The sequence below is a fragment of the Parasteatoda tepidariorum genome, chromosome 10 (assembly GCF_982258835.1).
Source record: "Parasteatoda tepidariorum strain Cologne lab strain chromosome 10, Ptep-v5.0, whole genome shotgun sequence".
In the NCBI taxonomy this organism is placed as follows: domain Eukaryota; kingdom Metazoa; phylum Arthropoda; class Arachnida; order Araneae; family Theridiidae; genus Parasteatoda; species Parasteatoda tepidariorum.
Genome location: NC_141764.1, coordinates 96,357,360 through 96,429,448, shown reverse-complemented (window position 1 = coordinate 96,429,448; position 72,089 = coordinate 96,357,360). Strand labels below are relative to the sequence as shown.

The following is a 72,089-nucleotide window of genomic DNA, read 5'->3' as shown; positions in this document are numbered from 1 at the left end:
TATACAAACCCAATTAATAAAGCGAAAATAATTCCATTTTTTTAAGTTATTGTATTTTGTCCTTCCCGGTAACTTTACGTTATTAGTTTAAGCCAAACAAGTTTTGGTAATTCATTACTATCAAAATAAAGATAAACTGTATTCAAAATCAATTTGAACACACCACTCTGTTACTCGAGGCCAACTCATGATTGTCAAAATTTACCACAATCACGCGATTCTCTCCGGTATTTATCCGCGATTCGCTCCGGCTATGGATCACCAAAAACTCTGGTATTTCTTTATCTATTGGTAGCACAATATTTATTAGTCATTTTGTTAGGTTGTCTTGAATATTAATTAAAGTATTTTTGTTGAATAGTTACGCTAAGTATTTATTTTGATTCATTTTGTATTTTTCTTACCATACAGAAAAATCTAATGATGGTGTCTCAGTTGTTGTCAGTACATTTTTATCGGCTGAAAAATCGCATGGTAGGATCCAGTTTTCCCATATTCATTTTAATATTTGTTTGGTTGTCATCAACATAAAATTGATACAAGTCATTACCATAAATAATTTTGTTTCCCTAATTTAAAGGTTAAAATTACATGTAATTATTACGTTTTTCATTTTGTTCGTGTTCTAAATTAAGAGTTTAGGAAGATTGTTTTTTTAAAATTATTATTATTACAATAATGTTACATTTTTTACATTTTAAGGTAAAGTTCTTTAAATCGGTGTCTGGTCTTATTAACCGTTTTACAATTACTATTTTTTTTCGCAAATTACATGAATATACTATTAAGAGTTACGGTAAAGAGAATCGTTAAATGATTTAGAACTTCAGCTTCATGCACAAAGTGATGAATGCAAAAATTATATTTAAAATGCAAACTTTTGGTAAGCAAAAATATTAAATTACAGATGTGAACACACCAAATTTGTTATAACAATATATACTTTTAATTTTATTTCAAAAAATGATTTCTTAGAAAAATGATTTATGTTCACTAACGGATCTTAATAGTATCATAAGGGAGGGAATATTTGGAAGTGGAAGCACAAGTGTTCTTTTTGGTACATATATTTTTAGTTGAATTATTTTAGCTGTTTTATGCCAAGCAACAGCAATTATTTAGGAGCAATTATCGGGGTTGGGGAGCGTCGGCAAACAGGGGACTTAGCCCCTTAATAAGGAAATAAAAACTTTGTTAAGAAGTAATTATTTAGATATATTTTTGATCTTTTCTAAAATGACTGCAGAAATTTTAAACATAAATGGTGCTATGGTGTTGCATACTGCTATACCAGTTATTGGTGAGTATTTCCTCGTGGGAAACAAGTAGACTGTGAAAATTATTTTGTTAATATATTGTTTAAAACTAATTCTGGATTGGAGAAGAGTTTGAAAAATTAGAATATTTAAATACAATTGTATTGTGCATACGGCTTGGTTACCATTTTAGTTTATATGTTGTACAAGATAATTTTGAAAGGTATCTAAGCTGCTCGCCAAAGACTATTAATTATTGTTAAGCTTACTAAATGTTTTACAATTACTGTTTTTACATTAAAGTATATGGTTATTTAAAGTGTTGTGAATTACAAATTTTTATTGCAACATAAAATTGATAACGTATGTTTCGAATAATTTAAATGCATGAATGAATTTTGAAGAAAATGGATTTAACGAATATAGTATATGAATTTAGCCCTTATTTATTTTTATAAAACGTATGAATAAGAGTAGTTAATAGCTAGTTAAATTACTTTTTTGAAAATTTTTTTAATAAAAATACTTTTTGTTTAAATGAGCCAATGTTATCGAGGTAGAGTTTAAAAAATAATATGTATGAAGTGCTTATGACTACATGAAAATGATAACTTTAGATTGATTAAGTTTTGAAATTTTTTCGAAAACAGTTTTAATGCTAAAAACATGTATAATTTATGAATTAATTCTTTTAATCACTTAAGTCTTTACTTACTTAAAAGAGTATTTATCGTTTTTTAAGTTTCGTATTCAAATCTTTATCTGTATTTTAGAAGTACGTAAATTTGAATTCAAATCTATCGAATACTAGTAAATAAAAAACAATCTTAAATCTACTTATAAATTAAAATTTCGTCCATATAATCGTCTTTAACGTTTTCAGTAAAACTTCCCGTATAATGTTAGAAAATTTTTATAGGAAATTATTTTTAATTATTCAAAACATCATAAAGCTAATCACGAGCGCTATCATGATTAGAACTGCAATAAGTTGCGAATAAACACAATCAACTATATTTTGTGAATTCTAACAACAAATACATTAAATGAATTAATACTTGCGTGTTTTTATACTATTAAAGGATTAATTATTGTCAATTGTGATTAAAAATAATTCACATGTTTGATAATTTTAATTACTGTAATATTTCATAAATAAAAAGTGTAATTTTTTTAAAAAAAATATTTCCAAATATTATAAAATTAACAAAAATGCTTTAATAAATTTAAAAAAAACCAACTAATTTTTACTTACCACACAAAATTTTTGCAATCTAATCATCCTTTAGCGTTTTGGGAAAAAGATTTGCGGATGAAGTTATCCTTTCTGTGATGTGAAAGAGTGGACGGTGACTGGACCTTTTATAGTGGGATCGAATAAAAGAGAAATGCTTGAATTTCTGACGTAGCGTGACCGAATGCATCACATCAGAGAGAAACCATTTTATTTTTTTCGTCTCCTCTTCTGACTAGACATTTTTTGTTCATTATTTTTGTGGTTTATTAAACTTACTTAAATTTTTCTTCAATTTTTTTTTAATGTTTTGAATACTCTTATCAATTTTATTATTCTAAACATGACCCCCATCGGACTGCCTTGTTAAATAAGTCAATAAATACCTTGTTTTTATTTTAACTGCAGTGTCTTATGAAAATATGCTGAAGTATGCAAAATTGCGCTCAAGTTGACTTATTTGTTCGCAACGGCTCCAAGTTTGATCCTATTATTACACTTTTTAAACTTTATTATAACATACTACGGTTCATTATAAGACAAATTTTATTTTAAGGTATTATGGTTCATTACACGATACTAGGATTCATTACAAGATAAACTTTATTACAAGATACTATGGTTCGTTACAAGATAAGCTTCATTACAAGATACTATGGTTCGTAACAAGATAAACTTCATTACAAGACAAAGTTTATTACAGGATACTATGGTTCGTTACAAGATAAACTTTATTGCAAGATACTATGGTTCATTGCAAGATAAACTTTATTACAAGATATTATGATTCATGACAAGATAAACTACACAAGATACGAGATACTATGATTCATTACAAGATAAACATCACAAAATACAAGATTTACAAGATACTACGATTAATTGCAAAATAACTTCATTACAGGATACTCGTAACACGATAGACTTCCTTAACAGATAATATTATTACAAGATAAACTTTATTACAGGATGCTATAGTTCGTTACACGATAAGCTTCATTACAAGATACTGTGGTTCGTTACAAGACATACTTTATTAAAAGATGCATATGTTAACTCTATGGGAAATTTAGAAACACTAGAATATCAGTGTATCATAATATCATTTAATTATATTAGAAGACCATTCTTCTACAAATTATTTACGTACAGTTACTAAAAAAAAGAAGAAAAAAAACGAATAACCTGGGGGAAAAATTGAGGTAGCAAGAAATAAAATATTACTTCGTCTTTTCTTCCCTTAGAAAACAACAACTAAGCAATGAGTGAGTGGTTCTCTATGTTGTAAGTTCTAGAGACAACCAACAACAGTTTAAACTGAAGTGTTTTGAAAATTCTTTCAGTCACCATAAAAGTTCAAGTGATCTTGCTCAGTTTTGATTGAAATGAATGGAGAATAAAGATGTTGTTTGGAATGGAATGACTTGAGTTAGGACTATAGAGGAGCAAATATGAAACACATTGGTGCTCATTCTTTGCAACTTTTTTGAGCTGTACAGTAAAATACCGCCGTATTTGATTTTGTAATAACATACAAGGAGTAACTAAATCAATTTTTAGATTAAGATCTAACTTATTCTATTTTAAATAGACATTGTACTCTCACCAAAAAACCTGAAAGCATTAGAAAATGCTCAGGAAAACGGCTCGGTCTCATTCCCCGGTCACACCAACACCTCTTATAAGAGAGAAGGCCTCCCCACGGGTTACTACAAACGAGAAATTCGACCCCTTAGTTGTCCGAATGTAGTGACTTCTTTCATATTTTTCCCGCTGAGCAGTTACGTATCCAGAAGGCAGTGTCATCTTTCTTATCTTTCTATCGTTTTGCCGGACTATGAAATTGGAAATTGATCCTTGCGAAGGTCTTCTCTCTCTTCTGGTAAATGTTGGTCACAAACCCCATGGATTGCAACTTCTTGACCGTTCACTCTTCAATTCATTTGGCAGTTATAACATAAAGAAAATTGGCAACAATTCCTCAGCGAAAATGAAGTGAGTTGTATCAAAAGGAGGCACACAGTTATGCATGGCAAGATTGTTTGGGGAAACATATGAACAAACCAGAAGCAAGTGTATGGTCATCAAAGCTTTACTAAAGCAAAAGTTAGGCCAGTAAAGAGAGATTAATTTCAAAACTATTGTTATTGGTGCACTGTTGCACATTAAATCTGTCGGGATCACAAAGACCTCCAAGTTTCCATAAAAATCAATACCTATGGATGTACTGCATGGGAGATGGATCGTTCTCATGTTCGGGTCAAAATTAAATTTGTGGATGAATGGGTTCTCTCAGTAAAACGGGAGGAAGTCGTAATCCTAGCCATAGATGGCGCCACTAAAAAAACGAGAAACGTACCTTCTGCCTTAAAATTCACCGGGATTCCCATAGCAGGCTTATACTATTGGCATAGCAGGCTTATTGCACAGTATATTGCATTGTATAGCAGGCTTATTGCATACTATTGGCATAGTAGGCTACTATTGGCATTAGTAACAACAACAACAGCAATTTCGAAACTGAGATTTTGTAATACCAGTACAGTTTGAATTAGATGATGTTTTTGTTATAGAAATTCTTTACACAAGTTCATTCAATTAACAGCAAATTCGTTAACTTTTGAAACTGCCGATATTATGGTCTAACGTTTAACCGATTTTTCTAAGAATATAAGGTAAATAAATTTACGTCCCATTTGAATGTTATTATTGTCGTAAGCTACTTGGAAAATTGGGCTTTTTGCAATTGCCGCCATCCATTTTGAAATGCATCGGGCTAATTGAGAAAGCTTTTCTATCAAACATGTTATTTTCAGGCTCCTTTTAATCAGCCCATATGCTTTCAGACTAATAAAAAATATGTGTTAAGAATTAATCAATCGGCCTGGTTTTGTTTAAATTTATTGTAATAAACGTCGACCTCTGGTGGTGAATAAAGATTCGGTGTTAGTTTCATTCATGACTAAGCTCATTGCAATAAGCCTTCTTTACCAATGATTCTATTGCCAATGATTTCAAATGAATTAGACTAATAGAACATTGGATTGTTAATTACCTAATTAACATAATCGTAGGTGAGCTCATTGAAGTCGACTTAAAGCTGATAAGAAAATTCTTATGATTTATTTAGTCTGAAGCATTGCAAAACCTAGGACGATAATCAGCCGGATCTTCTTTTCGTTAAATCTAGGTGTACTTATACGTTTGAACTGCATATATTCCTCGAAAAAAAAAGATTTATTTAGTTTTGAACCTTTTATTGCTTTTTCTGATAAAAAAATATTTATGTAGATTAACTTAGACAATAATAGAGATCTATATTAATGTATAAACAGATTTCAGTCTTTTTTTTAAAATTATCCTCCTCAAAATATATCTACTGCCCTTAATGGTAGGTTTTAAACATTTATACGATACATTCCACAATATTGCATAATCAGTAACGATACAGAATTGAATTTTATTCTTTACAGATTCTTTTTGTTCACAATTTCCATACATTTTACATTCGTTCAATTCAATGCCAGATTCCAACCCCTTATTTCCGTAATATTAAGTTCTATTATACGTTAACGGGTTACTAATTAAGAGATTATGGAGCGTTAAAAAAAAAAACACTCTTCCCAAGTGGCAGAGAGTTCTGAAGGTTACAAGAGATTAGGGAATTCACTCTCTTGGAACGTTCGAAACAAAGCGAGTTCTCCATTGCTAAGTTCCACGCTTCGCAGAGCAAACAAAGCACTCGTTTCCTATTATTCTCTTGTTTTTCCGGATTGCTTCGGTTTCCCTTTTGACCTTTGTTCAAGATGACCATCCACAGTTACACTATCTGTAGCTCTGAAGAATATTTAAGATATTCAGATAATACGTATTTAAGGTTTTCGAATAAGGCTGTTATTTTTGACTCTGCCGGTCTATGAAATCGTTTTAACGAATAATGTTCTATTTTTTTAAAATAGTATGAGCTAGTAACAGTTATTCGATGCTATTAGGTTAAATTTCGCCCATTTTTAACCGCCGCTCTCAATGTTGATTATGAAAATGGCGCAAATGTCAGTATGAATGAAATTCACAATTACGTGAAAATAGAAAACGTATTGGGAACGAGTTTTTTCGACTTTTGAAAAGCTATTCCAATGTTTCCTTCTTTGGACTCATAAAAGTTTTAAAAAAATTAAGAATTATTCCATGATATTAAAGCTGTTTTTCAAAGGCTCGTTACATCAAAGAACATCTTTATGTGAATAATAAGTTATTTTTTTAACTGTTGTAAGTTGTGCAACAGTTATTCAAGACTGTTAAACCTACCTTTAGCGAGCTCCCTCTAAACTAAATTTGAAATTTGTGCAAAACATCAATATGAAAAAAATCCACGATTTTATGTAAATGAAAAGCATTGATGTTCGAATTCCTTTGATACTTAAAAAGTTACTTCAACGCTGCATTATCTAGGGTCATAAAATTTGCAAAAAAAAAAAATTTGAATTTGTCTATTTTGATAATTTTCATTTAGGTGGAAAAATTTTGCCAAATTGGTGATTTTTTAAAAAATATTCAAATTATTTGTTCATTTTAAAGTCCAGATAACTCTTTGCTTCAAGATGGTGCAGATGTCTAGCTTCATTACGGATAGATGTCATAATTTAAAATTATAGCTTTACTTTCAGTATAAAGCATTTGAACTGTGGCTTTTTATTTTATTTTCCTTCGCTTCCTGATTAAAGATTTTTCTAAGTTGTTTCTCAAATTAAAAACAAAAAAACTCATCAAGAATGACTTAAAATCGAAGATAGGCTTTAATTTTAACCTATATGCAGACAATATTGCTGAAAAAGAATTCACTGAACTTGCAACTGTAGAATTATTTTAAATACTTAAAAAAATTCACACTTTTTGAAAAAAATCAATACATTTAAGCGTTTTTTCCACCCAGATGAAACTTAATAAATAATTCCTCATTTTTTTTAAATAATTCCTCATACATTAAAGCTCGTTAACGTAATTTTAATATTAAAAAATTAGATCACAAACGCTCTTCAGATTGAAAAATCTGTGGGTTCTCTTAACATTGATATTTTACACCTTTTCATAATTAGCATAGACTCTGGCTAAAAATGGATAAAACAACCATGCAATCATGAATTACTGTTAGAAATTCACAACAGCTATAAAAATGGCATATTATTCGTAAGAAACTTTATTTTACAACGTTACACCTTGCTTTAAAGTTAAAAAAAAACGATAATTTTATTTAAGAGTTTTTTTTAAAAAAAAAAACATTTGTCATGAAATTACGAACGTAATTTTATGAGAGTTTTGCTTCTTTTTTTAGATATCTCTTTCAAAAATACATTTTGTTTCTACTTTCAAAAATAGACATAATTAATAGCTAATAAGATAAATGATTCAGAATTAGAATATATGTAATTCCATAAAAAATGAAAACGGGATAAATATTTCCTAAGGTCTGAATAGGACACAACAGATATGAACGGTTTCCAGGAAAACGCGACAAGGTTAAGAGTTATTCACCTCTGTATTAGCCATTATAACGCCTGGATTCGAATTTCAGAATATTCCATAGGTTTTCAGAAAATTATAAATAGAAAACTTCGATTTTTAGAAAAGTTAAGAATGTTTTTCCACCATTCAAGGGCCGCGATATCGCAGTGGTTCAAAATTCCGATCTCCAACTCCGATTCGGAGGGGCCAGGGTTCAATCCTCGACTCCGTTAAGAACCACGGAGTACATGTGACATGATACGTGCTCGTAAAATCTGCAAAATTGAAAGTCCTGTGGTTGGTCGATGAACAGTACCATGGGTACAGGGATCAGGAGAAAATTTAATTCCTTTCCAAATTAATGTCTAAATTGAGGCTGTGACCTCACGAATTAAATTTCCTCTACAGATGATCAAAATTATGATGGTATGTCTTTGTATCATCCTCATGGATGCTTTCCAGACCGTCGCCAATAGCTCATTGTGCAGCTCTAATGCTACATAAATAGAGTACCTCTTTCGCCATTCCATTATTATTTACGCTTGCAGACCTACCACCTGATCCGATATTTTTCACTAGTAAAGAAATTTATTCTTTAACATTTGATTCAAAATAAGTCAGACGACCACAATATTTAAATAATACAAAAAATAAAAAAAGCTTCTTAAGATATTTTAAATTCAGTATGAAGTTTAATTTTTATTTCTCATTGAGGAGCACTTTTGGGTTGGTAGCAGTGCACATGTGATCGAAATTATTCCACAAACTGAAGATATTTTCAAAACAAAGTGTTCCATGTCGAAGTAAAAGCAGACGACAGGAGTGAGATAAAAATGATTTATTCCGAAGCGGTATTCTATTTAAGCGAACAACAGTCTCATTGAAGCAGGTTAAGACGTAAAGAACAGAAAGAACTCAACCACTGAAGCAAAGGTTAGCCTTCAAATATTCCGATTTCAGTTAGTTTTTACGAATCCTTTTTATGATTTTGAGCCTGAGTGCATTTTTTGAAAAGAGAAGATTTAAAAAGCAAATAGGAAAGTTGGTAGAATCGATAATAAGTTTTTATTCTCCGAAATTTAAGCAACTGATTGCACGTGATTGTATTTTGCATTTTCCACTTGTTGCTCTTTTTTTTTTGTGGGAAAATAGTGCAAGGTGAATAGTTTTACATTGCAAATTCAATGTATGTAGGGTATGAGCTATTTTCTTTCTTTTTTTAAACAGGAATATTTTCTGTTTGATAAAATAAGAATTTCAGGCGAAACAAATTATTTTTTGGTCAAAATAAAAATGACTTTCTCGGCTCGAACGCCTCTTGAGAAAATTTAATGTTCTATATTACAGGATGCCCCAATAAAAGTAGAAAATTCATTTCAATAAAATACATTTTTTGTCATTGAACACCAGAATTTTTAAAAAGTAGACACGTTACAAACATGTATGGGACAACACATGTGGTAAATCTATCACAGTTTGGTGCTTATTTAAAACTGGGACAGCAATGGACCATCTTTATTCTATTTCTTGGTTGTGTAGACTATGTTTTAAGTGACGAAATTCTAGATTAAACAGTCTTTCTAGATTAAACATCTTCCGCTTATATATTTCACTGATTTTTTGAAGTCAAATAATTAATGTGAACAAGCTCACGACTGCAAAAGACTTGAAGAAGCCTAGACAATTATGCTCAATTATGCTTTACCGTAAATAAAAATTTCATTAAAAACTTGCTAGAAGGAAGGCAAAAATTAGTTGTGTTGTTTCACAGAAAAGTGTGAAATTAAAAATTAATAATAATTTCTTATTTAATTTATATTTTATTTTATTTTAGAACCGTGGTCCATAGAAAAATCTTCCACGAAGTCAAATTTTCCCCAATACTTGATCCAGGAGTTCCCTTGTCTTCTGGATTGGGGGTTCAAAATTACGAAGCTACGGATCTGAACATTAGTAGTCGTAAACCCGAAAATTGCGTCGGCTGCTCAACGACGGTTATAAATTAAAATAGTACTTGAAAATTACAAGGTTCTCTCTGCTGAAACATTTGTGTTTAAAAACTCTTGTTCATTTGGAATCAATGTTTTTTTCTCTGAGAACATCTTGTCGAAAAGTAAAATTACTACAAATGTGGAAATTTTTTATTGATAACAGTTAGCACCTTATAACTGCACTCTCTATATTAAGTTGACTCACTGCTCTTCAACAAACGAAAATGAACCTTTTTTTCATTTTTATTATTAAGAAACCTAATTTTTTGTGTGACAACAATGTGCACCAAGTTCTTTTCCCGGGAATACCTTTTCTATAACCCGGGAGCAATTTTCCCAATTTTAAATTTCTAGTGTTCTTTGTTTCCATCAGTTATAGAGAGAGAAATAATTTCTGATCTTGGGAAAGAACATATTGAGTTGATATATAAGGTAATTAAAATATATTTTCATTGCTTTCGATTTCAGTATGAAAACTCTAATGAACAAGGACAGCAGAAGTTAATATGCTCTTTTATCGAATATACCTCTAAAGTCATTTCAGATAATTCTTCCTTTACTAAGGGTGAAATGAGCAAAAACTCAAATATAGCTGGAAATTTTTTTTTTTTTTTATAAATTATGCGAGACACTCGTCAAATTCTTAGATTCTCGTTATAAATTATAGTGTCTCGCTATGTAAATGCTATACAAACTTTTATGGTTACCAATGGTAATATCCTTGTAATATCCTGCCACATAAATGCCATACAGATTTTCATGGTTACCGTAGACTTGTGTTCTTTCATATTAATACCATACAGATTTCTATGGTTACCGTAGGCTTGTGGTGTCCCGTCATATAAATACCATACACATTTTTATGGTGACTAAAAGCTTATGGTGTTTTTCCAAACAAATTTCTATGGTAACCAAAGGTTACCATAGGTTTGTCAGTGGCAAATTTTCCTAAGGGTTTTCTGTAGATAATTGTTAGCAGAAATATTGCGAAAAAAGTAAGTTTTGTGACTTTTTTAAAAAAACATTGATAGTTGAAAAATAATTCTGTTGGACAAAGTAACCCAGATTGACGGTATCGAAAATTTATGAAGGCTTTGGATCTAACACTTATTTATTACATACAATTTAGAGTGCTCCTTGCGCTATAATTTTAAAAAAAAACTAGTTTCAATTATTTTAAATTTGGTCAGCAAATACGAATAGAATATTAAAAGTTTCTAAAAATGTACAACGCTAACAATTTCTTTACGTTCTCAGCATAAAGTTTTATTTTATTTGCAGACGAAGTGAATTTTTCAGAAACTGCTAGAATTGATTTCTGAAAAAAATTAACAGAAGCTAACGGATAAATTAACTCTTAAACGGATATAAATGATATGAAAGATCACATCCCTCCAGATATGACTATCCTCACGATATTGAAAGATAAAAAGTTCAAAAAAACTATTGCTGAAGTCTTGACTGTTGTAGACTGTGACCTTCTTGTTTCCGTTTTACTAATCAGTATTTAACGCCGTGACATTTCACTCGCCGAGTGACTAAACTATTGAACAAGTGTGTGATCTAGAAAGAAAAAAAGCATCCCAGTATGTATTTTGCGTGAAATGTTTTTTTGTATCACGCCAACTTCCATATTGATGTCACTGTCACATGCATTAAAAAAAAAGACCTTATTCCTGTTGACTACATAACTCATACTCTTTATTTTGATGTCCCACTTAACGATTATCGATGATTTTTTACACAAATGAATCGATTGAGAGTGCAACACAAAAAAAGGAAACGCAGTTACAGTTATGAATCTCTTTTTCGTAATTCTAGAAATATTTCGTTTTGTGTGAATACGTTTTTGATTTAAAGTCTTTCCTAAATCCGATATATCCCTCTTATGACCCGGAACATAATAGTCCGGAAATGATGTTTCCGGTTTTTTGGGGAATAGAAGATCGGCTACACACGAGTGAGCCTTTATTGATGTTTAGAGAGAACATTTTATTTTTTATTTTTATGAACAAGTAGAATTCACTATAGCTTTTTTTAAAATATGTTTTGCGGAGAAAAAACATATTTTAACATTTAAAACATACGGTAACCTTTAATGGGACAAAAGTTGCATTTTTTCAATACAACTTAAGGGGTTTTACCATTTCAACAATGTGAAAAATAAACATATGTTGTGAATTTTTTTTTGTGAAACAATCAATTAATTTAAAATAAAAAAAAAACTTTTATAATTCACCATAATTGCCTTTAATTTATAAAGGAAATCATGTTGAATTACAGTTCACCATTCTTTTTGAAGGGTGAACTGTTGAAACAACCAGCAATGTTAGAATAAAAAAAAAAGCTTCAAATGTTTCTTTTTTGGACCTGCTAGTTTTTACAAAAATGATAAAGTGCCAGGTATTGTTTATAACAAAAAAGGTATAGGCAATAAATTGAAATAATCCTACCTATTTCTAAAACAAATATAATTTTAATATGCATTATAGTTTGAAATGAAAAATGAAATTTTTTTAAATTACATATGCGAACATTTTCAGATGTAAATAGGTTTTTTAACAAACTAATTTTTTCAAAAATGTCAGCTTTAAAAAAAATTAAAAAATTGATAGTAAAATTAAGTATGGAATAAAATAAAACCCTACGTATCTCTGAAAAAAATGTAGTTATAATATACATTATAGTTTTGAAATAAAAAAAGGTACGTAGGGCTTTTTAACAAAAGCAAAAATGACAGCTTTAAAAAATAATTGACAGTAAAATAAAGCATACAATAAAGTAATCCTACGTATTTCTGTAAAAAAATTCGTTTTAATTTACATAATAGTTTTGAAGTAAAAAAAATCTTTTAATTGCATTCATAAATATTTTCAGAAATAAGTAGAATTTTTTCACATACTAATTTTTTTAAAAATGACAGTTTTAAAAAAATAAAAAAAACTGCAGTAAAATAAAGTATACAATAAAGTTAACAATCCTACGTATTTCTGTAAAATTTTTCAGAATTTCGTAGTATTTTTCGACAAACCAATTTTTGCATTAATGACACGTTTAAAAAAGAAATCCTGTAAAAAAATTGCCTGAATGCCATTAATAAGAATAAAGAGAAACGGGTTACTATATGGGACTTGACTAAAACAATTAATAAAAAAAACTGAGTTTAATTATTCAAATCAAAAATATTATCAATAGTTAAACGAATCAACGTATTATTTTAATCGGCTTGGTTGATTCGAATCAATGTGAAAATGGATAAAGGTGTTAGATAATATATAAAGTTATTTAAGAGAATCAACTGGTTTGAAACATTGAAAAAATGAATAAAATATTATATCAATCGAATCAACTACTTGAATCGATATATCTCCCGCTTAAATTTAAATCTGATATTCAAATATCTAAGTTTATGATTCGAAATAAATCGATATCATATTTCGTCGAATAATTTGTAACACCCTTTTATCAACGACATTCTATTTCGGAAACAATTTTAAATTATAACTGTTCTAAATTAACTGTTACATTATGAATTGCCATTTAATTCAAACGGTTAATTAACACCGTTGAAGTTCTAATATTAATGAAGTTAACAAGAAAATGTGACGCGTCACCAGCAGAGCGAAAAAACTTCTGTGTTTATTCTTATTAAAGGGATTAAACGTGTTTCGATGAATATTATAATCAGAAATTTTTATTTTATTGTTTTATTTATCTGATGAAATTCTTTGGAACAGATTTATGCAACCGTGAATTTCGCGGCATAGCAGACTGTTTTTTTATTTCATCTTAATAATTTTCTGAAGGGTTCTTTTTATTTATTTATTTCTTCAAATGATATGGCGAACTACTTTTTTTATCTTAATGTAATTTAATTTTTTTTAAAAAAAGTTATGTAATGTTAACGGAAATCATAAAACACAGTTTATAATTTTTAATAGGAATTATTATAAATTTTTTTTAAGTAGGGAGCTTTTAAAAAACAAGTTTCAAAAACAAAGGGGGGGGGGAGTTCAAAAATTGAAGTCGAATGCTAAATCTCTAATTTGATATTTTGTTTAAAATTGTTATTTTTTTAATAAATTTTTGAAAAAAAATTTATAAACTTTTTTTATTGCAATTTTAATAAATATTGCTGTCAGAAATATATATTGATTACTTCTGATTATTTGATAAAGTTCACTTTTAACCGTTTGACGAAAATTCGTCATTCATACATTGTTGTAAGTAATTGATTATTTAATAAAATAATTTTAAAAACATTAAAAAAAACAAAGCATCTTTTCTGTGTTTATACTCGAAAAAGTGATAGTGATCATACTCGAAAAAATGATAGTGATCATCATCATTAGCGCGACAGATCAGGGAGAGCCATGGCCTTCTCGAGGATTCTCTTCCATCCTGAATTTGTTATCAGCAAAGGCTCTCCAGTTTTTACAGTTCAGTATGAGGAAGTCCTTATCGACGGAATCGAACCATCTGAGTTCGGGTCTTCCTCTTGGTTTACTCTCAGATGGCCTGGTCATAAAAATTCTTTTTGTTGTACATTTATACGGTGACAGCATTAGACGGCCAGAAATAAGAAATACAATTTTTGTGACAATAAGAATTTAGTCTCAGTTAATTTTCCGTTGTGTTCCGTTTCAGTTGTGTTCCTTTTACGGAAACTTTATCTTGAAATATGTTACAAGAATATCTTTAAAAATTTCAGAAGAAATTCTTGCTACACTTTTTAAGGTAAGACTTCAAAGAAAATGAACCTAATATCTAGAAAGTTCACTGAGACTATATCAACTTAATACTTAAATTACAAACAATATTATTACATTTCCAACCGTTACGTGTAAAACCATGAGAAATGCTTATTTTATTTTTTTTTTCATATTTTTTTAAGTCTTCAAAACAATTACCCACCTTTCACAATATTTTCTCATCTTCGTAAATTTCATACTGATCATAAACTTCAATTTGAGGTCAGATGTATTTCATTGCGTGTGATAACTACAGAGAAAATGAACTTATATAAATCTGCATATCTAAAATAATCTTTATTGATAGTAATTATTTAGGTCAATAGTAAAATATTGCATCTGGTCTTTTCTTCTTGAGATTTCAGAACATTAGTTTTTTTACGGGGTGAGGTTGTTAACCTCACACCCAACCCCGAGCCTTTAGGGCAGGGGTGGCGAACCTTTATGCACCAACGTGCCATTTTCTCTAAAAAATTGCATAATGAGATCATAGACGTGCCGTCAAATAATTTTAACTTCGTGATTATTGGGAAAATAATAATACTAAATACTATCAACACAAAGCTCTTTATTTACATTGAAAAAAATAAACATTTTGCAATGTCTCAGTTATACACGCAATTCAACTTAAAGTTACATTAGGTTGTAAGATGTTAATTTAAGCAGGACTGTTGATTTTTTTACTAGTTATTTATTGTTAGCTTGTTTTTTACTGTTATTAATTGTTTTTTTAATTTTTTACTAATAATTGTTTATTTTTTTGTTTGTTTTTGTGAATTTTAATTTAATTGTTACATATGCTTCATAGCGTAATAACATTTGTGTAATAAAAATTCATAGTGCAACAACAATTGTGATCGGTGGAGTGCCCAAAATATTGTGTCGCGTGCCATAAATGGCACGCGTGCCATTGGTTCGCCATCCCTGCTTTAGGGTGTTTGACGCGTCTGGCTTGCGTATCCCAATCAGGAGCTCCGACCGTCATATCTCTCAGGATAGTCCACGATAAAGTGGAAACACCTTCGTTGATCCTGAAAATCCAGTTAAGAAATTACCTTCACGACACCAAAGGAAAAAAGAGGAAAACCTACAACAAGATGATGGGATATGGTAGAGAAATGGTTGAAGGACTTCGGAATTATTAGATGGAGAAATATAACATCGAATAAATCTAGATGGGGTAAGCTGACTGAGATGGTTTTTACCGGTAACCGGCTGTAGTGCCTAAGAAGAAGAAGAAAAAAAATATTGCATTAATGAATCAGTAACTATGGTCGGCGGGAGCATAAATCGCATCAACCTGCCACCAATGGGATTCGAAACGGGGTCACCTTATTGAGAGGCGGACAATAACAAATACTGTCAAATACCCATGAGAGCGATCAGACCCACCACCTTTACGAATTTAGTATGATGCTCTAACAAACTGAGCTAATGGGCTGGTTGTTATAAATAAAATATATATTTACTTACATCAACCAGTTGTAATAAAATATATGCAACAATAAAATATCTATGATAAAATATATATTTTTTAAAATTAGGTTTATATCTTTTAATAAATATATTTTATTTGTATCATGTTTCATATGTTTTAATATCCGCTGTGTTCCTATGTGAGTTTGGGCAAAAATGCTAACTAACTGTGAAAGAAAGGTTGAGAAAAATACTGGCTTTTTTTTTAAAAATTTATTTATTTATTTTTATTTTTAGTTATGGTGCAAAGAATGTGTAGTGTAAACACAACATTTTCAGAGAATAGAGTTGAAAAATATTTGCGGAAGAATAACAGTATTAAGAATTGCATACATCTAGATTTTTCGAAAGTGAATGCATAATGGATTACCGGAACTAGGAAGCAGCGTTTGTGCAATAAAAATAGATATAAGAGTGATTTTTCTTTTTTTCATTCCATGATGTGCTAGGAACATTGTCACGCACTATCCAGGGTGTCAAAAAAGTTTGAAAAGGGGCAATTATCTCGAGAATAACGAACACATCGTAATAAAAACCTAACGTTACATACGTCAAATAATTTCAAAAGATGCAATGATACCAAACTCGGCCACCTACCCCACAACCTGAGATTGAATGAAGCTCATAGGGAATGGGGAATCAAGTTTGGTGTCCCAAGATAAGTTTATCAGTATATAAAGCGTATTTATTTTTTATCTAATGCACTATTATATTTTCTGACATAAATTTCTTGAGATATCTCTTTCTTAAACACTTTGCACTACATTTTCATTTTGCAATGACGACGCCATCAGAAAACCAAAATGCAAAAGCCTGTGAATAAAAGTTCTAACTGCCTATTATTATTATTATTTTATTTTTGCTTATTTATTTATTATTTTTTCTCTTTTAGGAAGAATACAGATCTACAATAAGCCTCACCCAAAAGGGTTAAGTGGGAATCGAGTTTGGTATCATTGAATGCCGATTAGGAAAATATTTAACACTAAATGATATTGTATATTAAGATTCTGTATTTTAACAGGACTTGACCGGTTCCACTCCTTTTTGGACACCCTGTGCAAACCTAAATATTTTTTTATATGTTAATTTTGCCCTAAACATAATTAAATACAATAAACTGCCAATTTATTCAATAATTGTGTGGCATTGGTGCTCATCTTCGAAGACTTCGAATTTAGTAGCCAATTGGTAATCAAAACAATTTCTGAGTCACACGTACAGTGCGCAAATAAAAACAGAACACCTAAATAACTTTTGATCTAGTGATCGGATTTTCACTTACCAAGACTTAATCTTAACATTTCTAGGTCCCGCCGTGGACTAATCGTAAAGTTCTCAGTAGAACACCATAGTCAAGTATCACTGGCTGCTGTCAGTAAGCGTGTGGGTGACGGCTTTGATCAACCTGCGTAGGGACCGAGGATGCGCGGTACCGGTCGTCGTTAAACTGTTGTACCGCAAAGTTCTCGACTTCGCGCTTAGGTCCTTTGGCTACTAAAGCATGAGAGCCATCCCTTCTGCAGAGGATCGAAATTGCTATGGCATGTTTTCGGTTCATCCTCAAGGATGTTTCCCAGACCGTCGCCAATAGCCCATTGTGCAGCTCTAGTGCATCGTAAATAAAGTACTTACTTACTTACAATGTTTCGCGCGATAAGCCTAAAATATTGTAATTACAAATGAAAATAGAGAGTTCGATATTAACCAGAATTCAAACCCATATTTTTCAACGCAAACAGTAAGTTATAAGGCTATAATTAAGAGCTTTGAAGCTCTACTGAATTCGGGGTACGAACCTGCAACCTTTTTTGATACAGTCTGCGGAATGTATCAAAAAAGCAATTTGTAATGAATATGAATCTTCGATAACTCTGGCCCACGAACCTACGACCTTTTGTGTCATACATCATGATCTCAGTCTCTCGGCTACTCCAAACTCCTAAAACGTCTCTATTTTCAAGTAAGAAAGAACTAGAACTGAAGTGAAATAAATGTATATATAAAGGGCGTACCGGACTTTTTCGGTACTTTTACTGTAACTTCAGGTCTGCTGTTAGACTTTCTTTAGGTAAGTAAGTGATAATACTTTTAGTTAGTTTATTTTTTTTGAGATAAGGATTAAATAAAACTGATTTTAATTCATGCTATTTAGAAATAATTAATTAGTAGTTTGATGAAAGTTTAGAAAAAAATTCATTTAACCGAATTTACTGTTTCAAAAATTAATTGCCAAATTGCTACGTATAATTATTAATATATATGTATATATATGGTTAAAAAATAAACTATGTAAATGTTTGTAATTTGTAAACAAAAAATATTTTAAATATTTAAAATCGGATTGCAGCAGTATGTCAAGACTTTTAATGAATTTATGTTAAAATCTTCAATTTTAAGACAAACTAAATTCAAACTCAAATCTTGTCAAATATGATTAACATTGTTTTGGTATTTTTTATTATAGTTGAATTAAAGAATTTCTAAAAATAAAATAAACTATGATTTTGAGGAATTTTTACGAACTTTTTGTAAAGTTTCATGAATTTTACTTTATTTAGCGAAGTTTAAAAGTAAGATGTCAATGCAAGTTTTAATAAAAAAATTAATAACGAAATTTTCTTCAATGTAATATTGAAACGACACAAGTTGTTTTGTTTGATTTTGCTAGTGAGTTTATTTGAATCATTAGTTTATTAAATTTAATATAGATTATACAAAAAATTATTTCTAATAAAGTTTAGTTACGTTAATAAAGTTTATAAAGATATATAACCTCTTGATTCTAGTGTCACCATTAAAACATTAAAAATTATCTTGTATTCCTGAAATCATAATAAAAAATAAATAAAATCTAATGAGTTTTAGCATTTGTTTACTGTTTTCTGCAATGTTGTAAATGTAAAAATTTTTGATTGTAGAATGTTATGACTTCTTAATATGATTTTAAAATTCATAACTAAACATATTAGTGTAGGAAACATTAGATATTTAGAAATACTTTTTAAAACTAATGCAAGTTTGTTTCTGCTGATCACTAAAAATATTTGATTTTATTTATCGATCTTTGGGAGTGTATGGGCATTAGCGTTCTTTATACTAAAGATTCCAGACAATGGTTTTAAAATCAGTGTCTATAACGCATACCAAAAAGTTAAATTGTTACAAGCAAATGGTTTAAATTGAGAAGTTTGAAAAATTTAAGTTTGCACTTTTATATTGATTTAGTTTTTAAAAAAATGACTTTATTAATGAGTTTCATTAAATTTTTACAAAAATTTAGTCATTTTAAAATGTGATCTTTTACCACTTAATTTGAAATTTTTCAACATTTTACCGGCAGCAACGTTTGTAAAAGTTTGACTTTCGTTTTTAACCGCTTCTCTAATCAGTTTTTTTGAAGAATGCAAAAAATCAACTTATTTTTATTTCATTAATAAATAGAAGGAACTAAAAGAAGACGTAATACACAAGTTTTATGCTGAAATTAAAAAAAACTTTGTATGTGTAAAAAAAACATTTAATTTACAAATCATATTTTGAAAATATTTCACACTATCTCTGGTTTTCTCGGGCAAATGAAAAAAAATTAAATATTAGACTTTGTATGATAGTTTTTAAAACAAGGATCAGCACAGTGATTCGCGTTAAGGTTTAAAGTGCTATTTATAATTCAACTGAAAATTTAGTGAAAATTAGCTATTTGATTAGGTTCTCTACCTTTTACACTTAAGGCTTGTCATTGCATTTGGTATACGCTAGCAGTCCGCAATAAAATCTACAAATGAAATAAATTTTTCGCTTCATGTATCATATATATTTCGTTCTGTACATTATCGGTCTTGTACGTCAAACTCTAATTCTCGCCATATGAGTTAACTAAAATTTAAGCAGAGTATTTTTAATCTTCAATTGAAAGTTCATTAAAATTTTCTTTTAGCACTTAAAAAACGTAATAAGATTTAAAAAATTTTAACCCAGTGTTTTTTTTTCTTCTCTACTGCGCTAAATTGAACCACGTTTTCGTTTAAGTTGTAATTAAGTTTAAAGAGTCTGATAATATTGTTCAGTTTAACATAGTATTAAAATTTCGGAAAATATAAAGGATTTGTTTGCAATTCAGATAGCTTAATGAGCTTTTTTTCTGAAAGATTGCCGCTATCGGCAAAATTGCACAACTTTACAATCTCCGCAAACGTTGAGAAGATGATTTTGTGGCAGGGAACTTAAGGATAGAGGATTATTTCGAATATCCTGATCCAGACATCTCTGGTATATTATCTTATGTGCTCTGTCCTTTAATCTAAGTAATTCCAGCCCAGGGGACCACCAGGAGTTGACCCTATCAATTCTCAATTGGAAGGCCAGCTTTTTATACTTCCATGACCCGTTGACAAAAGGATTCAGCATTTTGACATCCTTAATTTTGTCAACATTCTACTTGGTAGTAATTTTCCTTAAGTCTTAAATCCAAATAATTTTATGGCTTATAATTGATATTTAGTTGTTGTCTGCCAGTAATTCCCTCAGCATTCCGCCATGAAGGACTAATCTTGCTAATATTAGTTCATAGTCGGAGAGAGTCTCGTGGTCATGAAATCTGTAATCTTTAAGCAAGTTAGAATTCTTCCCTGTGTCTATCCAGCTTTGTTCCAACTTTCAATTATAGGTTTAACACACTTTTATAAGAAATTTTAGATTATACAACGTATATTCCTTCATTTAAACGCGCATCCTGAAATCTTGAGTAATTTTACCTATTTTTTCGTCAGCTTAGTTTATAATACTGTTTGATTTAATTAAAATGTTACAATCTACTCCCAACTCTTTTTTTTAATGAAATTTATTCCATCAATCCAATACGTGATCGAACTACAAAGATATTAGGCCCGAATTTTCCTGTTAATTTTTGCCAAATGACTAATAGCCCGATATATCTCAAATAGCATACTGACCTTGGCTTAGACCTATTGCCTTAAGAATATTTTGTGTAATATTAAAGATTTTTGTTGTGAAAATAAAATTTCACTTACAAATTTTCCACGACAAATTAATATATAATGAATAATCATTTCAATACTAAGCAATTTAAAATAGCTTTTCTGTCATGAAGATAAATTGACCTCTGCCAAGGATAAAATAAACTTCCCTGTTTAAAAATACATCTTAAAATCACTTAAAATTTTTTGAAGTGAAATTAATGGATTTTAATAATTCGAATGTTGTGGAATTTTTTGTTTCTTAGAATTGCTTATATCTGCTTTAAAATCGTGCTAATTCGATTCTCTTTGTAGCATTTTGGCATACCAGAGGCATGGATGTGGGTCAAGAAAGCTATTCGTCAGAGGGACTGGTAGAAAGCTCTCAGCCACCAGTAATTAAAATAACTTTTGCCCCATCGGAACGCGAAATGATACCCGAAGAAACCGCGGAAAAAGAAATTAGTCTTGGAGAAAGCGAATCGGGCAACACTGCGAACCCTGGAGAAAGCAAATCGGGTGATTCTACAGACTATGGAAAAAGCAAATCAGGCAAAACCGCTCTCTCCGGCGGAAACAAATCAGGCACCACGATCGACCTTGGAAAGAAAAAATCGGGGGCCACTGCTGACCCTGGAGAGAGTAAATCAGACGCCACTGCCGACCCTATAGAAAGTAAATCAAGTGTCACTGTCTGTTCTTTAGAAAGAGAATCGAGCGTCAATGTCGAACCTGCAGAAAGCGAACCGAAAGTTACTGTGAAAAGAAAGAGATCAAAGAAATCAAAAAAATCAAAAGAAATCAAAGCAGACGCCACTGCTGACCCCAAGGAGATCAAAGCAGACGCCACTGCTGATCCCAAGGAGATCAAAACAGACGCCACTGCTGACCCCAAGGAGATCGAAACAGACGCCACTGCTGACCCCAAGGAGATCAAAACAGACGCCACTGCTGACCCCAAGGAGATCAAAACAGACGCCACTGCTGACCCCAAGGAGATCAAAACAGACGCCACTGCTGACCCCAAGGAGATCAAAACAGACGCCACTGCTGACCCCAAGGAGATCAAAACAGACGCCACTGCTGACCCCAAGGAGATCAAAACAGACGCCACTGCTGACCCCAAGGAGATCAAAACAGACGCCACTGCTGACCCCAAGGAGATCAAAACAGACGCCACTGCTGACCCCAAGGAGATCAAAACAGACGCCACTGCTGACCCCAAGGAGATCAAAACAGACGCCACTGCTGACCCCAAGGAGATCAAAACAGACGCCACTGCTGACCCCAAGGAGATCAAAACAGACGCCACTGCTGACCCCAAGGAGATCAAAACAGACGCCACTGCTGACCCCAAGGAGATCAAAACAGACGCCACTGCTGACCCCAAGGAGATCAAAACAGACGCCACTGCTGACCCCAAGGAGATCAAAACAGACGCCACTGCTGACCCCAAGGAGATCAAAACAGACGCCACTGCTGACCCCAAGGAGATCAAAACAGACGCCACTGCTGACCCCAAGGAGATCAAAACAGACGCCACTGCTGACCCCAAGGAGATCAAAACAGACGCCACTGCTGACCCCAAGGAGATCAAAACAGACGCCACTGCTGACCCCAAGGAGATCAAAACAGACGCCACTGCTGACCCCAAGGAGATCAAAACAGACGCCACTGCTGACCCCAAGGAGATCAAAACAGACGCCACTGCTGACCCCAAGGAGGTCAAAACAGACGCCACTGCTGACCCCAAGGAGGTCAAAACAGACGCCACTGCTGACCCCAAGGAGGTCAAAACAGACGCCACTGCTGACCCCAAGGAGATCAAAACAGACGCCACTGCTGACCCCAAGGAGGTCAAAAATGCAGACCATGATGAAAACAAAATAAGAATCAAGGCCACCCTGGAACAAAACAAATCTGGCGCCACTACCGATCCTGGAGAGAGCGAATCTAGTATCAATGCCGATCCTACAGAAAGCAAATCAGTCGCCTCTGATGACCCAGGTGTGAGCAAATCAGTCGCCACTTCCGACCCTGAAGAGAAATCAGACGCAACTGTCTACCCTGGAGTAAGTAAATCGAGTGCTATTACTGACCCTTTAGAGAACAAATTGGTTACCACCACCGATTCTGGAGAAATCAAATTAGGCTCCATTGGGGATCCTGGAGAGAGTGCGTTTGGTACTATTTCCAACTCTGTAGAAAGCAAATCAGGCGCCACGGCTGACATTGAAGAACGCAAGTCACGCGCCCTTCCTGACCTGTTAGGAAGCAAATCTGGTGAGACCCCCGATCTTTTAGAAAGCAAATCGGAGGATACTGCGAACCCTGGAGAAAGCATATCAGAAGCCAGTGTTGATGCGAATGCAGGTGAAGGTGAGGTTCGTGCGAATGCAGATGAAGGTGAGGTCCATGCTGGTGCGAAAGCAGATGAAGGTGAGGTCCATGCTGGTGCGAATGCAGATGAAGGTGAGGTCCATGCTGGTGCGAATGCAGATGAAGGTGAGGTCAATGCTGGTGCGAATGAAGACGAAGGTGTGGCGAATGCTGATGAGAATGAACACCGTGAGGGCAATGTTAATCCCGATAATTTTCAAGAAGTGGCAGTTACAGATCAAGTAGATGGCTCAACCATTCGGAGATTCTGGCCAGTGCGGTTGATTCGCTATGTTTCAGAGAAATTCGTTCAAGCATGCGTGATTTTTTTGACAATAATTCTTTCTCTATTCATTTATTATCTAGATGAGGACTCCAGTCGATCGTCAGATAATTGAAATTTTATGTTTTTCCTGTTTCAGGAGAAATGTTTTCAAGTGTTTTCAATGTTTTCATTGGCCTTGTACTTTTAAATTTGTCAATAAAATTAAGGATTTGTTTTTCATTTTTACCATTGCATATCTTTAATTTTAATAAATAGTTTGAATTAAACAGTTTTATTTAACGCGTTGAATGTAATTTCATCCTATTCTAGATATTGCTGAAATTTATGAATACGATAAATTTGACAATTCTTTTAAGGTTCTCTAATGTACAGTGCACAAAATAAAAATATCACCCTGAATAACTTTCATTCTAATGATCGGGTTTTCACGTAGTGTCAATCTCAATGGTTCATGGAGGTGGCTTCAAATATACTAATTTGGGATAACTATTAATCAAGTTACGAAATCGGACACAAAAACGAGCTTTCACAGAATAAAAATATTTTTTTACAAATTCGGTTTTTTTGACCCTCAAATTACAATCTGGAAATTGTGTTCCTAATTGTTTAATCAGGAGAACGGTTGGAAGTTTATTCCTCTTAATGTTACATTCACTTTTTGCGTTTTAGGTCTTATCTCTAAAACTAATTCTGTAATATAAAAATAATTGCACCTACTCATCAAACTAGTTTATCCAAAGATAATTTCATCCAAAAATAATTTTTAATGATTTATTATTTAATAATATACGAAAATTTTTAATTATGAAAGCTTTTAATTTTTTATACTATATTAATCTGAGTGTTTTTCTATAAAGTTTCAATTGTTTTTCTATTAAGTTGAAGCTGAGAAGAATTAAAATTATTTTTAAAAAATTTGGTGACAGTTAAAAAAATATTTAAATGTAGCGATTAGTGCCTAAATTAGTTAAACTCGCGAGTAACTTGATTAACGCAAGTCCAGCCTAGCTTCATTCATGATTTTCGTTTTCATTCGCTATCATATCAGATGCATTATTTGTTTGTTTATGCTCTACGTAGTTTCATACCTGTAAGAAATATAAAAAGTTATATTTCTTCTCTTAAAATTGTGTTAAGTAAGAAATATATAGTGAAAGAATTGAAATCCTCGTGAAAGAATCTTTGTGTACGAATACAGAATGTGTCACTTAAGAAAATTGATACTTGACTTACTCAAAATAGAAGGAAAAGAACATTTGCTGACGTAAACAAATGCCACGTTTCAACAACCAATCAGGATCGAAATACCCACACTACGTCACTTGCAGATATCCCATTAAGAAAGAATTAAAAAATATATTACATGTAAATACCATTAAATAAGAGTTAATTGTGTTTCTTACCTCTAAAATAGTTTTTAGCTCTCGACAACCTAAGAAATCTGTATTTTTAAAACACAGCATCTTACTTTCTAAAAACCCAATAAAGTGCTGCTCGCAACGAGAATCGGTTTTTAACAATTATGTTTACATGTTATACAGCGATACATTATTTTCTTTACTATACATCTGTGTTTTTACCAAGTTGTAAGTTTTCTGTTGTTGTTTCTTACCTACACCATCTCCGAAAAACCAAAAATCTCTAAAAAGCAATAGAAACAAAAACGAATCCCTTAAAATCTCGGGAATAGTATAACCTAAGTGTTCAGTTTTGTATGCGAGCAACGCCCTCTGTGTAAGAAACGAGAACTAGTGTGTGTATTACCAACCTCGAAAGAGGCAAGTGTGTGAATTCAATGTGCAAATAAAATAACAGTCCACTGCGTTAATATGTGTTTTGTGTCTCATGTTAAAAGAAATAACACTAAGCATTAGAGAATATTGTTGGGGGAGACCTGGTCAGCCTCATAGCACAATGACACTTTGGAAAGAGCCCCCCCCCCCCCTCTGTTGAAAGGTAAGGGTTTTCGTATGGCCACTAAAAACCGTGAGATAGCCGTCTGCATTTTCCTGGAAATAGTGGGCTGTATTAATTATAATTCGAAGTTTTCCAATTAATGTAAGAAAATACTGTATTTAAGTAATGAACCAAGTTTAAAGTCATTTATATTTTAATGTAAATTATAACATTATTTAGTAACTGATATAATCTTTAAACATTTTCCTAGTAATTAATGAAGCGAGGAAAATCTTTGCATTGGAAAAATACTCGGAAGGTTATCTTATTTTAAAACAAATAAGACATTTTTCATCTGGAAGAACAGCTTAATTCAACCGTAAATTTTGCGCTTATAAATATTAGAAATTAAAACGAACGAATCAAGTTTCTTACATCATTTGCTTTCACGAAGTGCAAAGAAAGTTATCTTAGCAAAATGATGAAATCAGTGGTAAGTAATTTCATGCGTATTTTTTATTTCCTCTTTAAAATATGTAATGTAAGCTATGAATTTTATTTTAATCTATAATTGTGTTGTACCGCCGACCCAATTTTGAGTTTAAACTACCCAGTGTTTAATTTCGTAGCCTTGTAATTTCGAACCCAATCCAGAAGACAAGGGAACTCCCGGATCAAGTATTGGGAGAAATTAACATTCGTGGAGGGCTTTTTGATGAAACTAACCCGAATTTGCGTTTCACGTAGAGAAAAACCATGGAAACCTCACACGGTTGATGGCAACGGGACTCTAACCAATGATCCGTCTACCACTGAGGATATTTTACGTCAGCACTGTGGTCGGTGCGAACCGAGTGCAGAATTCATATCGACCGACCATCGCTCTGATTCGAACCTTGGTAACCTCTTTGGGAAGCGAGCATTCTATCCCCTGAGCAACCACGGTTCTAAACTATAAATTGAACTTAAGCATTGTACCTCAATTGAAATTTTAAAGTTAAGTAATATCTTTCGAAGTAAAAAAGATCATATTGAGAAGGACAGCTTATTACATATATAGTATGACTTCCATATAACGAACTTCCATTTTGCGAATTTTTTCGAGGATCCATGAACATTTTGGAAATTTCTTCTTAAAATAACTTCCGAATAGCGAAGTGAATTTTCTATTTAACGAACTTTTCTTTGTTCCCAAAATATTTCAAACTTGTTAACGCATTTTATGGGTGAAATGACTTTGAATTAATTTTCGAAGCCACTTGACTTTGAGAGAACGATAGCCTTTCGTTTTTTGTTTGCATTTCAAACGAAAAACTAGACAAAATTAACGGATTTTATTAGCAATTAAACTTAAGAACGCATGCGGTAATGAATGCTTAAAATGACTTTTAAAATAAATACAGCTATAATTTTATACATACATTTAGCTTCTTTTTTGTTTCGTTGAAAATGTATGTAGCTTGATAGTGTAACACTAGATAATCTTTTTCTCTATTCTTGCTTTCCATCCAGATTTCTTTTATGGTTAAGATTTATCAAATAAATGGTAGATACTAGTTTACAAGATAAAGGTGTATCAATTGCTATTTTAATTATGTCTAGTGTTTAGGAATTTAAAACCTGTTTTGCGTTGTTTAAGTACTTCCAAAAGTGATTTTCTATTTAACGAATTTTCCATATTACGAACTTAATTATCAGGATTTAACGATTTCGTTAAATAGAAGTCCGACTGTATTTTCATAAATCACGGTTTTCACGCAATCTCTTTCAATTTCTCAAAGAATTTAATCTATGACAAATTTCCTAAGTTTCTTGAAAATACTAATAATGGAGGCATAATAAGGAAAATGATAATTATACTATTTCATAATTATAATATTACATAATTATAATATTTTAATTCAAAGTTTGGTTCAATGGTATTTATTATTCGGTCATTATTCAACAGTCTCTCATATTAAATTCCATTCATCTCTGTCAATTTTTCACAGAATTGAACTCCAATCCATGAGAAATTTTTAAAGATACTAATAATGGTAGCAATATAATTAAAATGATAATTATATTATTTCATAATTATAATAATACATAAATATAATACTTTAATTCAAAGTTATAATATTTCAATATCTCTAAGCTTGTATTTATGTTCGCAAAATAAAGTATTTATTTTGCAAACAATTCTCCTTAAATGCATTTTACCTAACCCATACATTAGTGGTTCCCAATTTTTTTAAGTCCTGAATCTTAAATGATTGAGCTTCTTTTGACGATACTGCAGCATTATAAAAAGTTTATTATGTTTTTACATAATGTATATATCAATATATTTTATATAATATAAATACAATACATAAATATACTATATATTTTTCAAGAAATTGTAATTGAAAAAAAAATTCTTTTTAACTTTTGCTACTTTTTTCCCATTGGTTTTTTTTACACAAATGATTTAATACAAACAACCAAAATATTGAATAAATCATCTCTTACTGTGCAGGGGACTAAATAAAGACTCCTAGGAATGCGCCAAATGATATTGGGAGGCAAAAACTTACATGAATTATTCCTAGTTAAAGACTTTAATTTGTTCTTTTCAATTTATTGTTTCAACTGTATATTGATTCTAATGTTTATTGTTCATTTCATCTAAATTGTTAAACTTTTATTGTTCCGTTGTTCTATTTTCTGTTCCCTTGTGATGCAGTGAACTGTCAAATTTACATGGATTGATTTCCCAACTAAGCCATATGAAACAAATATTGAAAAAATTATAGATTGTAAAAATATAATCATTGTTGACAAGAAAAAAAATTCTCGGAACACCTTATGAAAAACAATGCTGCAGACTATTATATGCATGATGAATGTACAAATGGAGCCAAAACTAACTCAAGAAGGGATAACTGATAAGAATTTTGTTTTATCAGTTTTTTTTTTCTTTCTCTTTTTTGGACATTCTATATTGACGTTTATAGCATTAGCATTAGAAAGATAATACAGTGAAACCTCTCGGGAGTGACCACTCTCTGTTCCACTGTAAAATGGTCGTTAATGGAGGTTGGTCGTTCTTGCAGGTAACGTCCACTGACTTCAAAATTGTTATCGAAGGTACATGATTCTTCACAAACGATTTTATTTTTTGTCAGTGTCATTTTGTGGGTGCGGAAATGCCATTTCTGTTGTCGTCATGAAAAGACGCATCCATGAATAAAATTTAACGTCGATAAAAATGATCTCAACTGACATAATTATGCGTAAAAATAAATTCACCAATTATGAATGATAAAGGTATTTTATACAAGTAGAAAATTATGTTTTTTTGTTTAAGTTTGCATTTAATTAAAGACTTTAACTCGTTCTTTTCAATTTATTGATATTCATTATTTATGGATACTCATTATATATTCATTAATTTTCAATTTATTTATTCAATATATCACAAAAATTAGTTAGCTTTGAAAGATGTGAAGAGGTTTATTTGTTTGCGATACTTTTTTTTCTAAATTAACTTTTTTTTAAAAATTTAACTTTCAACTCTAGAAGTAAATCATAGATAGCATCGTCCTCAGTGCACTTTGATTATAACATAAGGTGGTAACGTCAAAAAGAGATCTCTAAATAAGAGCCTCACACAAATATTTTGATAGCATTCTAATTTAATTATTTGCTTTGTTAGATTCTTTGATTTGATATTTTATCGTATTTCCTTATTTAAACTTTTTTCTTTTTAAAAAAAAAGTAGAGTTGAACTTTTCATTAAATCAGGCTTTCATATACACAACGGTAGACATTACTGTGTGTAAAATTAAAAATTCAATTTCTTAACACCCTATCGCAGAAATGGCGAACTTATGCCAGCCATGTGTGCCACTAAGCAGCACGTGGCATGTTTTTCAGTGGGACGCAAATAGCCAAGAAATTTTATTCAATTTCATTCCATGAAAGCGACATTAAAATGAACAATCCTCCAATATCAGAGTCGTGATGACTCAAGGGATAGAGAGTTCGCCTCCCAATGAGTTCATTTACGTCGCACAATTTGGCTATTGGCGACATTCTGGCAAACATCCTTGAGGATGAATCCGAAGACATGCCATCACAATTTTGATCCTCTGCAAAGGGGATGGCACCCCCGCTTCAATAGCCCGACGACCTGCACGCGAAGTCGAGCACTTTACGGTAGAACAGTTTAACGAGGACACCCTCGGTCCCTATGCAGACTAATCCAAGTGGTCATCCCCCCGCATACTGACCGCAGCCAGTGATGCTTGACTTCGGTGATCTGCTGAGAACCGTGTCTTAACGATCAGTCCACTGCGGGACCGCCTCCCAATGAGGTGAACTGGGTACGAATCCCAGTGATGGCTGGTCGATACGAAGTTCCATAAAAAGTCTCCATGAAGGCAAGTTTCTCCCATAGAGTTCTCCTAGGTTCTCTTGTCTTCTGTATTGTAAGTTACAAGGCTACGGAGTTAAATATTTGCATTCGTAAACCCCAATGGATGGGTGACTGTTCAAAAACGGTGATAAAATAAAATCCTCCAATATTAACAGTTATCAAAGACGGATTTAGAAACAAGTATGATTTTGCGTGTCATTATGTCATTTTCCAGACACTAAGGTAACTAGCCCCATCCCTCTCAACCATGTCATAGTTTATATCGAAAAGGAGACTGTTTCTTTTTTCTTTAAGAGACTATTTATTAGGAGGCCAGTTTTAGAAGTTTGTGACAACGGTGACTTGTAAAGAGAAAACTCAAACAAAATTAAAAATAAGGAAACAATTTGTTTTATAGTATAACTGCACATTGTTGTACACAGTTGCTTTCATCAATGTATTCTATATAATCGATTATAAGTAAGAAACCGTCAGATTTAAAGCAAGTTAGGAACGAAACAGGAAATATAGTGGCACAATATAATTCAATGATTAGTTTTAAAGAATACTGAAAGCTTACAGATTAGTTTCAGAAAATATAATAACGAGTAGTGCATTGGTCACTAAAAACAGTAATTCGTAATTTAATTGGCACACTAATCGCGAAAGGTTCGTACTCTCTGCCCTATCGTTAAGCGCTTTTACTTTATCAAACGTTAAAACAATTAAGGGAAATAAATACTTAATTCATCGAATATTGTGATTGTGTATGCACGTATAGATTAAATAAGATTTGGAAAATTTTAAATGGCTCTTATCTCAGAAAAGTATTTCTCATATTTGTAGACATTGATAATTTCTTTTGATTTTAATCGATTTACCTTAACATTTAACAGCATAAATACTGCTAGTGTAGTTTCTGCTGAAAGTAGCTTTTTTATTGCTACTGATTCTAGTTTTTGATTCATTAAATAATAAACTCTGGAGTTTTATAAAAAAATGAACTATGAAGATTAAGTTATTAAAATCGGTTAAAGCTCTTCATTTATCACTTTTTTTTAATTTCATTTCATTATTTAGCTGAGTTTAAAAAGCAATTTTATTCTCACAAAAAAAAAAAACGAAATATATAATTTATTCCGTTTTTTCTAGATTCTTTTCATCTTGGTTACCGTTTCTGCAGCTGATGTCGTCTCCAAACAGAAAGCAATAATTTCCCACAAATCGAAACATGGAGATGGAGTAAGCTCTCGTTATTTTGATAAAGTTGAAGCACCCGGGTCTTATGGACTTAAATATGATGATGATCTTAAATACGGACCTGCTTATGATTTGATGTATGATGGTCTGAAGTACGGTCCTGATTATGATGTGAAGTTCGATGGTCTAAAGTACGGCCCTGCGTATGGCTTGAAGTATGATGGTCTCAAATACGGACCTGCTTATTTGAAGTATGATGGTCTCAAGTACGGCCCTGCTTATGATTTGAAGTATGGCGTGAAGTATGACCCATTGTATGGTTTGAAGTATGATGGTCTTAAATATGGTCCTGCTTATGAATTGAAGTATGATGGTCTCAAGTACGGTCCTGCTTATGATTTGAAATATGATGGTGTTAAGTACGCCCCATTGTATGGCATGAAGTATGATGGACTGAAATACGGTCCTGCTTATGGATTGAAGCATGATGAACTTAAATACGGCCCTGCTTATGGATTGAAGTACGATGGACTTAAATATGGCCCTGCTTATGGATTGAAGTATGATGGACTTAAATACGGCCCTGCTTATGGATTGAAGTATGGCGGATACGGTGCAGGTCTTGGTTTAGGTTATAGTCTTGGATATGGAGGTTATGGATGGGCTTATCCAGGTGTCTATACCTCTGTAACTGTTTAAAGAGATAATTAATAAGAGTGAGTATCCTTATTATCTCTATTTTTAATTATCATAAAATACAAAATAAACATTTTCGTAATTTTAGAAAAAGCTTAGAAAAATTACAAAATATTTGGAATGATCAAATTAAGAACAAACAATATTTTTTTTATTTTTCTGAAACTGGCATACCCCAAGAGCTTGGTCCATACAGCATTTATTTTAATATGTCAACTGTAAATACGATAATACGATAACGATAACTTATTAAAAACATGAGAAGTATTTGCCAGCATTCAACTTTTTCCTGTAAGTTTTTGGAAAATTATTGTTTGTTTTGACAAACTCTGATCCTTTTTATAATAATTCTATCTAGGATAGCAGGATAAAAGATCTTCGTGAATATGATTAATGAACTTATGATAATTAGCTATATTCAGCATTATACCATTCCAGGGTGCGTAGCCAAATTATTCAACAAAAAATAAGCACTTTTCAAGCACTCAAAAAATATTTTTAAGCACTTTAAAAAATATCATAATTAGGCAGGGTTGGAAAGTTTTTGACAATCGACGGTTTTATCTTGTTTTAACCGTCATGTCAAAAACAATAAACCTTTTGGCATTGTTTTTGACAATTGTGAAAAATCATGAAATTTTGAATCATGTAAAACGAATGGCGTTTTCATACGCTACGGGCAGACTATACGCCGAAATAGATTGGAGTTGAATTAATTATGAAAACGTTGAATAAAACAATGTGAACTGTGTCTTTTTGCATAGTTCGAAGCGAAAATCAACATAGTAAACGAAAATTCTCATTTTGAAGAAGGGAAAGTTAAGCACTTTTTAAAAACACCCAATGAGAAAAGCACCTTTGAGAGCTATTAAAAAATGAAAATCGAAAATAAGCACCTTTAAGCACTTTTTAAAAACGCTACGCACCCTGCATTCGAATATTGCTTAATAAACATTTTCGATTAAAAATTAATATGTAGGTAATAAATAAATTAATGTTCTGCCCACATAGATTACTATAGGGCAAGATTAATAGTCGCTAACGACCTCAGAACAGAGACAAAATGTAACAAGTGGTGATTAAAAAATTGTCTGCCAGTCGCTTACCGATCGCCACTTTTTTCGTCGATTTTATTTTTTATGTGCATTTTATTTTGTTTGAATAATTACTATAGAGCCGTGGTGGCTCAAGAGGATAGAGCGTTCGCTTTCCAATGAAGTGAACCGGGTTCGAAAGCGAGCGATGGCTGGTCGATACGAATTCCACACCCAGCTCGTTCCGACAACAGTGCTGACCTGAAATATGGTTCGTACTCATTGAAAATCTTTGGTACACAGATCAGGGATTAGACTCCCCATGCCATCACTCTACCCGTGGGAGACTTTCGTGGTTTTCCTCTCCATGTAACGCAAATGCTGGTTAGTTCCATCAAAAAGCCCTCCACGAAAACAAATTTCTTCCAATACTTGATCCAGGATTTCTCTTGTCTTCTGGATTGTGTTCAAAATTACAGGGCTACGGAGTTGAACAATAGTAGTCGTAAACCCAAAATTGGGTCGGCTGTTCAACGACGGTTATGAAATAAAATAATTACTATGAATACTTTATAATATTGTGAAAATTACTTAACTTCGCTCTTGTTTCTTGAAGCTTTTATTCATTTTAGAAATTATCAGTTAAAATTTTCATTTTTGGTAAAAATGTCCATTATTAAAACGGATACAACTGGCCACTATCAACATTTTCTAATTTTTCCCTATACCTCTAATGTTCTATCAATTAAGATATGAATTTATTGAGGTAATTAAATAAAGATGATCAGATGCCTTGCGATTACTATTTAAAAGTTTGTATGTGAAACGTTTGAATTTTGTAAATATATCACTTCTAATTTGGTTAGATTTCAGCTATACTGACGAGCAATTGAAAAAAATTAGATTTCGAGACAAACGGCTTGGAAATTATTTTTTTTCTCCTGTTAATGCTATCAACGCTAAAGTAGAAGTTTAGAAAACTCATAAAAAAAAAGTTATTTTTGAAAAATTTTTTTTTTAGTAGAATGAATAATTTTAATTTAGTCGAACGATTAGTCTGTTGTGCAATTGAAATACAACGATATCGAGATAATTGGCTTGACAACAATTTTCTTCCAATTGCTAATACTATGAATGCTTAAATAAACTTTTAAAAAACTGACGTAAGAAAATTTATCTCTGAAATTTTTTTTAAAAGATAACTTTATCATATAAAAAAAAAATCCAAATATACAAAAATCTTGATTTTGAATTTTTTGTCGCTTACGTTGATTTTTCTAATAAAGCATCTCAGGGTTATACAATTTTCCCAATCAATACACTTTTCTCTTCTTCATCACGATGGCTACGGAAAATCTTCCTTTTCCCCCGGGGCAGTACGTTTCAGTAAGAAGTGAGAAAAGTAAGATTTGCGGATACCATGGTAACGAAGAGGAGAAAAGCGTGGAGTGTGAGGAAATTATGTAACTTTGAGTCACCTTTTCTGTTTCCTAAGTATATAATCCTTGATAAGCCACATAAATTCAGTAATATCCCGCGGGCCTAATTGCGGCCTTTTTTTAAAAAAAATTTTTACTTCAAACTTTATTTATGAAGACGTTTGTTATAGTGTCTAGAGCAAAGAAGATTGCGTTTCTTTAGGAACGGTATTGCCAATTAAGTTTGTTGTACAGTTAAATGCTTAAAACTTGATTAGGAAGCATTTCGCTACATTAAAAAAAAAGTAAGCAGATTCAAGACAGAAATAATTTTTTTTAATTAGCTCCTTTTTAAATATTTTCTTTTTTACTTGAATGTAAGTCAAGAATTTTTCAGGCAGGTATTAACTTGATTTAGTTTCTATTTCAAGCCTGTTTCCTTGTTTATAACCAAAGTTGTCAAATATTAACCTAGGTGTATAGATTTAAAACTCAGCTTTTTGTCGTTGCACAATCAAAAAAATACGAACTCGCACACTTCTCATACTTATTCTAATATAATTTCATAAGTAAACTATTTTATGTGCTATCAATGAGAGATATGACTAAATCTTTGTGCTCAAAACTTATGTTTCATATACAATTGTGGATTTAACACTTCATGCATACCAGGGTTAGGGAGAAAAATTTGCTGTAGTCGGAAACATTAGCCCGACTTCCGATTTATCCTTGATCTCCAATTCTTTACATTAATTGCAAGAAAATCAGACTCCACTGAGTCAGGCCATCTCAACCACGGCATTCCCCACTTTCTTGTTCCAGTGGGTCTAAAAAGCAGTATCTTTTGTATTGTACTGTCATCACTCATTCGCATCTCATGGGCCTTCCAATTCATTCTGTTCAATTTAAATGAGTATTATGATAATAATTGAAATTTTAACTTAGCACATATTTAATTTATATCTATTGAACAGTTTTGAGCCTATCTTTAATATTACTACTGAAACAGAACACATAAAATTCTTAAAAGAATTACTGTTAATAAGTGAATTATTGAAAGTTATTTTTTTTTTCATTCATAAACTTCACAAATTTAATTACAAACTTATTAAGTTAATTAAAGAATTTCATAAATTAACTTAATATTCATGATTTTTAATAGTTTCCTAGTTTATGAATACTCGCCCTAGGCATCTTCTTGTAATGAGATATTTATAAATGTGCGCGAGATATTGGTAACAAGCTCTTTTTCTTAAGATGGTTTTATTCAATTTCAATATTTTATACCAATATGTTTTGAAAAATTTATTTCTTCGACTGTTATAATATAAAGTAACATGCTGATTTTAAATAAAATAAAAACTTCAGTTGCAATCGCATACATAAAAACGGAAATATATCATTTAAAATTAACATTTCCTTAGCAATAAAATTTATAACTTGTGGGTTTTGGTGAATCTTTAAATAGAATTTAAGTTGAGGTCAAGCTCTCATAAGACTCCGGAGTCGATCATTTCAGCTACTGACTCCATGGCTCAGATTTAAACCATTACTCAACGGATAGCATAAATATTATTTATGCCCAAGCTAATTAATAGTACTCATTAGTATTACTCATTTTAGCTAATTAATATTACTCATTTATGGTATTAAAAAGATTTTTTTTTCTTTTTCAGGATTACAAGTGGTTCCTTTTTCTCCTGATTCTATTTTGAAATGTTTTTTTCGTGGTTTCTTCTGATTTTCAGCTCATTACCTGATGATGATATCTGATTTTTCTTTCTCTTCTTTTTGCCAGAAGCAGCAAAATGTTATTGGAGAAAAGAAACTGAATTAGAAACAAGAATCACAGCTAACGTTTATCAACCTATCTATTTCACTTGCCTTTTGAGAATGAAATAAAGGTGTCTTTTTTTCTAATTATTACCATTTTTATTGTTATTATTATTATTACCACGTTTATATAAACTTGCCTTCGTGTATGTCTGTCCGGGTGGATTTTTGTAATTGATTTTAAACTAACTTCCCGACTAGCTACAAACTTCAAATTTGGCACATAGTTCAGAATCGGATGACAATGCATGAAAATGAAGAGAAAAAAGACATACAAAGTAAAATAAAATAAAAATTTAAAAAAAAAATTATTTTCGAGATTGTCTTTTGTTGTCGATTCCATTATTTCAAATTAGTATTACATGTCAGGTGAAAAGATTTTTATTGTCGGAGTATTTTTATTGGCTGAAAAATCACGTGGTAGAATCCAGTTTTTCCTCATTCATTTCCAGATTGTTTTGGTTGTCATCAGCATAAAACTAATGAAAGTCGTAAAGGTATTGTTTATCTATAAAGATTTTTGTATCCCTAATTTAAAATGAAAGTTGTATTATTTTAGTAGTGGTCTTGTAGTAGTCTTGACTACTCTTGACTAAGAAAAATAATCTAAATAAAAATATACATTTTTAAAAACCACGTTTTTTGTAGTGAAGAATAATAATTGAAAAGTAATAACTTTTAAAAAATATAAAATAAAAAAATTATAATTTAAAATAAAAAAATTCAAAGTAAAAAATAATATTTTTAAAAACCACGTTTTCGTAGTGGAGAATAATAATTAAAAAAAAAATTGAAAAACGAAAAACGTGGGGCGCATGAAATACATAACAGTATATCTACACATTTTTTTACTCATACACATGCACAGCCACATATACATCCACATACATATGCATATACACAAACATATTCCACATCCACATTCAGATACAATTACAGATATACCATACACATATTTTCAAGAGCACACATACACACACTAATATAACATTACTGTTATGTATTTCATGCGCCCTATGTTTTTCGTTTTTCAATTTTTTTTTAATTATTATTCTCCACTACAAAAACGTGGTTTTTAAAAATATTATTTTTTACTTTGAATTTTTATTGTTATTGCTATCGTTGATGGGGAAAAGAAACTGATCAGAATCAAGAATCACAACCAACGTCTATCAACCTTATTCTACCTGCGTTTTGAAAATAAAATAAAAGCATCATTTTTTAATTATTATCTTTTTGTATTATTACTGCTAATTGTTGGAGAAAAGAAAAATTATCAGAATCAAGAATTACAGCTAACGTTTATCAACCTACCATCTATTCTACTTGCATTTTGAGAGCGAAATAAAAACACCTTTTTTTCTAATTATCGCTATTTTTATTGCTATTGCTATCGTTGTTGGGGGAAAAGATAGGAGACTTTTAACTTTGATGTTGGAAATACCAAGACGTTAGTAATTGTGTTAGAATGCAACGATATTATTCGTATATAATTATTCTATATTATTGGATGATTGATAACTTTGCAAAGAGATAAAACATTTGTAAAATATCTAACCTTCTAACTTGCACAAAATACTTACAAGAGCGGCCGAAGTTTTTTTTCGATAGATATTAGATAATTTTACCTTTTCACTTCAATTACAGGATATCACTCGGAAATATTTAAAATCTAAATCGAAGCTGCAGTGGTTCAGGGGATAGAGCATTCGCCTCTCACTGAGGTGAACCAAGTTCGAATTCCAGCGATAATTGGTCGACACGAATTCTGTTTCCGGCTCGCACCGATCACAGTACTGATGTAAAATATCCTCTGTTGTAGGCGGTTCATGGGTTAAAATCCCCTCGTCGTCGGGCTAACAGCGGGAAATTTTCTTCTTCATGTAACGCAGACGCGGGTTTGTTCCATCAAAAATTCATCCGTGACGGCTAGATTTTCCCAAGGCTTGTTCCATGAATTCTTTTGTCTCCTTGGTTGGGTTTAAAATTACAAGGGCTACTTTGATAGTCGTAAACTCAGAATTGGATCGGCTGTTCAACGACGGTTATAAAATAAAATCTAATAAGTCGGTTATTTTGTAGTTTTGGGTACGTTATGTTTTCAACTAGGCTACTATATTTCATAATAAGTTCTAAGTTTACCGAAAGTTAAACTTAATATGAATGCTGATATTCAAACAGTTAAAATTATTTACATTAGAATGTTAGTTCTGAGCCTATAATGTTTACGCACTAGCAAATTTTGAACATTAGACTAAGGCATTACAAATTATTTAAAAAGAGAGTATAGAATTGATCCTTCGTAAAAAGAGAGTATAGAATTGATCTTTCGTAAGAAGAGAGTATAGAATTGATCTTTCGTAAAAAGAAAGTATAGAACTAATATTTCGTAAAAAGAGAGTATAGAATTAATCTTTCGTAAAAAGAGAGTATAGAATTGATCTTTCGTAAAAAGAAAGTATAGAATTGATATTTCTTACGATTTTTTTTTCTTCAGTCGACAAATACTTCAAACGAACACAAGAGATAAAAACCATATTTATTAGATCCTAATGTTTGTATAAAAGATTACAAAAAGAACAATATGTAGGAAAAATATGGCATAAAAGAGAGAGAAAAAATGAGCCTGAGGTAACAGTTGTTAATAAGAATTTTTCCAAAATGGAATTTGTAAATGGAAAAAGCCATTGTTAGACAATAGGATAGACTGCATCTGTTGCAATACCACATTGGTTGCGTTGATTCCTCGCCATTAAAATGTATCCGTCCATTCCCCAATCACTTCCCCAACTGAAAAATAAATATTTACTATTACTACACATTTATGTATTTCTTAACTATTGGATAATCATCTGAATGCTTTTATTTAGATTTTCGCACTTCTAGACGTCAGCGTTTTTTTTTTTTATATTTTAGACATAGCTTAAAATGCGTTTATAAGAAAATGAACAGAACTTAATAAGTTCATAATGGTTAACACTAGATTGCCTAAGGAAGTCATTTTGACTGCTTTTAATTTCAATTAGAAAAACAATGATGTATATAATGACACAATTTCTTAGAATTTTGCGACTTTTTGTGCAACATATAATTTTTTTATTGTTAAATATTTACTAATAACTTGCTATATAACTGTAAATAATAAAGAAAATGCTAAAAATTAATTTGCGCATTTATAATCTAGTCATTTTGACTGCTTTTGGGCAATATAGGTATATATATACTAATTTTACGTCTTTCTAGTGTTAAATAAAAAATTATAAATGGTAAATGGACACAAAATAAGTTCAGGATGTTAATATTAAATAACATAATTTAAAGTCAATTCATAACAGCTGGATGAAAAATGGACGTAACTTAAAAGAGTTCATAATGAATATGACTTATAACTGAGATCATAATGGGCATAACTTTAAATGAATTCATGATAGACGTGATTTAAAATTAGTTCATAATGGTTAGATAAGAAACACACATAATTTAAATCGAAATCATAATGAGTATGACTTAAAGTGAGATCATATTGAACATAACTTAAAATGAGTTCAGAATCGATGTGATTTAAATCAAGTTCATAACGGTTAGATGAGAAATGGACGTTACTTAAAATGAGTTCATAATGAATATGACTGAAACTGCGATCATAATGGACATAACTTAAAATGACTTCATAATCGACATAATTTAAAATGACTTCATGATAGTTAAATAAGAAAGGAATATTAAATTTTAGGAATATATGTTAAATATATTAAGGAATATATGCTAAATTTTAAAAAAGATTGACATAGCTCATAATGAGCATTTAAGAAAATGGATATAGCGTGAAATAGGCGATCGAAAAAAACTAATATAGCTTGAAATACGCGTTAAAAAAAACTCGATATAACACAAAAACGCCTTTTCACTGTTAAACTATTGAACACAAATGCTTAGTGTCTATGTTAGTTTGGAAAAACAATTTGAAAATTGGCTTGTTATTTTTATATATGCATTTAGAAAATTGTTTAAAAATTAATAAAATTATTACTTTTTATAAATACATTTTAGTTTTTTTCCGACTCAGAAAGTTATTTATATTTTCGATACAAAATCATCTTTTGGATATATCTAAATGTAAAAAATTAATTTACAAAAGATCTTAGCATTGTAAACCCTTTTATTTAAAAACTAAACAGAATATAACATTGATCGTACAATTTAAAGTGTACATTTACGTGTTAAATCTTTTGAATATTAAATGGTTATTAATTTGATGTAAATGTATTATTACATGAAAGGTGATAATAAATCAGAAGATAATTTGAAATGTTTAATTTGAATGAAAATTCTAATGAAAGATTGTGACACGAATTTTTGAGGCTGTTGAGAAGAATGGCGTATAGAAAGTAAGATACAATTCTGAATTATTTAACACATATTTAGAAGACTTAACCAAAGTTACAGTAATTAAAATACAGCAGAGGAGAGAACTTCTTCATATTTATAGGTAAGCCTAAGGGAAAAAAGAAAAGAGGCGGACTACGTACTAGATGGTGTGGAGAATTGACTGTGAACTGTATAAGAGTAAATCGATCGAAAATAATGCAGTTGGTATAGTAAAAGCTGTTTGCGACAGCCAAGGCTGGCCACCAGCTGTAGAGCTGATGGAAGAAGGAAAAAAATTCGGGATGTGCTTTAAAAAAAACTAACAATGAAATTGTGCTGTCCGGAATGGGGAAAATTAAGTTCCTAGATCAATAATTCAGAAATCACTGAATAATTAAGAAAGTAAAATATTTATGAAAAGTAATTTTTCAAACGAAAAAATGTATGCCACCAAAGCGTTGCAAGGGCTGACAATAGAAAATATTTAGCACTTTCATGCAGCATTGCGCGTAGTAGTACGAAGCTCACATACAAATCTTGATCTCTACTGAGTAATCTTGGTTTTCTACAGAACTTGTGTGTACGTAAAACGTGCGGAATACTGGTGAGAATGCTAAATCTCTCCATATTCTGAAAGCGTTCACATGTTTATTAGAGACGTCGCGTCATTTTGTATTACATATGAATTCTAAAACTTATGTGTATTGTGATGGGTAAAATAAACTTAGAGTTACCTGTTTTTAACAATCCAGTAGTCTAATTTATTTTTGGAACCGTAACCGACCACCAACACTGCATGATCCAAATCATCTTTAGAGCATGTACGATCATGAAATACGCCACTTCTGAAAAAGAGAAAAGAAAAAGAGGTTCTTAGTAAATAAGTTTATAATAGCGCTGTACAGCACTAAAACTGTCCATTGAATGAAAATATGTTTCTTGCAATATTTTTAGCTGAAAATATGAAATATCTTCTTTTTACGTTAAACAAGCACTATTTTTTCAAAAAAAAAAAAAAAAAAAAAAAAAAAAATTTTTTTAACTAGCCAATTTCACATATTTCAATAGCACATAATAATAACTTACATATAGAACTAAGGATCTCACATTGATCTGATAAGAGGGATCTTTGCCTACTTGGCGACCATTTTTGAGATTTTGGCGATAAAAGTGTTCAGTACCTTTCCGAAGTTTCTAGATGCATTAGAACAGCGGTTCCCTAATAGTGTTTAGTGGAAGAGTTATAGAATTTCTGCGACTTAGTATATTTTGTAACCAGTAATGAGTTTTGAAACCTCTGATAATATTTAGATACAACCTATCAATCATTACTTTATTTAATCTTTCGGTTGCCTGTATGAAATTATTTCAAGTAAAATGCCAATGAAATGGAAATGTTATTTTTTAAAAGAAAATATAACATATTCCTAATAACAGTATATTAAACAAATTATGACAATAATAAGCATTCATAAGAAATTGCACAAGTTCTCCCTATCGCGCTTCTCAAATCAAAATAAAATAATTGAATTCATTAAAAAAGAAATATGTTTCATTACTAACCATTTTTAATGTTAATAGCAAATTTTTTTAAAGTTTTCATCGCGAAGTAAGCTATGAATCGGCTTATTTTCAGATTATATTTACACCAAAAACAAATTAATAACTAGCCGATATTTACCACAAGGACTGTAAATGTAATTATCGGAAATGAAACCTAATTTAGGTTTATTAAACGACGAAAATTATCCCTTCTAATTAAATATAGTCTTTTAAAGGTTATAACCTTAATAAACTTAATTTATAAAGTTGGCTTTCCGCCTAAAGAACGTTGATTATTTAGAGTTCCGTAGTCAAAAAAAATTGGAACAGCTGTATTTGAGAGCAAAATATTTCATTTTATAACCGTCGTTGAACAGCCGACTCAATTTTATGGGTTTACGGCTACTAATGCTCAACTCCGTAGATTTGTCATTTTGAACCCAATCCAGAAGACTAGGGAACTCCTAAATCGAGTATTGGGAGAAATTTTCCTTCGTGGAGGACTTTTTGAGGGAGCTCACCGGCATTTGCGTTACATGTAGAGGAAGACCACGAGAACCTCCCGCGGTTAGCCTGAAGGGAAAGGGACTCTAACCTATGATCCGTCCACCACTGAAGATATTTCACGTCAGCATTGTGGTTTACCGACCACCAAGTCGGATGCGGAATTTGTCTCGACCAGCCATCGCCGGGATCGAACCCGGTTCACCTCATTGGAAGGCGAACGCTCTATCCCCTGAGCCATCGCGGCTCTGAGAGCAAGATATCTGGTAATTCACTAGAAGGGGGCCAGTATAGTCTGTTTGGTAGGGGACTGGGTCCATGTCGAAGACGTCGTGTATTCGATTCCCTCCGACCGAAGACTCCTCGTGTAGTAATTGGTGACTAATGCACGTTAAATCTGTCGAGTCACAAAGTCCTCCATGTTCCCATAGCAAATCATAACTCCGGGGGAACTAATCCAGGAGTTTCTTTGTCTTCTGGATAGGTTCAAAATTATAAGGCTACGGAGTTGAACATTAATTGGGTCGGCTGTTCAACGACGGTTATAAAATAAAATTCACCAGAAGCTTAGCGAATTTTCTCTTGCCAAAACGGTATGTGATGGAACATTTCGGTTTTGATACAATATACAAAACGCGTGCGTAATATTAACGCTTGACAATATTCCGGCCTTAATTTTTGTTGGCCGTTGTTATTTAGTGAGAAAATTAGCAACTGTAACAAGAATTAATTTAATCAATTGATATTGAATTATTAACGTTCATATTGAATTAATAGTCAATAATTTATTTCAATTATTAAATCATTCAATATGAATTGATCATTCACCGATTAAAAAAATATATTCTATAAAGCGTATGCATAATAAAAATGCGTGACAATATTCCGATCTTCATTTTTGTTGGACATTGTACGCCGTTGTAGTGGGAAAATTCAGCTGGAAACTAACGCTTTTGGTGTTCTTCTTTAATGAGAGATTTTGCGTTGCTTCACTTTGTATACATCTGTAATACCTGTTTCAGTTCGAAAAACAATCTTTGTGCCTTTGGAAGCCACTCCTAAGGTAATCTGGATTAGCAATACACATTTGAAATTGAATAATCCAGAAAATTTACGAATGATTCATTACAAAATCACAATCTAAACTATCGCTGGTGTAATTTGGAGCACTTCAGAGAAGCGTGTTCGTCAATTTAGAGCCACGACAATCTACACAATTTTAGTTTACCTGGAATTATAACTAAAAATTAATTTTTTTAAAAACTTAGCTTAAATAATTTATCCTTGATCCATGAAACTACAAATGTTTCACTTGGGTAAAAAGAAGAAGAAAAATACAAGTTCAGCACTATTTTAATATCCTTGATATAAACTCGATGATATAAATTCGTCACTTTTGAAAAACAAAAAATTTAGCTTTATTTTGATAAAACAAAAGAATGAAAGTAAAATTTTCCTCAGCTCGTTACAACAGGTTTGAAACAACTTTTTTTTTTCTTACCTAATTGCTGTATTTAAGCGGAATAGAAAGCTAAAGATTAGACAGCTAACAGGAATAAGAACAATCATGATATCAAGTTTAGTGCAATTTCATAATACTATGAAATGTTTAAGGAGAAATAATACTACGAAATGTTTAAGATATAATTATAATTAACACGCTACGAAATGCTAAGGTATAATATTGATTTGTAACTATATTACTTTCTAAACGAACGCTCTCGTCGCCCCAACTCTTCTCTTTTCAAAACTCCCAAATTAGCTCTTTTATCCAACTCTCACTCATTTATTTATTGTATTTTTACCTGTAGTTCACAAATTTATCTGTAGCATCAATAGCAACTGCAATGGGACCGATAGTGGCTACTGCTGCTTGAAGATCTTCTTCACTACCAGATTTGATTTTTTGATAGCTAGTACAGTTACCTCCAACATTTCGACGTACGAAATGACAAGCATCATCCTAAAAAAAAAAGTAAATAATCATTACACGATCTTTATTCTTTTTTCAACTCGGTTCTAAATTTACATTTGAAACTCCTATCCATAAAAGAATGACGTTTATTTCAGCGTATAGTTCAGCGCTTAGTAAAAACCGGAATACCTGAATTAATTATGATCCATATACAGTCAAACCCCGCTATAGTGAACTCCCGGATATAGTGAACGAAATGTTCGCTCCCGTATAACGTATAATGTTATTTTTTGTGAATATAGTGAACTAAAAAAGTGAGAACGTTGGATATCATGAACTTTTTTCTGTCTTCGATAAACTTTTTTCCTTCATTTTTATAATGATTTTGAAATGTCTTCTTCAAAATAAATACTTATACTGATTTTTAAAACCATCTATAGAGTAGAATGTAGCGATAAGCATTTTTTCTTGTTCATCTCACTTTTCCATCCCTAAACAAAGGGCAACGCAGGCAGATGCAAGGGCAAATTTTTCCCTGCATCAGCTAAATTTTTACTAATATTTTTACTACTAATTTTTTTTTTTACTTCTAATTTTTATTTGATTACTAATTTTTTTTTTGTACCCAAGACGAAGAGTAATAAAAAATGAAAGCAAGTTTACGCATTTTTTGTTACCACGTATTATTTTTCAGTCATTTTTGTGTTTCATTTTATGGGTCATTTATTTAAATAATATACCACTAGACCGCCCCCTGCTCGCTACGCTCGCCAACCCCCAGAACTCCTTCGCAATCTTATAAAAACATTTTAACAAATTTAAATTTTAAAATAAAAATGCCAGATATTGAAATCAATTACTTAATGAAATTTATACACTTCTCTGCCCCCTTCACAATTTGATTATCTTTTCTTCATGTAGCTGAGAAATTTGGAGCTGTAGCAGAGAATATATCTCAATAAGAAATGCTTTCCCGTTTAGAATTCCGCCATTCATTTCTCTGACGTCTGCCAGAGATATTTCGACGCCTGATAGCAGGCATTTTATTTAGGCAGCAGGCACTAAATAAATAAAAATAGAACTAAATAACTAAGATATCCAGGGTGCGTAGCCAAATCTTTGAATCAAAAATAAGCACTTTTTAAAAACTTTTCAAGCACTTTACAAAAATTTTTAAGCACTCAAAAAATTCATATTCAATCAATGATATTATTGAAAAACAAAAACTTTTTATAAACAGTTTTAGCGTTAAAAAAAAAAAAAAAAAAAAAAAAACGGGCGTAAATCGAAACAATCAGTACTTTCCCACATCACCGAGTGAATTCAACTTGACCCTGAACTCAGAACAAAAGTATCCTTACCCCTTACGTCAAAAAAAAGTGTTAGAAGTAAAATAAAATAAACAAGAACAAAATTAAAATAAATTAAAAAGAAAAACATTTCATAGGGATCTGATATTCTTTATCCGAATTGGAGCACTCGGGTTTCGGTTTAAAGTGCGCGCGCATGCACAAGTCATAACGTGGGTACGACATGAAGTCCGCATGAATGATTACGTAGCAAACTCCCCATTTTTCGTGAAATGCATGGGATCCACCAGATATCACTGAAGGGAGAAGAAAAAAAAAATCGGAAAAAAGCACTTTTTAAAAACGCCAGCTGAAAAAAGTACCTTTAAAAGCTTTTAAAAACGAAATCCCCAAAAAAGCACCTTTAAGTACTTTTTACAAACGCTACGCACCCTGATATCGTTTTAAATCTCAAATCAAAATAATTGTTTGTAGAAAGTTTGTTTTGGTTTGAATATTCGCACGATGCCATTGCCATTCTATTGTAACGAAACAAAAAATTTATCATGAAACTGAAAATTTATCAAAGGAACTAAAGATATTGAATTCTTTTTTTAAGAAATTCAGTTCCGTTTTTTTTATCCACTCTTATTTTTGTTTATCAATCTATTAATTCAGAAATGCTTTAAATCAAACGATGCTTACGGAAACAATGCTTATGCGAACCACCCGAAAAATGATTTGCTGAATTCTCATTGGTTGAAACTAAATTATAAATTTTATTAATTAATTAAAGGAAATTTTCATAATTTAAGACCTTATTGCACATCTACTTAACAATACCTTTAAAACGACACCTTATTTGTTTAATTCTGTTGCGTAGTTTGGGAGTTTTTAGCGAGACAAAATATTGCTAGCCTATTAATATATAGATTAGTTAAAATTGTTTGCGGAACTGATATAGTGATCTCCCGGTTATAGTGAACCGAAATTTCGGTCCCTTGAAGTTTCACTATAGCGGGATTTGACTGTAATTGGATATCCATGTACTGACAAGCTATCTTAATTGTTCGTGGGATTGACCTGAAATGTATTAAATAAATAGTGGAGATGATAATTTAAGGTACGATATATATCCCACAGTGGACTGATAGTAAAGATACGGGTCCAAATCAAACACCAAAATCAAGCATCACTGACTGCGATCAGCCTGTGGAGGAACGGTGGTCTTCGTTAAACTGGTTGATCGTAAAGTGCTCGACTTTGCGTACAGGTCGTCGGTCTACCCAAGCGAGGAGTCATCCCCTCTGCAGATGATCAAAATTGTGATGTTTATTCTTCGGATCATTCTCAGGGATGTTTCCCAGATTGTAGCCGATAACCCATTGTGTGGAGCTAGTACGATGTAAATAAAGTACTACGACTACTACTAAATTACGAAATATGACACAAAAATGTGCCTTGTCTGAATAAATACGCTTTTTTTTTAAAGCACGTTTAGATTTTTGATCCTAAAATTAAAGGGGATATTTGCTATGAGGAAAATGCGGAGCATATAAACGTAATTCTCATAAAGTGAAATTAACTTTAAAGCGCTCTTTCAACTCAACTTCCGGAATTTTATAATGGCTACCCCTCATGTCTTGAGGGTCAAAAATTGAAACCATGTTTTGTCAAAGAAAGCACGTTTTCGGGTCTGATATCTTTTGCAAAAAATTAGTTAAGGTTAGAACCTTGAGCCGTTAAAATTGCACCCTAGTAAGTGCAAATCCGTTCATTAGATCAAAAGTCATGTAGTTGTTCCGATTTTAATTTTGCGCACTGTTTATACTTACTATTGCTTCGTATGGATATGCCCTTTCTGTGTCGATTCCTTCATTGTCGATGACATATTGAAAAGCGTATTCCATCCATCCTCCATCACAGCCCTCGTTTCCTGGTTTATAATTAACAAAACAATATTTTCAGTACAAATTTCGACTATCGTAAGATTTATTCGTCCAGCAGTTTCCTGCTTTAATATGGATGAAGATCGAGAGGGAAGAACGATTTATGTCGATTTTTCATAAAACTGACGAGTGGGTCGCATTTTGAGGATTACTATGTTTTGACGAGGAACATCGGTTTTCCCCGAGAGTTATTACACTGCGGCCGTGCTGGGGAAAACCTGTCCTGTCTGCCTTGAAATTTTTCTCCCCACCACAGAATCAGCTTTCATAGACATAAACCGTTCTTTTTTCCCCCTTGATCTTCGAATAATTCTGAATGGCTTTTCGTGCATGGACCGTTCAGAACATCTTATATGATCGTGACTCGTGACCTTTCAAAATATGTAGAAAGGAAAAGAAGTGTTCTCAGCAATACAGTTGTTGACTCTATTCGTACAAATATCTCGTTGTACGGCCATGCATTAAAATGATGTTGCTCGTTAAGTTATCCTCCTACATTATAATCTATTGTATTTATGGATAAAAAAAATATTTGTTAATAACAGATTTTAGAGTTAATCAGAAAACCATTGCCCAACATCAGAAGTCCTGTTCCTTAAAAACAATTCATTAGGAATGATGATACTGTTAGATGTTAAAAGACCACTCGATAAACCTTTTGAATTTTATAACCTTCGTTGAACAACCAACCCAGTTTTTTGGGTTTACGACTATTAATGTTCAACTTCGTAGCCTTATGATTTTGAACCCAATCCAGAAGAAAAGAGAACTCCTTGATCAAGTATTGAGAGAAGTTTGCCTTCGTGGAGGACTTATTGATGGAACTAACCCGCATTTGCGTTACATGAAGAGGAAAGCCACGAAAAATCCCACAATTAGCCTGACGGCAAAGGACTCTAACGCATGATCCGTCTACCACACTTTAAGTCAGCACTGTGGTCGGTGCGAGCCAGGTGCGAAATTTGCATAAACCAGTCACCGCTCGGAATTGAACCCGGTTCACGTCATTGCGATCGTTCTATCCCCTCAGCCCCCCAGTGAGGCCTTTTGAATTAGAACGTTTCGAGACATTCCTGGAAATCAATCTTTAACTTCCTTGAATGCTTTCCTAGTGCCCATTTTAAACCTGAATTAGCACTAAAGATTTACCTGATTCCCTACGACAGATTGCTCTTAAGTTCATAAACCAAATCCCAGATGATGCTATTCGAATTCATACTAATGTCAGTAAAGACAAACGAAACTAGAGTGGTAGCGGTATCTTCATTAAGGTCCCTGATATTTTAAATAAAATTTAAGATTAGAAAACCGGATTTTTCAGTTCTGAGTTAATCGCCATAGCTCCCAACGCGTAATTAAATCTGTAACTCCATCCACGGATATCTGGATTTTATTTAATATTCCTGGTGCAACCCAGCACCTAAACTGGAGTAAAGTTGGTGACCAAAACATTTGTTTCAATCTTTAATATTCCAAAACTGCCTTTCGGAACCTGCTTCCGATGATACCGTCACACATTTGCCACTACGTCTATGAAATTGCTGATATCTTTTGGTCAAGAAAAGAGCTTGCCCTGATGTGTCATTATCAAATGACTCTTTTCTGGGATCTGCTCCAAAGTAAAAATGTCAAACCGTCAGCTTTGGATAATCCATCCGAAGCATCTCTTGCACAATAGGTGCCCTTACCATCACTTAAGCTGATTTTGTGCAACATTAGCTTGTTGTTAAGTGGTCACATCAAATGCACTACCTGCACCTGTGGCAGAAGGTCTTTCTATTAGGCAGAAGGTCTATTAGGCAGAAGGTCTTTCAGTCATGTCCCAACTCAATGCAAGCCTCCCCAAATACCTTGTGAACCGTGCGGGTTTCGACTAGAACGACATAAACTAAACTCTTCACCTTGTATTCGATTTCGTGAAGATTCTTGGGCTCTTAACCATGTTGAGCTCCAATCAACGACATTTCACATACCAAAATTGTAAAAAATTCAAGAACGAATTTGAGATTACATAAGTAATTGACTTTTTTTCTAATGCAAGAGTCTTCTTTGGCTATACTGTACTTCACAGGAGCATATGGTAAAAAATTAATGAAGAGAATTGAATGATTCTAAATTACCTTCTTTAGATGAGCAATCTATGAGATTTTGTTCGCTTAATGACACCAGCTTGCCAGTTTTTGCTTTAACTTGCCCTTCAAGTGATCCAGTAGATGAAAATGCCCAGCAAGAGCCGCAGTCTTTCTGGGGGAAAACATAACTTTATCTTAAAAACATGTAAAATAGCGCTATTATATTTTTGTTAAAAATTAACACTACATGATTTTTATTATTTTTTGATAGTTTCATTGTTATCTTTTGATAACCTTTCAAACCAATATTTCTTTTAAATTAAAATTTGTATAATCAATCACTTAGACGCCTCTCTCCTACTCGCTCCACTCACCTACCCCCGTAGTTGTTACTCATTCATAATTTTTTTCCCCTTAAAAGTCGATATTTTCCGAAAAAAATCTTTTTTTTAAAAATAAAATAAATAATTATTTTAGTTTTACTTTGGAAAATTTGTAAAAAAAAAGAACAATTTCCTAGATTTGTAAATAATCAACTCTGTACTCGGAAAAAAATATTTACACTTGGGAATACAGAATGTGTTTCACAATAAGAAGAAATAAGTATGAAGTAATTTTACTCTCTAATAATACTATATAACAATAACATTTCATTACATAACAGTTTAAATTATTACGATTTCATATCACTTGTGTGTTATATTTTTTAAAAATTCTTATATAAAGGATTAGATTTACATCTGGCAACATTTATGTTTTCTATCTTATTTTTCTTAATTTTATTTATTCATTTTTTGTCACTTTTGAGATCAAATTAAGCGCGAGCTTATTCAACAAAGATGCCGAGGGGGATACATAAAGTTTTATACAATAAAAAAAATCCAAAAACGCTGCAATAACTTTCTAACTAATGAGAATTCTGAAACAAACATGGTAGGTATTTAGTTCATAAATGAAAATAACCCTTTCAGCACTTGAAATTTAAATTCTGTAGCTGCATTTCGGCGAACTCCAGATTGATCGGACTGGTATTTTACTACACGTTTAACAGTTGATAATTATCGAACTTATGAATATCTTTTCTATTCTGTCGTATTCCATGTACATTTTTCTACACATTTCTGTAATTTCACAGTTCTAAGTCTTAGTTTTAACTCGGCAAAAGAAAATATAACATATAACAAGAAAAAAAAATGCGAAAAGAAAAGCACGTAAAATTGCAATGCCTTTCGAACAAATTGAATTTTTTTTTAAAAAAGAAAAAAACTCTTATTTAGTTCAAAGAAAAATAACTGAAATTTAGGTAGCAGCAGTAAGGAACAATTTTAGCCCTCGATTTTCATAGTAGTTTGAAATTTTCAATTAGATTGTTCGCGAGGGCCGTTTGAAAAATGGCGTCTAAGAAAAGGCTGGGCCTTTGGAAATAATTTAAAATCAACGATAATTAAAATGAAAATAAAATGAGTTATTAATTAAAGGGCAAAATTAATGGAAATACTAATTTGTTAGGAGAAACACAAACCAAAATTCACTGCACTATCATTGACACCAATTTTCCTTGTTTAATTTAGGTAATAGGTACATATTTTATTTAATAACCGTCGTTGAACAGCCGACCCAATTTTTGAGGTTTACGACCACTAATGTTCAACTCCTTTTAATATATATATAGCTTTTTAATTTCATACCAATCCAGAAGACCTACCTCCTACGGTTCCTCCTACGGTTAGCCTGATGGCTTAGGGACTCTTACCCATGAACCATCTACCACTGATGATATTTTACGTCAGCACTGTGGTCCTTGCGAGCCGGGCGCGGAATTCGTATCGACCAGTCATCGCTGGGATTAGAACGCGGTTTACCTCATTGGAAGGCGAACGCTCTTTTCCCCTGAAACCACCACGGCTATTACCACAATATTAATGAAGAAAAGGTACTTATTCTTTTAAAGGAACCATAAGAAATCGCCAGACCATTATTGAAGTCAATGATGCTTAAGTTAATGCTGGTAATGTGTATTAATCTATATATATCCTTTTCCGGGGGGCTGTGACAGCAGTTGTCACATCTGATCTTGGGGTCCTGTGGTGGGCATGTGACACTTTCAGCGTTAGAATAGGGGAAAAAATCTTCTCCTCAGTTACGAGACAGGATCAAGTTACAGTGGGATTTGTTTTATTGTTTTAGTCACTATGAGAGGTCTCACCTTTTTAAGCTAAGGGGAGAAAGGTTTCTTTACATTTCCCACCTACCTTCAAACATCTATACCAAGTTCGGGAACTTTTTTGTTTGTCTGCCGTTTTCTTACGTCTTTTTTAGTCAGTTTCATTGTTGCTATTTTTTTTTACAAATTTTTTCGTTCTACTTGTGAGTTATATTTTGAATAAATTAATTTCTTTATTACAAATATAATTTAACGAATATTTTCAATTGTATATAAAAAAATATGGATTAATCAGAATCGAAAATTGCTCTTTTAAGTAAATTATATCAAATTGAAATAAAATATCAAAGCCATATATTTTACATAAACTCAAATAAATAGTTTTTTTTTAGGTTTTGTTTTAAATTCGTGTTATAAATATAGTTATTAGAATTTTAAAATTTTTATTATAATTCCTGTAGTTTAAAAAAAATTTTCTTACATGATTTTAAATAAATATCTGCATTTCCGAAGAGAAATATATATACTTAATACTACCGAAGAGTATTTATACTTTTAGATACATAAATATTTTAAATGTCACATTTATGAATATATAATTTATAATTACTAATGTATTTTCTATGTTTAAGAAATGAAATCATAAACGCTTTTTTTAACTTTCTTAAGAAAACCATTTTCCTTCTGTGGCGATTTTCATGTTTCTTACCCTCTTTCTACACACAGTTTAACTTTCAGTTGTAGTTTCTAGAAATTCTTTTAATATCTCAGTTTTGTATCTTTTTATAAGATTGAAGCTAAATTTTTGAACAATAACATTCTACAAATCTATTACAGGAGTAAGTTGAAGTCAATTGTGAATGACTATGTTTTTTAAAAAAAATGTAAAAATGCTAGGGAAAAAAATTATATATGCTACGCAGTTTCGATAAAGTGCTTACTTTTCATGAAATTTGCAGCAAAATAAAAGAAATGAGCCCGATTGTTACATGATAATCATTTGCAACTGAAGCACATTAATTGAAATATTTATGAGTTTTCGCGTTTTTGGAACTATTTTAAAAAGACATAAAGGAAGTTGAAGAAAAATTTTGTTAGATATTTAGAACGCATATTAGATTCTAACTAAGAGTTCAAGGGATAAATGTACTAAGAATCGTGTTTTAAATTTAGAGTTCGGTTGACACATAAAATATTTTTTAAAGGAATGATATAAACTTTTATATACTATTTTGAAAATTAATTAAAAATTTTTGTATATTTATTTTTAAATAATTAACAAAGTTATTATAGTTTATAATTTTTTAAGAAATCTTAAAAATTTATAAAATAAGAAGAATTTATTTGATAACATAATTTTCAATCGAAATGATCTTACTTTCTTAACAAGAGAGGATCTTTCAAATTAGCCGGGAGTTAGGGCAAAATTATCCTCATTTACCTTGCTATCTTATTTCATTATTATTATCAATAATAATAATAACAATAATAAATAAATGACTCTGCTGAATAAAGAGAAAAAATATTTATCATTTATTGAAGTGACCGGTATTTTTCATAAGTCGATAGATCAAAAAGATGAAAATAAAATAATTCATTCAAAGAGTTGATATCAAATTAAATTTCCTATATTTTCTTTTCCATCGGCTATGACTTAAATCCATTCACTATTAATTCAGACTGAAGAGACCTGTCTACAAAAATATGACATTACAACTATTTATGTTCTTTCCTAAGATTTATTATCTTTCGATGAGATATTAAATTTTCAGCAATGTTACAAATATTTATAAATTAAAATACTGATATTTATAATGTATAATATAGATATTTATAATTAAATAAATTATGACCACGAAAAAGAACTCTTCATGTATATAAAAATTGATTCAAAGAAAAATCTGTTTCACTCGCGAACAAAAGGGTTTTTTCCGCATTATGACCCGATTTCACTGCATGATAACTCTCAGGAAGAACTGATTTCACACTTTAAACATAGTAATTCCCAAAATGCAAGAGAGGAAGATCTATCCATTATTTACGTGAAAAATGGATGTAGATAGAGCTTTTCCCTTTGGTCCTTGAAATTTCCGACGTTTTTTAACTCAATAATAGAGTGTTTATTATCACTGTGCACCTCATTAGCTTGTTTATTTTTTACGGAAACATGTAAATAAACCAATCCTTTTAATATGGCATCAAAAAGCTTATAAAAAAATAGATATAACTTTAATAACTTTTTTAAATAACGCCAGCGATACCAAACTGAAATTTTCAAAAACTGAGTTACCCGTTGAAACAATATTCCAAAGAACAAAGTTTTTTTTAACTATTCCACAAATCTGTAATAATATTTTTACATTTTAAACAGTAAAATGTTTAAATGTTTCCTAATACGTTGAAAGTATTAATGTAAAGCAATGACACATCACAATTTCACTAATTTTAAAGTTAATATATGATGTAAAATATTTGATAGAACAAAAAAAAAACTATATATATATATATATATATATATAGTGATTGCGCGCGCATAATATTTTTATAGCTAGCGTAATGAATAGTTTTTCGGGACTATGGTTAGGATTATGTGTTGTTTATAGAATTTAAAACAATAAAATCAGGAAATTGTGACACACCGCATTAACTCTGAATGTTTATAAAACACTATAAATAGTCGACATGTGACATTCGGAATGTAGTTTTTTACCCTGAATCCTATAAAACCACCAAAGAAGTTTTCCCGCGCTTTCTGAGTTGTCAACAAAAAACTGGAATCTACCCCCAGTGGTATTTCTATTACCCCGAACTGCGGTGGTGTAAAAGATAGCAAATGGCGTTTAGAATAACAGAAGGAGAATAAAACTCTCGGGGATGCTTAACACTCATCACTTGTCTTGTTCTAGGGATTAGCGGCTCCCTTTCTTGAATTCATCCCCCAGTCTCAGAAAGAGCCCACCAGAGGATCTCGATTTCTTGTTTTTGCGCCCACGTGAAAAGGATATATTTCTCTTACACGGCGACAAAAAAAAGCCTCATTACAAATCCCCGAATAGCAACGTTAGAAAATCGACCAATGATTGCCGCTAAAAATGTCACATGCCAAATCTAGCTGAGGCGGCTCAGCATATATCGCTTTTAAAAACGGAAACTGAAATAACCAGAGAGAGCATTCTCACCAATTGTGATCTCTTCCGAAATTCACCCTATCAGCTGCGGCAATCTCATATTATTAAGCTAGGCAGAAGTGAGTAGTCTTTGTCGATAGATCTCTATTTTAGTATTTTGTCAAAAGCGCTTTTTTCACGAATTTATATATTACGAATTTATTTGACGATTTTTGATTTATATCACGAATTTATTGGTTTTATTATTGTTATTAATTATTCATTGAAAAATGAGTCTCAGTGCTGTTACGCTTTAAGATTTTATACTACAGCACATTTCTAATAGGTTTAACGAATTACATGTCATTTATTTGAATTCAAATTTATTTTAATGACTTAGTATTTACTAAAAAGATGTAATTTTTTTTAAAAGAAAGTTGTTATATGGATTTGAATGATTGTTTTGAATTCTTAGAATTTTGTGCATTTGCAATGTACCTAAGTTAGCAGCGAGCTTGGTTTGCGAAGCAAACCATATAAGATTGCGTAGCAATTTTCGGGGGTTGACGAGCGTTAGCGAGCAGTGGGCACAGACCACTAGTTATAATAATAATATTAAAACCGTCGTTGAACAGCCGACCCAATATTTGGGTTTACGACTACTAATATTCAGCTACTAATGTTGTCTTGTCAGTTTGAACCCAATCCAGAAGACAAGGGAATTCCTGAATCATGTATTGGAAGAAATTTGCTTTCGTGGAGGACTTTTTGATTAAAGTAACCCGTATTTGCTTTACATGGAGAGGAAGAGCACGAGAACCTCCTACGTTTGGACTGATGGCAAGGGTAAATATGTACTAATTGAGATAAAAAATAAGTAAGCTATGTACTAAAAAAACGAAGTTACTGGGGCAAAAATACTTATTCGCTTAGTGGAATCGTAGAAAATCGCGAAACTAATATTGGCGGAGATGACGATTAGTTAATTTTGATGTTACGTACTACTGTTATTATGGTAAAAGGTGCCACAGATTTCCCATAGTTCCAGAAAATACTTTTTTCCAGTGATAGCAAAGATAGTACATTAATATTTCAATGAATTAGAATTAAAAGCCACTTCTTTCCACCAACATTCAACTTCGTAGCCTTGTAATTTTTCGTGTAGTATTTTTTTATGTAACTAACTCACATTAGCGTTACATGGAGTGGAAAACCTCCCACAGTTAGACAAACGGCAAGGGGACTCTAACACATAATCCATCTACCGCTGAGGATATTTTCTTCAGCCCTATGTTTGGGTCATTGATCTAGCATTGGGAGAAACTTGTCTTCGTGGAGGACTTTTTGATGCAACTAATCAGCATTTGTGTAACCTGGGAGGAAAATCATTCATGATCCGTCTACCACTGAGGATATTTTACGTCAGCACTGTGGTCGATGCGAGCCGGGTTCGAATCAACTAGCTATCGCTGGGATCAAACCCGGGTCACCTCATTGGGAGGTAGCGCTCTATCCCCTGAGCCACCACGGCTCAAACCTCGATGTTTGTATAAAAGATTAAAAATAAAATGTTTATTCTTAAAAAGCAAAGCTTCATTATGAAACTGGCATTACTATCTTTATTTCCCCTATAAAAATGCCTATGTAATGAAAAGTTTAAAATAAAAAAAACGTTATTATTCAGATAGAGACATTACAAATTAGGAAAAAAAAATTCATTAACTTCATTCGTATTTTAAACAAGATTATTTGTAAACGAAATTCAGCCGTAATCATTAATAGCCGAACATATATAGTTTTCTTTTCTTCTTTACTTTATTTCTTTTTCTAATGAAATAAATGTATACTCACTTGATCTTTAACTTCTGTAACATATCCCTTTTTCCGCCAGTCAACAAATTTTGGTAGTTGTGAAATACAGCTCTTTCCGCATTTCGGTTCATACAGCTCATCCTCCTTTGTCTGTTTTAATCCGTTTCTCACCTTCACACACTCACGAGATGCACGAAGTTCATCATTTGTCTGTAAACAAAAATTTCAATTTATGGTTCACCGTGTAAAGCTAAACACAGATGGCGCTGGTGGTTAAAATTCAGCGTAAAACTTCCTGTTTAACACTTCTGATTCATTTTTACGCCTAAAATACTTTTTCGAGCTTTTGCGCGGAAAAGTATGCCATCCAATGTTTTTTTTTTTTTTTTTTTAAATTTCCAATGAGCTGCACAATCGGTCTTGCCGATGAGCAGACCTAGTGCGTTCTCCAGAGGTGGTATCCACTCTTTCAGGACCACCACAATGGGTGAGATACCGTTGGTCCATGTTAATTTTGACGTCTAGTTTCTGCCACACTAGATGGCAGCACCGAGACTCTATTTGGATGCTAAAGTGCACTAGGAATTTTTAATTTTGCCGGAAATGCCAAGAGCCAATGAGGCACTCCAGGGATCTTTTACATGCCGCATAATCATACGACATGGCCGCTGAGGATTTTCTGCATCCCGAAAATCCGGTGTCTGGGCCGGGGATCGAACCCGCAGACTTGGGCTCAGTAGGCCGACGACAAACCAACTGCGCCACCCAGCCACTTGCCATCCAATGTTGTTATACTTGTCGTGTTTACAATATAACGCATTTTTTCAATTTAAATTTCAAGGTAACAAACATCAAATGATTTCGGAAGACTCTACAAGCATGCTATGATGCTGCCCAAAAAATAACAAATTGAGATATTTAACTCAAATATAGCCAAAAAAAGAATAACACTCACAACATGGCAAACCACACTTTATTTAACTTGTGATATTGACTTTCTTAAAATTTGTTTCAACCTTACAATCTGTTAGAATTTATGTATGACAGTAAACTTTTATGAAGGGTAAAATTAGGCGTAAATTTAAACAACAATCACAATGATAAAAATTTATAAAAATAATGAAGCCTGTTCGCACTTCGCCTCGTAAGCATAACATATGCGGAGGGATACACCGGAAGTTTTCAGAATTTCTTCCGGTTTTAGAAAACTTGTTATTGTTTACATTCAGTCAACCATCCATACTCTCACTATACGGTCAATGAACAATCATTATACGGTCAAATATTTTTATTTTATAAAAGCAGACTGCTTACAATAAATGCTCATCTAAGAATTACAACCTCTCCCTCTTTTATCTTATTAACATACAACGGCAATTTAAATAAAATTATCTTAAATTCTAATTTTTAAAAGCAAAGACTAGTAATCATCGCAACGATATCGACTTAAATTTTGCCAACAGTTTTACCAATATAATTACTTTAACCCTTTGACGCAGATGGGACACCGGTGTCCCTTTTATGTATTTTTTTCTGACGCTCCAGTTTCAAGCAAAAATAAATTCTGTCATTTTTTTAAAAATTATAAAAAACAGTTTAATAATTACTAAAAAAAAACTTTTAGATTATCGGAATTATATTTGTGTTTGAAATATAATATCCGAAAAAAAAATTCATTCACATTTAAAAATTTATCAATGATTTTGTAAATTAAAGAAATCTCAATGATGAATAACAGTTTCTTTTACATCTAAATGACTGCAAATTCGAAAAATTATTGTTCGGAAGTGAGCCGTGTTTGTAAGATTTTGCCTTTAACGCAGAAAAAAGCACCGGTGCTTTATTGCTGTTTTACATAACCGTAAATTATTAAAATGCTAAATATAATATTTCTCACTTATTTAGACCTAAATTAATACGAAATAATGAAAAAAGTATAAAAATATGTAGAATAAAAATTCCATGTCGAAGTACTAAAAAGTATGACAGATAAAATCTATCATCAATGATAAATAATTTAATATATTATGCGCTGAAATTTTCTCTATCTATTCCTGTTATTCTCTTGCAGTTATCATTATTTGAAATGAATCTTCAATAATATTAATTGTTTAATTATTTTTTTGTTAACAGTTGACTAATCGTAAAGATACGGTTCCCAGTAGAATACCGAAGTCAAGCATCACTGGCAGTAAGCGGGTGGATGACCACTCACTATGATTGCCTGCGTAGAGACCGAGGGTGCGCGGTATCGGTCCTCGTTAAAATGTTCTACCATGAAGTGCTCGACTTCTCGCGCAGGTCGTCGGGCTACCAAATCAGGGGGGGGGGGCATCCCCTCTGAAGAGGATCAAAATTGCGATGGCAAGTCTTCGGATAATCCTCGAGGATGTTTTCCAGAACGTCGCCAATAGCCCATTGTGCAGCTCTAGTGCGACGTAAATAAAGTACCTGCCTACCTACCAAATTGACATTAAAATAGATTTGTTTTTTGGAAATAATTTTTGATGGAACTGATGTAATTTATTTGGCAGATGAAGATGACTCATTTTATTGTAAACTGAATTTTCTATTAACGAGGAAGTATAAATTTCTTTTAAATCGAAATTCGGAAAAAGATATGTTTAATTGTGTTTCCAATAATATTACCTCTCTTAAGTACTGGTTCTCAAAAAGTGCTCCGCGGAAGGGTTATAAGGGTACCCAGAGTTAGAACTTTTTTTTTCTGCTAATAATGATTTCTGATATAATATTATATCTATATTAAAAATATATATTTTCGAATATTAATATTTCGAATAAATTACGAAAAGGATGTACAAGCATAAAAATTTGCATTAGTAATTCCCATTGAACTTCACAATTGAAAATGAATTAGCCAAATTTAACATTTAAAAGATATAAGTTTCTCTGATAGCCGTTCTCAATGCTTGTATAGTTTTCATTAAACAGAATCATTTCATTATTTATTTCATTCATTTCAGCTTATGCGTAAACAAAAAGTAAATTCAGAAATAGACAACATGTCAGTCCAGGTCTAAGAAATTATTAGTCTAACATAAAACCAAATTTTAAAACTAATGTTGAAAAAAATTAATTTTTGACACGCTGAAAAAAATTTATTTTTCACATTGAATCTATTCAAAATAATTACCAGTCTCTGCTGTTTTTGTCGTCAGCCATTAAAGTGCGATTGTTCTTGTTTTCCAGGGGGCGCCATCCATGTCCAAGAATTCGACTTTTGCCACACCCATACGTCACACCCGTTTTATAGGGCGGACCCATTCATTCATCCCCAAATCGTAATTTTGATTTGAACCAGAGAAGGATCAATCTCCAATTCAGTACCCCCAGAGGTACAATTTCTTATGGGAACATGGAGGGCTTTGTGATCCAACACATTTAACGAGTACCAGTCACCATTTACTACACGGGGAGTCTTCGGTCGGTTGGATTCGTACTCCCATTCTCAGGAACGTGAGTCCAGCGCCCTGCCAACCAGGTTATTCCGCCCCCTCGCTTGTCTCTCTTTTGTGGATACGTAAATGATTGCTAAAGGACTTTATTTATAAAATAGGGGTTATAAAGTAAAGATAGGGTATTTATTAAATCGGGGTTCAGATAGCCAAAGGAAGGTTAGGGATCAACAGTCGAAAAAAGTCGATTGGGAACCGCTTCTCTGAAGTAGCAGTTCCCAATTTTTTTCGTGAACGGAACCCTAAACAATCAACTTCCATTTGGCATCTCCGCCACTTAATAAAGAAAGTTTATTAAGGTAATTCGTAAGGTTATAACCTAAAGAAGACTATTTTTAAAATATTAAATTAGCGGAAAGATTTTTTCATTGTTTTATCATTGATAATCTTAAATTAGGTTTTATGTCCAACAGTCAAATTTGCAACCATTGTTCCAATCTAGTTTTATGAATTTTTTTTTGGTGTATACAGGGTGTCCCAAAACGACCGCATAAACTCTGCACAGCTAGATTCCTCGTTGGGAGTACATAAAAAACTGCCCAAAGAAGTCTTCCGGTACGATCCAAAGTTTACGAGAAAAATACGAAAAACAAAGTATGACGTCACTGCCTGTGCAAGGAAAAAAAAACACCTTATTGGACATATCAACAACAGTATTTACATATCTTTCACGACGATAATGTTTCAAACGTTCACCGCGTATATTCTGCTTCAAATTGTGCGTAGTATACTGCTGTTGATATGTTTTATGTACTCTCAACGAGGAATCTAGCTGTGCAGAGTTTATGCTGTCGTTTTGGGACACCCTGTATATGTTACCGTGAATGACCGAAATCAAGAGAATGCCGACTTTCAACTGTGAATGTCAACAAACACATAGTCGTTTTGATGAATGTCCGAAATACTTATTATATCCGATTTGATATTAGTTAATTCGTTGATGTCATTATATTTATTCGATATTTCAATATCTGCTTAGGATAGATTAGGAGAAACATCAGTGTTCGGAGTACTGGTTAAATGCATTCTGATGGGCAGTGGCACTTGAGCTTAAAAAAGCATTCATGTAGGGCATACCGGGCAAACTTATACTGGGAAGAGGCACTTAACTAGACCTAGTACATATATCGGGCATTTACCAAATCTTAAGTGATTGTCAAAATTCATCGGTCCGGTGGAAGTTAATTACCACCAATTTCGCTCATTCTCAGTACTTAAGCTAAAAATGAATAAAACAAGCGGAATAATGGTTTACTATGAAATTAAAACTTAAAAGAACTGCTATAAATGTTAAAAATGGTCATTAAGGAAACTTTAAAGAATTTAGTTATTTTATTTTGATTCAAAAGGACGAAATATTAGTGAAATATTTAATAAATACTTCTTCTTTTAATAATTTGTTCAATACATTATTATTAGAACTATTATGTTTTCTTTTCAAAAATGCCGTTTCTATTTCCTTGTAATTGTTCTTGGAGGAATTTCAAAATTTCGGAAATATGGGTCTGATTTAAATATAATTGGAGGTTTCAAAAGTCATCCCTGGATTATATAAAGTACTAACTAATGGAACCCACTTTAATTCTTCCCTGGAGCCCCATGGTTCCATGGAATGCTATTTAGGAACCGCTGCTCTAATCACTCAAATTTTATAATCGAAACATTTATTGCGTTTCCTTAAAATAGTAGTTCAAAAAATGAGAAAATTCAAAAATAACTGAATATTTAAAAAAAAAATGAAAAGAAAAAGATATGAACTGTAGAAGTCCTTTTATGTAGAACAAAATGGATTTTATGAGTTATATTAAAGCCTTACTTTATCAGAAAATTTGTTCAGCTCCATTCTAAATTGTTGCAGTCCTTGATCTGCTTCCAAGTTATGCAAAGCTATCATTTTTGCATTATCTTCCCAAATCGATCTTCGTATGTTTTCTTCAAAGGCCGAATACGTTCTTCCATGCTTTGTCTGTAACAAAAACAATTAATTGTTACAAACAAAAAATTAGTCAGAAGCTATCCTTAGAGAAAAAAAAGCTTTTACTTGAAACCCTATTAGGTTTTTGGTTTCACGTTCAGATTTACAATTAGTAAAGATTAATTTTAATTAAAATGTCTCATTTGTTGTAACGAAAGAAATTTGAAATAATTTATTTATTTATTATAAAAATGTGTCAACACATAATTTTCGTTAGTTAGGCATAGGACTGGGTAATCGATATATCGCGAGACATCGATTTAACGCCTGTATCGGCAGGCCGATACAGCGACTTTCGTTCCAGGCGATGCATCAGAAATCTGATTTAAGCCGTCGAGTAAAGAAGACGAACGATGTAGCGATATACGATATAGCGATACAAGAAACGCAAGGATCTCTTACATTCCGACGCTAACTCGCGCTGGGGAAGACGATGTTCGTATCGTTATATTGAAACGGCCTTGATTGATGAGCATTAGAATCAGAATCAGTTTTGAGAACATATATCGTGATCTCGCATGTTTCCGCACCTCTTAATTTTTTTTCTTCTTTGTCGCGACTTGATATCGTTTCTTGTAGATTTTCAGTGGGACTGACTTTGCGATCGCCGTCCTTATCTTGCTCTGAACGTAATCTATTATTGAAAGAATATACAAAGAAGCGTTTCTTAATTAATTAGGTAAATTTTTTTTTGAAACAAAACTTTCTTCTTTATTTTTAAATGTGAAAATTTATTCTGATATTATATGTTTAAGTATTATTTTACATTATTGAATTTATTACAAACGGAAATCTAATTTAAGGTGCCCATAAAGAATTAAATTAAAAAGTACTACTTTAGTACTACTATATACTACTTTAGTACTAAGTAGTTTACTTTATTTTAGTTTATTAAAAACGTTTTGTATAAAATAATAATTTAATGGGTTTTTATTACTGATTTTGAATTTATAAATCTTTAGTTGTTTTCATTTTTATAAATAAAATTATAACAAAACTTATTTTTCCTCTTTTGGATTTGGACATAAGTCAATCAACTTTGTTTATTCAAAAAAATTAGTAATGTTTGCGATTGCGACTTCTTTTTTAAAAATCATTTGGCACTTCGTTTTATTAAAGAGTATAATCGTGTTTTTTAATTTTCTTTCAATATTGTCAGTTGAATATATTATCGAATATCATAATTCTTTTGTTTTTATTTTTAAGAAATTAAACCTTACTTTGTTTTTTCGTTTAGAATTCAGTAATTATTCAATTTAACTTTATTATTTATGTGAAATAATAATGATAAAAAATTATGCTGTTTTAAAAGTGTTTTTTTTTTTTGTTGTTTAATTTATTTAGCACTTTGTTTTAAGCATACAAATAATTTTTAACGAACTTATTTTTTAATTTTTTTTTCTATATTGTTAGGTAAATATATTGATAAATTTCAATTTTATTTATTTTTTTATTATTTATTTTTAAACTAAGAAATCTTTCGTTATTTGCGTGATCATTTTTAGAAAATATAACATTAATATCTTTCTTAAGCAAAACATATACATCAAATTCATAAATTGATTTAAATCAATCTGAATATGAAGTTTTGATAGAAATCCGACTTTCTGCGCCTTACAAGTAAATGAATTTCATAAATACTATATCGCGATGCAAAACTGACGATGCATCACGATATAAAATTTCTTATATCGCCCAGTCCTAGTTAGGCATCCTAATTAGGTGCTTATGCTCTTAATGTTATTCATTTAAATAAATTTTCATTTTTAAATAAAAAAAAAATTTAAAATAAATATTTCCAGTTTTAAAAATGTTTTCATTTTTAGAAAAAGTTCATTTTTAAATAAATTTTCATTTTTAAAAAAAAAATTTTTTTAAAAGAAATTTTATTTTTTAAAAAAGTTTTAATTTTAAATAAATGTTTGTTTTTAAAATAATTTCATTTTTATATTAATATTTTCATTTTGTAAAAAAATTTTCATTTAGAATAAAAAATTAAATAATTATTTTCATTTTTAAAAAAATTTTCATTTTTAAAAAAAATTCCATTTTTAAAGAAATTCCTTTTTTAAACAAATTTTCATTTTCAAATTATATAAAGCCCACAATAATCCTCAATTTTTACTCAATTGTTTTATTCTAGTGCTGAGATTACTTATAATAGAGTATAAAACTTTGTTCTAGCAATTTCTGTTAGGTCACGAATTGTTGCAAAACAACTACATTTATTTGTATGTTTATAGCAGAAACAAAATAAAACAGTTTATTGAGTACATCAAATAATTTTATAAATTGTTTTAAAAATTTTGCTAACATTCTAATATTTAAACTAGACTTCACTCATTTTTAAAGTACATTATAATAACTTGTAATTTTCAAACACCAGAGAACCATCTAATCTAGCGACTAACGGCATTTAATTCGCAATTTAAAATTATAGCCTTAAATAAAATGACCTTTTTTTTAATAAAACCATCAATTACGAGATAAGAAAAATGGAGAATTAGTTATTCCCTTTTCTTATTTCGCAAAATCACACCGTTTCCATACAGTTAAATTTATCTCTAGGATTATCCAAGACTAGCATGGATATCAGCTAATCTGAAAATAAAAGGCGGTCGGTGCGGAAAGCTGACTACATTGTCAGCTTCATCTTTAACTTCCATGACGCCCTTGGATCTCAACGAGTCAAAGTTTTTTTTTTTTTACCAGAGCAATTAAAAAACATATTTTAAGTCACAAAATGCCTAAACAAATGCGCAAATAAAAATTAAAGAAGTCAACAACGAGAAATCACACGAACTTTCAAATACTGTTGAACGATGTTGAAATTGAAATACCACGTTAGTCAGGAAATATTAATATTTTATGGCATATAACAAATTTTTTTTTAATATGCCAAATTTGTATTAAATAATATTTCCGGTAACTAATTGAAAGAAAAAAAAACTGTTATTTTTAGAAGATCAATAGGTATTTATAAAAATTTCCCAAGAAATATTCGTTATTAACGATAGCATAATTATCGTGATCTTGTCTTATTTTATAATTATTTTCGTGAATTGTTTTCCTGATATTATCGTGTTCGAAAATCGTGATATTATTGTTGTTAATAAATGCATTTATGGTAAAGCACATATTCAGGATGAGTTTTGAGAATTTATTCTAAAAAAATCTATATTTCATGATACGTCGATATATTGTCCGTCTCTTCCAACAGCGCAGAAGTTTAAAAGATTACAAATTTTAAACATTTAAAAATCGTTGTAAGACTGTTTATTTATATGCATCATCGTATTAACAGCCGACCGGCCTGTGTAGATGGCAGAGAACTGTCCTTGCATCAGAAAGATCCTGGGTTCGAATCTCGGGAAAGACATGGATGTTTCTTTTCTCTCTCTGTGTTCTATGTCCTTTTTCTTTTGTGTGTGAATGTGATTCCACGGGTTGTGGTTGTGTGAATGGCGTGGCAGAAGTCGAATTCCTGGCCATATATGGCGCCACTGAAAAACAGGAACAATCGCACCCCCACTGCCTATACAGGCATACGACAAAAAAAATCGTATTAACACTTCAAAAATGCATTAATTGATAAGGAAAGACACAATGGTAACTGTGGAAATGCCCGTAAAAAAAAAAATTAAGAGTCAATAATGGCTAGAGGTTTTCTATGGCTTCAGCGGCATTTGACGAATCAAAAGTAGTAGCTATATTTTAAAATTTCTTGCTACTTAACACGCTGAAACTTCGTTTGAGTTGATGATATAAATGTTACAATTACAATTATAGAGCCGCGATGTGTAATGGAAAAAGCGCTCCGCCTTCCAAAGAGATGACACGGTTCGAATCCCTGCGATGGCTGGTCAATACTTATTCCGCACCCAGTTCGCACCGATTACAGGGTTGACGAAATATATCCTCAGAGGTAGACGGATAATGAGTTAAGAGTCCCAATGCCTTGGGAGGGGGTTCCTCTCTATGTAACACAAATACGAGTTAATTCTATCAAAAATCTTATGCGAAAACTAGGTTGTCACTTGAAACAAACTTGCTGCGCTGAGTTCAAAATTACGGTTTTACGGAGTTGAATATTAATAGTCGTAAACTCAAAATTAGGTCGGTTGTTGACAAAATAAAATATGAGATAAAATGTTTTCATTAGATAAAATGAAAGAGATATAGGTTATAAGATAAAATAAAATTACAAACGTAAAATATAAATAGGTCACTTCGAAAAATTTAAATTTAATAACATCTATATTTATACTGTATTAAAAATTAAACATTTGAAAGTATGTTAGAAATTTTTTGAATTTCAAAGCTTGATAAATTTTTCAGATCCTAAATTTTTGCACGGTTGCTAATTAACTACAACTGAGTTAAGGTTTTTTTTTGTAACTTAAAATTACAAAAAACACATTGCATATCGATACGAAAAACACATTATACATACAGCTATACGAAAAACGCATTGTAAAAAGATCATTACGTTGAAAAAATATAAGGCCACTAAATTCTTCAACTTTTTCATGCCATTTTAATTACAATTGTTACACATTGTTATACATATATTTTTAAATTTCAATATTATTTAAAACAACAAATTTTTTAAAACAACTAATATTTCAATTATTATTTACATTAATATTATTTATATTTTTTTAATTTCAATATTACTTAAAGCAACTAATTTTTTAAAACAACTGATATTTCAATTATTATTTATACTAATATTACTTATATATTTTTTAAATTTCAATATTATTTAAAACAAATAATTTTTTAAAACAACTAATATTTCAATTATTATTTACATTAATATTATTTATATTTTTTAAATTTCAAAATGATTTAAAACAAATAATTTTTTAAAACAACTAATATTTCAATTATTATTAATATTAATATTATTATTTATATTTTTTTAATTTCAATATTATTTAAGACATCTATTTTTTTTAAAACAACTACTATTTCAATAATTATTTATATTAATATTATTAGTCATATTTTTTAAATTTCAATATTATTTGAAAAAACTAATTTTTTAAAACAGTTAAAACTTTAATTATCTAATTCTAAAAATACAACGTATATTTAAGAAAAATGGAAAGAAAGTTTGCAGTGACTAACAATGAAAAAATATTTTTACTTAAAGTTTAAACAATTCATTTCTTGAAATATATACATTACCTGATACGACTTCCATAGACCGTCATACTGTACATCAAAAGAATACACCAAATGAATTAAAAAGAAGAAAATTATTATTCCCCTCATGTTACTTTAAAACTCAATAGTATTTTCCTCTCTGAATTTCTTACGAGAAAAATGCAAGACAGAAAATAAAAAGCTCTTATATAAAAGACAGGCATTTAAAGTAAAACTTTCTCACTAATATTTGATCTGATTGGCTGACGGAGGTATAAACTGAAACTTTTAAATCTCATTAAGCCGGTAGTTTTGAGTGTTGAGCAAATAAGGGTAATTTCCCGTTTTTTGATGACTTATAACTCGAAATGATTCATACAATATCTAAACAAACAATTATTTAAGTGGAATATTGTCTCATTATAAAAAGGATGAGCACTGAGTGAAAATGATACATTCTATTTCCAGAGCAGTTTCTGTTATTTATGTTTAAACGGTTTTCAGAACTAAAATATATATGCGTCATTTAAAGGTTAGAATGTTCGGGATAAATATATTTTATTTATTTATTTGATTTGTTAGTTACGTTAAAACCAAAAGTTATTCTGAAAAGTCAAATTTATTTTTAACGCAATACTCTGATTCATTATTTTGAAATAGTACCTAAGTCACGATGATTCAAAGAAGTCAATATTCTCTTTCAAAAAAAAGTAATTTATGATAAATGAAAATCTCTTTGGAGATTTTTAATTATTTTGTGAATGAAATATTAAAAAAAATATTTTCAAAAGAGAAGTTTAAATTTATAATTAATTTAAATTTTAAGATGTTAGCAATTTCTTAAAATTTTCACAATAGTTGAATTAAATTTTGATGAATTTCCACCGTAATGGGATACAATAGCAAATAATATTATCGTTTATAAGCAAATACTGATATTTAATGTTGAAATAAAGGATTAAATGAAATGCAATTTTCACATCATTGGTATTTATTTTAAATAGTTGACTGTTAATAAGAGATACTAGAAAGATTATAGTAATTTGTTAAAAAATTTCACTATAATTGAAGTAAATATTAATAAATTGCCACCATAAAGGGATTATTGTAAAAGTAACACAGTTAATGTCCCATTTAACTGCAATTCACTATAGTAGATAATATTGTAGTTCTAAGCAAATACTCATATTTAATGTCAAAATAAAGGATTAAATGAAGGGCAATTTGCACATAATTGATGTTTATTTTAAATATTTAACTGTTAAGAATATAGACATTAGAAAGATAATAGCAATTTATTAAAAATTTTCACTATAATTGAAGGAAAGTTTGATGGCTTTCTCCCATAAAAGTATTATTGTAACAGTAACACAGTTAATGTCCCATTTAAAACTGCAATTCACTATAGTAGATAATAAGTATATAATATTGGTTTAAGCAAATACTCATATTTAATGTTAAAATAAAGGATTAAATGAACAATGTTGACATCATTGATAGCGCTGAATATTTATTTTAAATACTTGATTGCCCAGAAGGGAAATGAAGGACAGACAGCAGACATATTGTCAGCAAAAGGTGCATTGTTTTGCAGTGTAGCTAGTTTTCAAAAACAGAAGAAAATGTTTTCTTCTCTAGGGATTATAACTTGGTTGGTGGTCACCCACACGTTTGCTGAGAAGGAAATTAGGTGATATGATGTTCATTTATTTATTTTCCTGTATTCATGCCAAAAAGGAATATAAAATAAACCGATCCACCCCTAAGGGTTATTCGGAGAATAAAATCTCTCCGTCACTATAATCCCCCCCCCCCAACCAAAATTACAAGGCTGAGGAGTTGAACATTAGTAGTCGTAAACCAAAAAATTGGGTCGACTGTTCAACGACGGATATTAAATAAAAAATATAAATGATATAATATTAATTAAGGATTAATTATTAAATTATTATTTTCAAAATAAATGATAAATTAATTTTGCATTATTGGAAAAACGAACTTTGCATAACAAGTAAACAAGTTTAATGGGATAAACAAGTTTAGTATTGATTGCAAAAAATGTTGTTTCATTTTATCAATAATTCCAGAATAATGATGAAATACGAAAAAGTTATGATAAGATTAAGATAAACGAACTTAAGCCAGATCTCTTATCTTAACTATTGGGATACAATATTTCTTCTTGTGCTTACAAGCACCAGCTTTCTGAGGTTCAAAAATGCATGCATATTCATAAAAAGTATGTGAGAAGGTATCTGATTTCGTAACTTGAAATATCATCTCAGGGGATAGAGCACTCGCCTCCCAATGAAGTTACCTGGATTCGAATTCCAGTGATTTTTGGTCCATACGAATTCCGCACCCGGCTCACCCCGACCATAGTGCTGAAGAAAATATTCTCAGCTGTAGACAGATTATGTGTCCCATTACCGTCAGTCTAACTGTGGGAGGTTTTCCTCTCGAGTTAGTTACATTAAAAAAAATCCTACACGAAGGTAAATGTCCCCCACTATTTGATCTAAGAGTTCCCTTGTCTTCTGTAGTGGGTTCAAAATTACAAGTCCACGGAATTGAACATTGTTAGTCGTAAACTCTAAAAATTGGATCTGTTGTTCAACGACGGTTATCGAAAAAAAAAGAAAGAAAAAAACAAATTAAGTAGCGTATTTAAGTGTATCTCTTTGAGCCAGTAGCATTGCATCCCCTCAGCACCTAAGAAAACGATTATTAGATCAAAGTTTTGTAATTTCTCTGTTTAATAATAAAATAAGGTCTAAATAAAAGTTATATTAAACGGAAAAAAATCCTAAATTGCTTTTGATTTAATATTTAGGCAAATCTTCATGGCTTGAAAGGCTGACTTTTAAACATGCATATTAATCGCTAATTCCATTCAGTTCCAATATTTATTGTTTATGCTATATAGAAAACTGGGATTGTTTTTTAATAAAGGAGCATTCCAACTCCCTGCGACTGCTCTAGTTGCACGTGCAGAAGTTTAGTAACTACATGTAAGATGAACTGATAAAAAAAATTTTTTTTTTTATATATGACTGTCATCTTACAATACGATAAATGTACAGTGCACAAAATAAAAAACGGATCACCCTGAATAACTTTTGATCTAATGAACGGATTTTCACATACTGGTACTCAATCTTAATGGCTCGAGGGAGTTACCTCAATTATGCTAATAAATAATTGCAGGTGATATTTTTAGTTACGAAATAAGACACAAAAACGTACTTTCTCTGAATAAACATACCCTTTTTTTCGACGGATTTGGATTTCAGACTCTGAAAATGTAGGGGTAACCGCAATCTGGGAAATAGGGTCCCAAATGTTTGGTCAGGAGAAAGCTCAAAAGTTTGGATCCAAAAATGTTAAAAATGCTTTTTGCGTATTAGAAAATTTTTTACACTCGATTATACGATACATACGCTTATCCAAAGATAATTCCATGCAAAAAATGACTTTTAGTAAATATTTATTATTTTTTTATTTAAGAATGGTAGAAAAAATTTTGAATTGTTGGATAATTTTTTTGCATCGATTTAAAGAATATAATTTTACACGGCAAAAAATACAAAAATTGAGCGAAATTGACTGAATAGTTCCTGAGAAATCGAATTTTAAGAATCTAACTATTTTGAAATTCAATTTCTCAGGAACAATTCGATCTATTTCGCAAAAATTTTATATTTTTTCGTGAAAAATTACATTTGTTGAAATGATGCAAAAAAATTGTATACCGGTTAAGGTAAAGCAGGTTCGAATTCCAGCGATGGCTAGTCGATACGAATTCCGCATCCGGCTTACACCGACCACAGTGCTGACAGAAAACATCCTCAGTGGTAGACGGATCGTGGGTTAGAGTACCCTTAACGTCAGGCTAGCAGTGGGAGGTTTTCGTGGTTTTCTTGTCCATCTAACGCAAATGCTGGTTAGTTCCATAAAAAAGTCCGCCATGAAAGTAAATTTCTCCCAATACTTGATCCAGGAGTTCTGTTGTCTTCTGGATTGGGTTCAAAATTACAAGACTACGATGTTGAACATTACTAGTCGTAAACCCAAAAAATAGGTCGGTTGTTCAATGACGGTTATAAAATAAAATATAATCGCCACTTTCGGGCATATGTAGATCAGGTGCAATATCGAAAATACGAAATTTCGTACTTAAAATCAATTTTTTAGAAATTAAACTTTCCTTGCTATCTTTTGAACGGTTTCATCCAATGGCGCTTCAAATTTCTAATATTTTTTGGATCATTTTAAGATATTTTCCATTCCTCGTGGTTGAGTTGTACACTTCAATATTGTAAAACGGGTTTTTCAATCGCTTCAACGTTGAACTGTCATGGAAAAAGCATTGTTTCAAAAAGTTTGAAAAATAGAAGATCGTGATATCTTGAGAAAAATAAAATACATAATTAGAGCTGGCTAAGCTCATAGC

At 31.4% G+C, this 72,089-nt stretch overlaps 4 protein-coding genes across 6 annotated transcripts in view; 2 read left to right on the top strand and 2 right to left on the bottom strand.

Annotated features, from left to right (window-relative positions):
* The window catches only part of LOC107448096 (uncharacterized), a 15,025-nt gene extending 12,380 nt beyond the window's left edge, over positions 1-2,645 (bottom strand). Inside the window, exon 1 of the mRNA XM_016063187.4 lies at positions 2,512-2,645. Coding sequence (XP_015918673.2) covers positions 2,512-2,538 — 27 coding nt within the window. The 5' untranslated portion in view covers positions 2,539-2,645. The remainder of the gene's footprint in view (positions 1-2,511) is intronic.
* A 15,496-nt stretch (positions 2,646-18,141) lies between these two features.
* Positions 18,142-24,073, top strand: LOC107448098 (uncharacterized). 2 transcript variants are annotated; one of them, XM_016063192.4, is made up of 2 exons: positions 18,142-18,281; positions 21,505-24,073. In XM_016063192.4, the coding sequence occupies exon 2, from the start codon at positions 21,525-21,527 to the stop codon at positions 23,964-23,966; it is 2,442 nt and encodes an 813-aa protein (XP_015918678.3). In that variant the 5' UTR covers positions 18,142-18,281; positions 21,505-21,524; the 3' UTR covers positions 23,967-24,073. The 2 variants fall into 2 exon arrangements, with proteins under 2 accessions (XP_015918678.3, XP_015918679.3); XM_016063193.4 differs by having other exon boundaries at positions 18,185-18,285.
* Positions 24,074-25,859: 1,786 nt separating this feature from the next.
* On the top strand, positions 25,860-36,918 carry LOC107448088 (uncharacterized). Of its 2 annotated transcripts, none has more exons than XM_071184316.2 (3): positions 25,860-26,243; positions 31,284-32,047; positions 36,278-36,918. In XM_071184316.2, exons 1-2 carry the CDS (start codon positions 26,229-26,231, stop codon positions 32,028-32,030), a joined length of 762 nt encoding a protein of 253 aa, XP_071040417.2. In that variant the 5' UTR covers positions 25,860-26,228; the 3' UTR covers positions 32,031-32,047; positions 36,278-36,918. The 2 variants fall into 2 exon arrangements, with proteins under 2 accessions (XP_071040417.2, XP_015918665.3); XM_016063179.4 differs by having other exon boundaries at positions 25,861-26,243; positions 36,156-36,915.
* A 1,914-nt stretch (positions 36,919-38,832) lies between these two features.
* Positions 38,833-68,756, bottom strand: LOC107448083 (cathepsin L2). The gene is made up of 8 exons (XM_087153426.1): positions 67,679-68,756; positions 62,327-62,476; positions 57,074-57,244; positions 50,000-50,123; positions 47,766-47,866; positions 44,532-44,689; positions 41,415-41,525; positions 38,833-39,102 (listed from the first exon to the last, which is right to left on the bottom strand). The coding sequence occupies exons 1-8, from the start codon at positions 67,763-67,765 to the stop codon at positions 39,003-39,005; spliced, it is 1,002 nt and encodes a 333-aa protein (XP_087009552.1). The 5' UTR covers positions 67,766-68,756; the 3' UTR covers positions 38,833-39,002.
* Positions 68,757-72,089: the final 3,333 nt, after the last annotated feature.

Excerpts from the sequence above, each read along its gene's own strand:
- LOC107448098 (XM_016063192.4), top strand. The coding sequence starts at position 21,525 with ATGGATGTGGGTCAAGAAAGCTATTCGTCAGAGGGACTGGTAGAAAGC.
- LOC107448083 (XM_087153426.1), bottom strand. The coding sequence starts at position 67,765 with ATGAGGGGAATAATAATTTTCTTCTTTTTAATTCATTTGGTGTATTCT. Across the intron at positions 62,477-67,678 it reads GTCTATGGAAGTCGTATCAG|ACAAAGCATGGAAGAACGTA; the intron begins GTAATGTATATA and ends TTTTTGTTACAG. Across the intron at positions 50,124-57,073 it reads TTACAGAAGTTAAAGATCAA|AAAGACTGCGGCTCTTGCTG; the intron begins GTGAGTATACAT and ends GTTTTCCCCCAG.